Raw genomic sequence first — 71,687 nt, forward strand, 5'->3', positions numbered from 1 at the left:
TAAGTCACTACATTTTATGAATGAATGTGAGCGTGTGTGCTGCACATGTACTGTATTTATGTATGTATATATATATATACATATATTATATGTATGGGGCGACAATGGCACTCCAAACTTTAATTTTGAACGTATTCCCTTTCTCATATTGTAGAAAGGAATATTTTTAATGTCTTTATTGCAAATAAAAAAGGGTAAAAAATCAAATTAACTGCTAAACTTCCCACAACTGCAATGTTATCGTTAAATATGGATTATTAAAACACGTTAATATGTTCTCGTAGAAACCCCAAAGTGCGTCTACGTATTCACTAACCAAGTAAAAGGGAGTTGTCTTCATCCCTCATGTTGAAAAACAGATTATTATTTGATCGTGAGTCCATTGCCATGCATCTTATGTATGCTGCACATGGACTGTATTTATGTATATATATATATATAAATATAAACATAAATATATATATATTTGTATATATATATATATATATTTATATATAAATAATATATATATATATAGTGCGTCAACGGCACAGAAAAAACTTCAATTTATAACGTATTCCCTCTCTCATATTGTAGAAAGGAATATTTTTTATGTCTTTATTGCTCATGAAAACGGGTAAAAAGTTAAATTAACTGCTAAACTTCCCATGACGGTGATGCTTTGAAGATGGCAGCAGCGCAACGTTACCGTGAAATATGGATTATTAAATACCCTAAAAATACATGTACGGACCTGTATTTTCCAGCATGAAGTCTTGCGTGTTTCTAATGTTTTAAGTCTTTGTTGTTTAATGCAGAGTAGAATATTACACATGGCTTATCAAGAAAAAGAGTGGACTCTTTCCCCCAAAAAACTCATTCAGGTGATTATTTGACCGTGCGTGCGTTGACCGTTATGCATGTTCACATTGAAGCGACCACGTAATCAAATTAAACTTTTCAAATTAAAATCTCCTGCAGACGCATCACACCCGGAGCTGAGGCTCTCGCCCAGCGTGATGTTGCTTCCTGCAGGAAGTGGGAGAGCAAAAACAGGACATCTTCAGATCTGTCAGGGGAGAGCGGCCCCCCTCTCCTCGCCTCTGTCTGCCCTTGTGTGTGTGTGGGGGGGGGGGGGGGGGGGGGGGGGAATCGCACCAAAGGAAGCGCTCTCTCCCTCCTTTTATCCCCTCTTCCTCCTCTTCATCCTCTCCCTGGGACCGATACTCCTCTTCCCCTCCGAGACGCGGAATCAAACGGTGATGGATGTCACCTCGCGTCATGGATGTCAAACCCGAGCAGCACCTGTTCCACACCGAGGGACTACTTTATGTCGGCGTCCTTGTTTTTATTTTTCGGAGAGGGAAAGAAACAGAAGTTACTTTAAAAAAATGACATTTCACATCACAATTAATGGCACTTTTCGCTCTCTTAAAAACGCGATATTTCCCACTTTTAACACACATTATGACGTCAAACATACACATACGAGTGAATAAGAACAATGCATGATGTTACATAGAGTTTATACATCATTGCAGCACTTAAAAGTGTAATATTCACAGTAAAATAATTGGTCAAAGTTGATTAAATAGGAATATATTTTAAGTAATCCTCTTTCTCACGTTTACGAAACACTTTTATTAGGCTTGGCTCGTAAAAGTTTCTCAAGAATACATTAATTCTCATTTTATTTCTTTTTTTGCAAAGACCAAATTTGTTGTACTCCCTTAATTAGCAAAATATACAATACATTTATATTGTGTTACCGCTCCACTCCACGATCACATGAACATGTGTCATATCTGAATCGATAACAAAATTGACCTATTTTTAAAAAGAGGATACAAAATATCGACGACCGAAGAGCGAAAGATTCACTTTTTTTGTGAATGCAAAGCAACAACAAAATAGGTTTCTTGCAGAATTATATTTTTTAAGGATATACAGATTAATAACATCTGTATTTCCTGGTAACTTTAGGTGTTTAAGACCAAGTGGAGCCGGAGGAGAATCTGCTGGTTTCCAGTTGGAAACTGTAACTCTAAACTCTCCTCTCATCCCCGAGCCCACTCTCTCTAACCATCGTCAAGGTAACCACAGCCACTGAATGTGCTGTGTGTGTGTGTGTGTGTGTGTGTGTGTGTGTGTGTGTGTGTGTGTGTGTGTGTGTGTGTGTGTGTGTGTGATGTTTCCTCTTCGTGAGGGCTCCTCCGCCGCCTGGTTTTCCCGTTTGTTATTGTGGTGGTGACGGAGGCCTCGGACATCACCTCTGGGCATTGGTGAAATACTTTTGTTTGTTCGCGGTCGTTTATTTCCCCGAGAATCCTCTCATCTTCTCACGATTTCTTGCTTTCAAATGTCAAAAAGCATACATACTCGTGCTCGAATCTAACTCCCCCAGATGTGTTTTGCTTGGTGTCATTATGTCTGTAACACGGCACCCTGTCCACATCCGACCGCCGTCGTTCTCTTCTTGAACGCGTACGGTGGCCGACGTGCGACGACACGCGAAGACAAAAATATGAGAGATATTGGGAAACGACGCAGATTTAAAAAACACGTGCGAAGAAGATGAAAACAACACGGGGAAGAAAACCTGCTTCAGAAAAGCCAAAACACAAATGAAGACACGCTGCAGATACAGAAACACCAGGGGGGGGGGGGGGTCAGGTTCAATGAGTTTTTATGACTTTGCATCATTTCTCTATTTTCTGCATCTTTGTGTCCATTGCTCTGCATCCTATGTGTGCTGCACATGGACTGTATTTATTAGATTTATAAATATATATATATATATATAAATATATATATATATATATATATATTTATAAATATATATTCAAATATATGTATATATATATATATATATATAGAAAGTTAATATATGTTTATTAATTCTTTATTTGTAGCACGTTTACCTCGTTGGTATTGGCATCGGCGTGGTCTCTGAAGCTGGCCGTGGACGTGCGAGTTGGCCCTCGTCAGCCACCGTATCACCAAAGCTCTAATGCACCAATCAGTGAGATTGTCATTAGCAAAGTAGCATAGCTTGGACCCCCCCCCCAGCTATACCCAAGCCTAATGAATAATGAAGAGATTGAGAGATAACGGAGCAACACTATACATGAACACTATAGAAAGCTGATGAGAGAGAGAGAGAGAGAAAACAAGCATGACCACAATGGACAGCTGGTGTTCAGTGGAGACCGCCCGGCTTCCCGCCGCTCTCTGAGATAACATCTCTTACCTTATTCAGCGCGGCCCACATGCACTCTGCTCTATTGTACGCGGGTATATAGGCAGAGGGAGGATAACCTTGTCCACGGTTGCCCTGGCAACACCAGCGTGGTTCAAAGGGAGGCTGCGCGGAGAGAGAGAGAGAGAGAGAGAGAGAGAGAGAGAGAGGGGCGGACGAGAGCGTTCTCGAGTTATAAAAACACGAGTATTCTTTTTTTTTTTTACTCGGTAAAAAGTGTCTTGATGTCGTTCCCCATCGGGCTCCCCCCACCCCCCCCGCACGGCATGCACAGCACCGTCTCTGCTGTTCCGTCTCACACACACACACACACACACTAACGCTGTTCTCACACGCAGTTCAACTGTAAAAGTCCCTCCGTTCACCTCTTGGTTCCTCGCCCATATAAAAGTAGTGTGTGTGTGTGTGTGTGTGTGTGTGATAGACGTGTGTGTGTGTGTGTGTGTGTGTGTGTGCGTGTGAACGGCGCTCCCCTCCCATTCCTTTCCTCGTCGACACTTTGATCCGTCTTCAGGGTGTCAGCTGGCGGCCATGTTTGTTTGCCCGGCGAGGTCGGCTACCTGTGTGATTACCTCTCACCAAGCCACTTGTTCTGATCCCGCCTGACATCTAACACCCCCCTCCGGCCTCGCCCGCGACGAAGACGTGGAGGAAGACGGCTCTGAGGTCACATGGGGATTTTTTGAAGGGGGGGGGGGCTGTGGCTAGTTAAACTGTCAGGAAGGAGAGGGGGGGAGGACGTTGGCTCGGTGTTTTACTTTTGCTCGACACTCGCATCACCCTCACCTTCTTTTCCTCTTCTCCCTCTTTACCTTTCATAAATATAAAGTACACACACACACTCACACACACACACTCTCACACACACACGCATACTTCTGCTCCTGTGAGTCATTTAAGTTCTGGCCGCAGTTCAAGAAAAACCTCAAAGAGAATGTTGTTGGCAGGAGGCCGCAGCGCTTCACCTCTCCGTAGAGGTTAGCGAGAACACAATGTGTTCCTCCTCTCCTCCTCCTCTCCTCCTCTCCTTCTCTCCTCCTCTCCTCCCTGTTCTCTCACTTACCCCTGTCCTCTTGTCCGTACCCCGTCCTCTCGTCTCTCACCTCCCGGTCTCCTTTTCAATTTGTCTCTGTTGTTGCACTTTATGTTTCATTTCATGCAAAATTATATATTCAATCATTTGTTCATTTACACATTTTAAATTGTTAATTTGTCACTAAAGTGACTCGAGTGAAGCGTGGAAGTTATATTGTAGTTTTTGTTGTTGTTGCCGTTCTTTTGGTTTCATTTCTCCGTGTGAGATTCCCTCTAGAGATTCAAACTTTTAGAGATATCTGTGATTTCGTTAATCAATAATTCTTAAATTGTTCCACATTTTGGGCGTCTGTTGCTTCTTTTGTGTGTTTTTTGATGGGCCGTCTGTCCGTGTCAGAGGAGTCAGCGTGGAACGCCGGAGAGCTTCCCATCGGCTTCCTGCAGCCGATAAGAAACGCAAAAAGAGAGCTAATGATGGGGTAGGGGGGGGGGGGGGGTATAGGTGAGAGGTGTGTGTGTGTGTGTGTGTGTGTGTGTGTGGGTGTGTGAGGGGGCGGTCACACACAATGATCTGAGTGTTTGAATGAGAGGAGATGGACTGTACAAAGTAAGGAAGTGACCCTCACACACCACCCGCCGAGCATCCCCCCTTAATTAGACTCCACCCCCCCCCCTTTCTTAAAGGTGCACATACATTCACACACATGTGGGCCCCCCCCCCCCCTCCCTCCCTCCCTCCTCAGACCTTAATCCTCAAGCGGGGATGTGAAGGAGTTGGGGCGGAATCTGGTGGTCAGTGTTTATTTGCTCTCTCTCTCTCTCTCTTCTTCTTCTTCTTCTTCTTCTTCTTCAACGAGCCACGTTGGAGTCGCCGCATGAGGGCTGAAGGTACATCCTCCTTGTTGCTCTCCACCTCATCCCTTTACCCCCCCCCCCCATGTCACTCTCTTTCCCGCTCCTCATAAGGATCCCATTGAAGAGAGGCCTGTGTGTGTGTGTGTGTGTGTGTGTAGGTGTGTAGGTGTGTGTGTGTCTCTGTTGATGTTTAATCATGGCGGCGAGCCAGATGCAAATGAAGCGGTGGAACCGAACCCAGAGACATCAAACCGGGACAACCGGTGAGGAATCCCGTCCTTGGCAGATGCGCCGAAGGCAAGATGAAACAAGGAAGCTGGGAGACGTTTTAACACTTATATACGCGACTGGTTTGCAGTGACTTTATAGAGCGTATTCACTCACGTGACCACAACAAACTCTGGCGGCCATGTTGGGGTCCCACCACGGCATTGTTTTGCTTGTTTGTATGCCGCTCTTCCCTGAGAAATGACCATCATATCCTGAAGGAGACACGATTTCAGTTCAAAGCGGTGTGCCTTTTGATTATGGTGCTGTGCCTCATTGTTGGATGTGGGACTAATGATTCAGAATATGGGTTTATCAGCTCAACAAGAGGCTATGACTTCAACTTGTCATGCATCTACTTCGGCTTCACTGGGCGTATGAGCGTTAGGACTGTTCTCATGTGTTTCTGTTGACACATCGGGTTGTGGGCACGTTTCCATTGACTCTCGTCAATAATCTCTTTTTGCTTTTTCGCCGAGCGAAAATCAATGTTTCACTTGCGCAAAAGGAACTGTGGATGGAAACTTGGGAGGGAGCCATGAACATGGCAACTCCGTCGGGCAATGTCTGCCTTTACTCTGTGATTCATTTCAAGGTAAAATAAAACATTGTCTCCATGGGAACAGCATCAGCACGGCCAGCCAAACAGTCACTGCTGGTCCTGAAGGAGCTGGAAGCGGCTTCATCAGACACTCGTCCTGGAGGCGGAGCTGTGCGACTACGGATCATATATGAACCCAGACACGGGGCGCTTGATGTGGTATTTCTACAACAAGTATAAGGCAGAAATAGTTGTTAATGTCCAATGGTCGATAGCGGAAATGAAAACTTTTACAGGAATGTGACCGGGCTATGTGCTGGTAACTAGCGAATTAACCACAAAGTGTTGAGCGAGTAAAATCAGGTAAAAAAGCGTTGCGAATATTCAATTCCAACCGCTGAAGTATTTCTTTGGTAATGCAGAAGGACATGAGGTTGCTGGGCTCTCGCATAATCAAACAGCGGACACGAGAGCCAGGTCAACTTCTTCTGACATTTAATAAGTGGGACCCCAAGATGGCGCGATTGAGATTCTGACGTCACGTGAATACGCTCTATAGAAGGCAACACACAGCGATAAAAGAGCATCAGGAAGTATAAAACTCTTCAACTCGACGCCGTCGTTACATTTAGCCGCTGGTTTCCATCCAGGAAGTGACTGCACTCGCTTTTTATTTCCTTTTTTCTCTCGCAATAGTTTATTTTCAAAACACTTCCCAGAGATAAGGAGCGGTCGATACTCATCGGATCTATGCAACCTGAAGATGATCACTTCATTGAGCTCATAATTCAGCAATAGCTTTATTATTATGAGGATGTTTGCACAGAATAGAGTTCAATTAAATGTGTCCATGCATATAATAATACACAGCAGGGATTCACTTCATTTAAAAAGGCAGTTTAATACAATTTGTGTATATTTTTGTGTGTGCAAACACGATGATAAGAATTATAGCAAATTAATTAAAAACATTTTTTTACTGCAACTATAATTGGCTTATACCACCAACAGCACGACATCTTTTAATGATAATAATGTTTTTTTCACACACACAAAATATATATATGTGTATTGTGATGAATAACTTACACTATTTAATTACATGAGAATATATTGCATTTATGTTTGCTATTCATAATGATAATCTCATACTAGTAATAATAATAAATGGACTAAATTAAGTGTATCTCTCACCAGTTGGCTGCCAGGTCCTAAACGCGGTTGCCGGAGCCCGACTGAAGCCTCTCCTGCCCGGGTGGGTGTCCTCCGGTCCCGACCTGACCCGGGTGGGTGTCCTCCGGTCCCGACCTGACCCGGTGGATCCGTCCGCTGCATTCCACCCGCACGCGCTCTCGTAAACATCCTATAGTCCTGCACCCCGCGAGGACAGGAAGTGCGCGAGGGACATGCAGGAATTCCACTCTTTCAGATGGCGTGAGGTCCCGTCGCAGTGATGGCCCTTCACTTGTCGGCCCTGCGGACGGACATGCGCATAATGAAGCCTCTGTTCACGAGCTCAGTGTTATTGTTATTGTTGTTATTATTATGGGAGCGATTATTTGAGACGTGTTGAAGGATTTAGTGGATGTATTTTAAGAATAAAACGGGGACTATTTTCTGTGTGTGATGTCATGTAGGTGAGTCATCTCACGTCTCTCATCTAAATATATGTGCAAATGTGTGATAATTAAATATTAAGTCAAATGTATAATTATATAGACACGTGATCGATTTGATAATGATGAAAATAATGAATAAATTGCCTGGATTAAAAAAAATAAACTTTGGATGCAGAGCAAATTTCCATATTAGCCTTATTTTATCTATTAATTGTATCCATGAGTTTTTTTTTATTATTACGCATGAATGTATTTGTTTATGGAGGCTATTTGTTTGTTGCCTCCACCCAAAGTCCCGGCCTATATATACTATCAAGTTAACATTCCTCGGCGCCTACAAGCAGGTTAAGTTTCAGGCTCCTTTGTTTTGTTTACGGATTGTCGACATGCAATATAGCTCTTTATTTTCTGTTTTGTTTTTAGCTTTTGTTGTGACGTGACGCGCGTGCACTGCGGCAGCTCAGACCCGCGGGAAGGAGACAGGTAATGGAGGAGGAGGGGACCAGAAACCTAAACCTGCATGAAGAGACACCACGTCACAGCTCGGCGGTCGTTCGGGTGTGAAATAAAGGCCTCTGTCATTATTTTAATTTTATTATTATGAATGAGTCGTGTTTGTGAAGATATATAGCTTCGTTTTCTAGCCGCTACGGTGGCCTATTTGGACATGTGTTGGCTACGTTGTCGCCTGCAGGCCCTGGCTTGCCGGCGTCACCGCAAGGTGAACGCAGGTGTAATTAATGACGCTAATTAATGAAATTAACGACACCTGCGCCGAGGCCCTGAAATGTGTTGCCCATAGCTCCAGACTGTGACTCACTCTCTGAATAGTGTGGTGACGTCATGCGTTTAATAAATGTGTCGTTAAATGTGACATGTTTTACAAATAAATAAGTGTTATTTCATTTGTTTTTAAGGTGATGCGCGCGCGACCATCACGGCGTCTTTTGAAAGGGGTTATGGGGGCCCTGTGCTTTTCGATGTATTTATATATATATTAAATATTCGACTATATAGTTCAATGCAACTGTTATAGATAATATCCGAGTATAGTATGACACGTGGCATATGTCACTCTGAAGGTCTTCCCTCAAAAAGCCTGTTGGGAGATTCCTTCTATATTTTTGTTTTGAGTGCAGGGCAAGAAGACCACAGACTTTCTCTGGAACAATAAAAGAAGACTAAACAAGGCCCTAAAATCACGAGGTGAAGCAAAACACAGAGACAAAGGCACTCTGTTTCATGGTGTACTGCTTTATTTTATTTATTTTGGACAAGCCTACAAACCACCACTGAAATTAGTCTTTTTTTTAACTAGCACCACAATTAATACAAACAAATAGAAAGTATTTCCTGTTGTTATTTTTACACAAGTAAAAACACTAGTTTAGTCATAAGCAAGAAGAAATGTAACATGTAAGAATGTATTTGTTAAATATTATTATTGGTTAAATTGTATTGTTTAAATGCTTTTCTTAAAATCGGCGTGTCATTTGATAGCTCCTGCGTTAATTAGCACAGTGAATGACGTCATGTTTTAACTATAAGCCGTATACTTGCAACGCAGTGAGCACAACAGTGCTGTGGAGATTACCGGGCAAAGCTCTGCCGTCTTAAAAAACATGTGCAAAAAAAAAGAAAAGAGAAATAACAGCGCGCGCTGCAACGCTTCCAGCGCCGCGAGCCATGTGCGTTAATTGCGCGATGAGAGACGGGTTGGCTCTCGCCGAGGTTCAGCTGCTGCGGGACCGGGGGTGCCGGGTGATGACACACATGCCAATGCTGCTCCACCTGCACGAGCTCCCAGAGCACGGAAATATACACTCCGCGGAGAAAGCCGAGGGGACCCTCATGGGTGGCCCCGGGAAATGTACACCTCTCTCCGTGCACTTCCCCTCTGGATGCGAGCTCATTAAGCAGCACTGTCTGCTCAGACCTCTGTTTTCTTCTTCTGCTTATTTTTTTATCGTCATATATGTTTGGTTAAAGTCGGACTGAAGTTTGTTGAAACACTGTTATGTATTTGCACATTAACGTATGTGAAAGATGGTGCCCATAAAACAATTATAAAGAGATAAATGTGCTATATGCATTCTCAGTATTTCATTTTCGTTGTGCATGAAAATATGGCAAAAATAATCTGATCAGTCCATTATTTTATTTATTTTTTCTGAGAGGCTTGTTTGCTTTCAAAGTCCAGAAAACCAAACACAAGATAATGCATGTATTTTTATGCATTTTAGTTTATTACATATGGACATTATATCTCCCTTAGAATGCAAAATATATTGTAATAACCACACAGTGTTATTTCGACCCGAGTGTGACAATAAAAAAAACGTGTTAAAAAGAGAAAATAAAGTTTTCATGTAGGCGGAACTCAAAAAATAGGCTCAAATCACAACGTCGCGTTGGAGTCAGTGGACGTGAAGAAGAAGAAGAAGAAGAAGAAGAAGAAGAAGAAGAAGAAGAAGAAGAAGAAGAAGAGAAAAAAAGGAAAGGAGAGGAAAGGGTTGGGCTTACTGCCTCACAAACCACAACTTGAGTTGCGCCTCTGTCAGAAACCAGTTTAGAAAAATCCCCGTTGAAGAGAGAGAGAGGAGGAAGAAGAAGAAGGAGGAGGAGGACTGGTGCATGTCGCCCACTGAGCCGCAAAATAAAGCGCTCTCGCGAGCAGTTTTCTTTTTGGGGGGTGGGAAGAAGACGGCTCTCAAACCCACGGTACACCCTGAAGGTTCTGCAACACTGCGCCATTAATTAAGGTTTCGCTTTTTTTGTGTGGACTGGACTTGTTTTTTGTATTTCTTATTTTGGGGGGTTGCGCGCAATGATGGCCACTTACCAGAACCCGGAGGATGACGCGATGACCTCCCTCATGATCCACGACGCCAACGCCGCCAAGGAGAAGGAGCGAGCCAAGGAGGAGCCGGCGGCGCAGGAGAAAGTCCCGGAGAAAGCCGACCCGTCCCAGAAGCCGCCGTACTCCTACGTCGCGCTTATCGCCATGGCCATCCGCGAGAGCTCCGAGAAGCGCCTCACCCTGTCCGGCATCTACCAGTACATCATCACCAAGTTCCCCTTCTACGAGAAGAACAAGAAGGGCTGGCAGAACAGCATCCGGCACAACCTGAGCCTCAACGAGTGCTTCATCAAAGTCCCGCGGGAGGGCGGCGGGGAGCGCAAGGGGAACTACTGGACCCTCGACCCGGCCTGCGAGGACATGTTCGAGAAGGGGAACTACCGGAGGCGCCGCCGGATGAAGCGGCCGTTCAGACCGCCGCCGACGCACTTCCAGCCGGGGAAGTCGTTGTTCGGAGGAGACGGCTACGGCTACCTGTCCCCGCCCAAGTACCTGCAGTCCAGCTTCATGAACAACTCGTGGTCGCTCGGCCAGCCGCCCACCCCGATGTCCTACACGTCCTGTCAGATGGCGGGCGGCAACGTGAGTCCCGTGAACGTCAAGGGGCTGTCGGCCCCGTCCTCTTACAACCCGTACTCCCGCGTGCAGAGCATGGCGCTCCCCAGCATGGTGAACTCTTACAACGGCATGAGTCACCACCACCACCACCCGGCGCATCCCCACCACGCGCAGCAGCTGAGCCCGGCGACGGCGGCGCCGCCTCCGGTGTCCTCCGGTAACGGAGCGGGCCTCCAGTTCGCCTGCTCCCGTCAGCCCGCGGAGCTGTCGATGATGCACTGCTCTTACTGGGAACACGAGACCAAACACTCGGCGTTACACACGAGGATTGATATTTAAGAGTGTCTTGAAATGGTCTGTGTAGAATAAATAAAAAGAAGGAGGAGAAGAAGAGAAAGAGATGAAAAAAGAGGAGTGAGAAGGAGAATAAATTCCTGTGATTTCAAAAACCGAAACAAGAGTATTTTTATTTTTATTTTGGAAGAGACCCTTCTTGACGCGCTGTGTGTGTGTGTGTGTGTGTGGGGGGGTGCAGCTGACACACACACATATATGTGCCGATGGAGAGGTATGCGCGAGTTGATGTGGTGATGTGGAGAGAGTTTTTACAAAATGGAATCGGGAGGCAAAAGAAGACGCATCGGGTATAGCACAACCTCTGGGAGCCATTTCGTGCGCCTGTGTCATATTTTACACCCGGGACTGACAAACTAAAACTCGACATTGTTGTCATAATTGTGCCTTTTTTATGAGAAGCCATTTGGATTTTCCACGGACACACACCCACAGACATTGCTGACATCGCTTCGGCCGTGTTCTCGGCGTGCGTAATGGTCCCTCTCGGCTTTTACGCACGGCTCATCCCGACTGTTGCCAAATGAATCGTGGACATAAGATGCCCTAAATTAAGTCAGTGCTTTATTATGTAATTGATTCATAACTCAAATTGGCCCTCTTAACTTGCACTGAGCAAAGCCTGCACGGCGGAACCCTCACCGATCGTGACCCAAGAAGGGTTAAAAAAAAGAAAAGTGAACGTGTGAGATCCAGACTGCCATACAATACAATTCAGGGTTTTTCATCATTCTTGATCCCACATGTATGATATTATTTTCCAATATGACGTCAGCCAGTGCCAGGTTTTTGTTCATTTTTTTTCCTGATTATTTGTATTATTGTTATTGTTATTATTATTATTTTTATAAACGTGATTAGCTTTATTGTCTCATTCATGTTGGGGCCATGTTTCATTTTAATTAGCACTTTTCCCTTTCTTTTTTCTAGGTTTGTGAATTTCTTAATAAACTTGTATTTCTTAAAGTAATATGAAGTAATCTGTTTTTATGCTTTAGGCATGTGATGACCTACAGCATGTACAGCTATGTGAAGTATATGCAGCATAAAACACGTTATTGTTCACATGTATACAGTTTATTCATCAATGCCAAGGATATAATATTCATATTATTGTTCAGGGCTTTGAGGTTTGTCATGTTAAGCCCCTCAAATATCTGATTTTCAGGCGTTATGTCTGTTGGAAAATGTAAATATTAATATTAATGAATATAGTTAATTAGTTCCTCATTTATTGCAATTAATGCCCAAATAAGTCTGTGACTACAGGAAAATAGAGATATAAATATAACTTTCCATCTCTGTTTACTAAGTCAAAAGGACAATAATAATAATTATACATTAAAAATTGTAGATAATAACAGTATGCATTTACATTGCCATTGTTAATTAGTAAGATAATTTGACTTAGTTATTTAACATATTCTGTGTAAGAGGCTTCAGACTTACAGTGTACAAAAACATGCATTTAATATTTTTGGGTTACTGCTATAATCACTACGAAAAATATATATTTATGTATATATTGTTGTTGTTTTTGTCTCCATTCAATATTGAATATAATATGTTGTTAATATAATTCACAAATGAAGCCGTGCCAGTATAATCACGCCGATGCATGGAGCTATACGTCCTCGGGTTGATTGTTTTATTATATTATTTTGACGGCATAAGAACCCCAAACAATTATAATAATACTACAAAGATCTGAAGAAATGCAAAGTTGTACACCCTAAATCTGATTTATTGTTAGGGTTCTAAGTGTGTTGCATTAATTAATTAATCTAATTTGTGTAGCCTATACTCTAAATACAACAACACAACTCTTTTTACCACAATACTAATAATACCAATAATAATCATAATAATAATAATTGATGTCATAATGTAGTGGCTCATTTTAAAGGACTCATTGTACTTTTCCTTCTCTTAACTTATTAAGTGAACTTGTGCACAAAATAAAACCGAATCATGATAAATCAGATCAACAAAGACCGGAAGTGTCTAATAAGAATACAAAAAAATTGTCTTCCATGGGGTCATTATAAACCTTTGCGAAACGTGACATCACGCGCACGCGCACATCCACGCGCGCACAAACACTTGAAGAAGAGTTAATGTGTCCAGAGCATGCATGAGAGAGGATGACATGAGTCCAGACAGACAGCTCCTCCTCCCGTGTTGTCTTTTATGACCGTTATTAAATCATCTGGAGACCAACAGACCGGGACCTGATCCCGAACCGCGTCCCGGCGGGGTCGGGATCAGGTCTTGGGCCCGCATCTGGTTCTGGAATTTTTACATTTAAAGAGGTTTTGTCTCACAACAAAGAGTTTACATGTTCTGGCAGAAGTCCGCTGGCCCGGTTATTGTTACAGAACATTGGGTTATTATTCTCCAATAGCCTATCTTTGATATTAGAAGATTGGGATCAGAGGGGGAGAGCCGTGAGGAGTGTCACGTGCACATAGAGCCGTGAGGAGTGTCACGTGCACCAGGATCCACCTGCGTGTGCCAAAAACTCATCAACAGAAACAACTATTAGAGGCCGACACGCCCTATGATATATCACAAAGGCCAACAGCAATATTAATGAGGTTTGCATAACGTTATGTATTAACTATCATCACACGTTTTAGAGGTGGTGAATGTTTTTATTTATTTTATTTTAATTAATTTTTCTATATTTTTTCTATGAATTTTCTTAAATTTTTCTATAATTTTTCTAGTATTTTTCAAGCTTTTCAAGTATATCTTTTAAAACGGCTCGACTTCAATTCGAGTAGCGCAGGAAATAATAATAACAACAATAATACTACTAATAATCATTATTATTAGTATTATTAATTCAAGGAAATACACACAATTTTATTTTATGTACAACGTTTTTTTAATACATATACACCTTTATCTTGACAAGTGTGTGTGAGTGTGCAGTTTGTGTACTTCCTTTTAGGGTTGAGGTTTTTTCTTTGGAATGAAAGGTTGTATCGCAAATAAAATACTCAACATAACTTATATATAGCTAAACATATAATAAAATGCATTGTGTGCCTATAACAAGCCTGCATGCACACATATTATACCACAGATTTGAGGTTGATTTTTTGGGGTTTTCAAGGGGCCTCTACTTAAAAAAAAAAAAGTTAAATAAGAGATGCATGTGAAGTCAACGGGAGAGCATGTTCACTGCATCCCCAAAAATGCGCACGCAACCATAATTGCACCGCTGGAATCAGACACGTCTGTGTAATTATATGTTAAATAGTTCCTGAGTGCAGCAGCCGTCGGGAGGAATGAGACTCTCTGGGCCGCCTGGGACGAGGCATGCGTGGAACTAGATACGTGCACATCAACACACACACACACACACACACACTAAAAACGCCATTGTGGCTTCCGGACGAGTCGGGGAGAAGCACGTGGGGACACCCGTCCGTCCGTGCCTTGCGCGGGGGGAGCTGCAGACATGTAGCCGTGGAGGTTCTCCGCTTCCTCACATGATGTTTTGTCAACAGGGAGGAGATAAGGGCGCAAAGGCAAGTGTATTATAAACACCGCTCAAAATTAATAAATAGCATTTTTTTCTAGAAACAACTGGTCATAAATAATCCAGAGATGGGATTTTAAAAATATATTATTTTAATATATAATAATAAAACAGTGAACGCGTCAATTTAATGTGGTGATGGGGATTTTTTAAAACCAAAAATAAGAGAGAAATGGCACGTTTAGTTTATTAATATATGTCTAGGAATATAAATATACTTATTATGATTATTTAGCAATACAAATAGAAGCTGGTGTGTCTATACTCGGTCATGCCTTCAAAGTATCACATGTACAAATACAACAAAAATACCTCGTTGCATCTCGTCTGTAAAGGCCACAATAATAATAAAAAACCTGAACGCTGGACCCTCCGTGCGGCAGCAGGTGTGCGTGTGCGCCGAAAAGGTTGTCGGTTCAGTCGCATGGGCTGAACAATGGGCCTCCATACAGGAAGTCTCCTGACTGAGATAAGGCCGACCGAATATATATTATATATATATATATATATATATATATATATATATATATATATATATATATATATATATATTATATATATGTATATCGTGTTTAGAAATATATTTCACCTTAATATATATATAATATATGTATATATAATATATATATATATATATATATATATATATATATATATATATATATATATATATATATATACTGTATATATATTATATTTAATATATATATTATATATATATATCACTTCCAAAATTAATCTAAGGATTAATATGATGTGAATTCATTGCATGTGTGTCGCGCGACCATTCAGAGAGTTTCTAATGTCACGTGTGAGTTATAGCGTAAATAAATATAAAATTATAAGCACATTATTCATTTTTATTTTTTTATTTTTATTTTTATTAACTTGGTCACACAACGAGATCTGCCAAACGTGCACTAAAAGCACGACACGCAGGGTTTGGGGAATAAACGTCGCGCCTGTTGATTCTCGAGGTGCACGCGCCGAACGAGCACGCGCGCTCGCATCCTGTGTTGTGCTTCCCAGAGATGACAGATTATAATCAACACGAGGAATGAGGTCAACTCATTGTAGAGGGGAGCAGGTTTGACTCTCTGCTGCCGCTGTTGCTTCTTCTTCTTCACACGCACGTGTACCTGCGCTCGTCCCCGGGCCTCCACACGCTCCAGCGCGCGCGATGCGACCCGGCCGGTCGGTTCACTCTCAGGCTGCAGGTTGACTTCCTCGTTTTTCTTTCTCTCATTTTTGAGATCGTAAGAGCAACAGTTTCCACCGAGCATCATCAGAAAAGGAGAGAGAAGGAGGAGGAGGAGGGGGGGGGGGGGTCACCATTGTTTATGCAAAGATTTGATTCGCTGAAAAATCCGGCAATTGTTTCCAATCGGCACGAGTGTTATTATTTTTTGTGTCGTTTCAGCAGAAATATTCCCTCCTCCTCCTCCTCCTCCTCATCTTCCTCCCGCTCCTCATAACTCGAGCTATATTCGTGTGACGTCACTGTGTTCAGACGGCTGATCTCGAGTGACAACCGCGCGAGACAATAGCCGACGGTGCAATCAATTATATTTAAATGTACCCCAACAAATAATTTCAGTAGCGCGCGCGTGGACGCGCCGCACGCGCTGTTGTTTATAAACGATGGAACCGCGCCCCGGTTGTTATCACCGGAACTCCGGCCCCGCGGGAGGGCTGATCACGGACTATAAACACACCCGCGCGCGCGGTGTCATCCATTGAAGGGAATGAAAAAATACATTTAAAATCACGCACGCGCTGACCTCTGTTTGCCCTCCAGCGGGCCGCAGTTCCTCTGTCCGAGTGACCGTGAAGGGGTCACGCTGATAAAGAGGTTTTGTGAAAAATAGATATTATTTTATTTTATGAATGCTATAATATTCATTATATGTCCACGAATGTGGCCGTTTATATACACAAAAAGAAGACGAAGAAGAAGAAGTAAAAAGGGGAATTGCGATAAAAATATATTGCACATCGCTTTGCTCTTCCCATCGCGTGATGATGGGGGTCTATTTTTAAACTCCTTTTCCCTTTTTTCTCGCCCCCTTAAAACACTTCCGCGGGGGGGGGGGGGGGGAGGGGGGAGGGGGGGGCTGTTGGCAACCAGAAGCTATTAAGGATAACCTTCTCCTGTTAACGTCCAATTAATCAAAGATGGGGCCGAAGTCCCACCGCGGTCATTAAGGGGGCCCAGCACCTGTTATTGTGATACTGTAGGATATATATATATATATATATATATATATATATATATATAAACCCTGAAGAGAGAGGCACATAATCACTGCAAAGCCAGTAATGTAAATGTGACCCTCCTATGGATGCCCAAACACTGAGCTTATTTCATGAGCTAAACACTTTCCAAAAACTAGTTTATTCCAACAAAGAGTTCCTTCAATTTCACAACAGTGCAGCAGAAAGCTCAAATCACATCGCTTAATGACGTCATTCAATTACACATTTAAGGGAGGAATTCAGTTCTGGTGTTGGCCGCCATGGCGTCAAATGAGTTTATTCTCTCTTTTTTTTATCATGACGCGGCTAAAACAGGAAGTTGACCCGAAGGCCTGGCTCTACCCCCCCCCCCCCCCCCACACACACACACACTCCAAGACCCCGGGTCAGACCTCAGGCTCGTGCAATCCTTGCGTCTTTCAAGCAATTACATCTTGGCAAAGAGCTCACAATTAAACAAATGATGATATTGTGATATCCACAATTATACGCATTCGCATAAGGTTCCCTTTCAAGTCCAACATGCTTTGTATTACACGCTCATCGTCCATGGAGGGATTATGCACAGTGTGGGTTTTGTGTGTGGGGAGGGTTGGGGGGGGGGGGGGGTACACTTAATCAAATAAGGGGAGCAGTAATGGAAGCATGCTGGACCCAGGACTGTTGCTCTCTATTTGAACGCATATATGTTTGGGAAATGTCAGACAATGAGAAAGTTATGATGGGGGGGGGATTAAAAACATATTAAAAAACCTTATAATTGATAATATGTTTCTGATCGGGTGACCCCTCAAGGCCATGCTTAAAGTTTAGGCTTTATGGCACCATAAGGCAGGTGCAGCATCAGAATATATAATATAATATCTTTTATTGAAAGCACTCACATTGGGAATGTCTTCTTTTTTTAAAAGATTTTTTAATATATATACACTACCGTTCAAAAGTTTGGGGTCATCCAGACAATTTCATGTCTTCCATGAAAACTCACTTTTATTTATCAAATGAATTGAAAATTGAATAGAAAATATAGTCAAGACATTGACAAGGTTAGAAATAATGATTAATATTTGAAGTATTAATTTTGTTCTTCAAACTTCAAGCTCAAAGAAAGGCCAGTATAGCTTATATCACCAGCATAACTGTTTTCAGCTGTGCTAACATCATTGCACAAGGGTTTTCTAATCAGATATTAGTCTTCTAAGGCGATTATCAAACACAATGTAGGCTACCATTAGAACACTGGAGTGATAGTTGATGGAAAAGGGCCTCTATACACCTCTGGAGATATTTCATTAGAAACCAGACGTTTCCACCTAGAATAGTCATTTACCACATTAACAATGTATAGTGTGTATTTTTGATTAATGTTATCTTTATTGAAAAAACAGTGCTTTTCTTTGAAAAATAAAGACATTTCTAAGTGACCCCAAACTTTTGAACGGTAGTGTATATTTCTTTACACGCTGAAACAGTAATCATTGGTTCTTCAATAGAAGTGCGCTGGTCTCTGCTGCCCCCTAGTGGCCGGTGCAAGGATTTCACTGTGTAACGTGACAGCTCTGTTGTTGTTGTCTGAATCAGATGTTCTTATGTTGTCTCACAACCACAGACACCACGAAAAGACCTTCTGAGTTCATGGCGACTCAGTACTGGAGTTGATTCTAAATATTATGGGATGTTATATGTAAATCAAGATAACTGCCATACAATCACACACACTTACTTACACACATTACTGTAATAATAGTAATAATAATCACTGGCTTACAGCAAAAAGCACACTGTGTAAATGTTGGTCGTATTGACAGGAAATAGTTGATATGTTGTGGTAAAAAATAATAATAATAAAAGATTAATAATGGCTGAATTCCATTTAGCTGCTTCCGGTTTTCATGGTCCTGGCACGATGGCTCGCTCACAATCATCAGGAGCCTTTGTTAACTTGTACTTTCAATATTATGACAATCCAAATATGAGCTATGTGTGTAGTTATGTTGTTTGATTCAATATTTTAAGAGGAATGACTCAGGTGCCCTTGAGCAAGACAGTGGCTGAGTCTCTCTGTGAATGTCTTTGAGTAATTAAGCACAGAAGATACTCTACTTTTAACAAATGTGGTAACTAATGAAAATATAATTTAAAAATGTTAATAAACCCCCACAACATTTGCCATGAAAACCCCCAAAAATATGCTTTCTACAAATCAGCCTTGTTTTATATAATTAATTATGAGATGCAATACCACATTTAAACACTAGAGGACAGCAGAGCTAAATGCTTTGAACTGGGTCGCACACATTTTCATTAATATAGAAAGTAAGAACTATCTAGAACACCTGATTGTCTCATGATGATGTTTCGTGGATTAAGTTGGTGGTTAAGGGCTTAAAAACAAATCAGATTCAGATTCATAGCGACATGTAATGTATTATAGGCCTCGTGCCATAGTGTGCTGTAGACGCCGAAATGTAATGTTCACTTCGGGCTTTTATTTGATAAAACATGATGTTTCCGGGTGAAATCACTGCTCATAAATTTCGTGCCGGTGGAATGTGGTTAATCGAAGAAAGCCGGCTGCACCAATCAGCGTCGGACCTCAGGCAACCAGCAGACCGGAAATGTAGCCTTCACAATAAAACCCCTCGCAGGGCTTCCTCTTGTTTTAATTTTTTTTTACTATGATATGTTATTGTGAATTAACATGAATATGTAGCCTTATGTTAAGTTATATTTTTTACTTGAAGTGAACAGCAGACTGACAGGAACTATTCCAAAAAGCTTCTTCAGTAAATAAAGTAACTGCCTCTCAGATCTATGGGGACATTTACTGATTCACAGCTTTAAAACATAAACAGTCATTCTTCTACAGAGGTTGCATCTGAAAAGAGAGTCTGCAAACCAAATGTGTGTTTTGCTAGATTTTTGATTGGACTGTTGACATATAAAGAATGTATAGTGTTGTGTCCACGAGGAGTTGAATTACCACTGTCTGTGAAGATAGAAACTTGTTTTAGCAGAAGAGCTACAGTAGTATATTGTCATTTGTATAATGTATACGTGTAATAATCTCTGGACGACTATTTTAAGTGCTCTCAGACTGTGTTTACTTTGTATCTTGGTGTTTTGGGTTGATTTAAATGTTAATTAAAAAAAAAAATTTAACTAAAAGGTCCTTTAACTAAATATATATTTATATACATTAATATATCTCAGAAAATATGTATACATATGTATGTATAAATATATATATATACAAACATACATATGTATAATATATATTTTAAAATAATATATGACTATCACCACCAGTAACTGCTAAACATGGAGCCTAATCTGATGATATTATAATTTTAATGTACTTATTCCCATAGATCATGTTACTAACTTCATTTTCCAAATATTTGTAATCATGTTAATTCAACGACAGAGTAGATTTCGTTCCCCTTTAATCAAAGCTTTAAATCCCACATGTCATCAACTTTATTTTGAAATTTCTGAGCGGAAGTGCTATTTTCTCTCTCTCCTGTCACTCTCTCCGGCTTGACCAGCGGTGGCGGAGGGAGAGCCGGCGGAGGAGAAAAAAGAAGCAGCGGCGGCGGCGGTGATTCACCTTCTGAAACAAACAGGAAGAAGTACCGCGCGCTCCTGTCCACCTGCGAGATCTGTTGTCCTGCGCGAGGAGCGAGAGAAGAGAGAGAGACACGCGCGCGCGAATCTACTCGGAAGACGGCACTATTAACTTTCAGCTGGTTGGTGGTCCGCTCCTCTCTTCGCCGACCTTAAAGGTGAGTCCACACTTTTTTCCTGTTTAAAAAAAAAAAAAATGGGACAGATTTTTTCGCTTCGTACTTTTTTAAAAACTTGTCGAGCAACGACTTCACCCCAAACTCCGTTCATAAATATGAAAATGTAATGCTTAAGCTATCTATATATATATATGACTATATATTTAAATAATTAATGTCCTGCGTCCTACCTTCTTTTTTTTTAAACAACCACATTTTGTATATATTTTTAAATGTATTAAGATACAATTATTTATTTTTTAAATCTGTTATTTCCATGCCAAAAAATTACAAAAATTAAAAGCTAAGGACCGCGGTTTACGAGTAGCCGTTGGTAATGAATATGGACGGCCGTTCCCCTCGCTTGAAACGTCTGCCGATTCTACCGGGAAACCCCGTGGATTCGACGAGGCTTCGGCAGCGGTCCAGAGGGCCGTTCCCCTCGGCTGGAAAACAGAGACGACGACACACTCGTTAGTTTACTCAACCGAGTTTGGGCGGCGCTCCCTCCCGAAGCGAACCGCTTGCCCTTTAACAGTGGCGGTGCCTCTTTTTTGGGGGGCGGGGGGGCTGTAAGAGAAATAGTTAATTGTTTGACAACAACGATATACGTGTATTTAAGCTATTCACAGCCTCCACACGTGTGCTTTGCTGTAGTGTTTGTTGCATAACAGTCAGGTTTATATCTTCCATAAATATGCATCCCCTAAAAGAGTTGTCACGAGACCCCCCCCCCCACCTCTCCACAGGAAGTCCATAGACTATCTGTGAACCCAGAAGTAGTTTGAGGGATCACTGGGAACTCTTTTTGTTGGGAAATGGACGAGTAAAGGGGATCTGAAACTTCGCCGAGTAATTCTTTGTCAGCTTTTTTATTTTAGTTTTTCCGCCGTGTCCGTATTAACCTTTTTCTCCGGGTTTTATTTCATTCGCGGACGGAAGTCGGCACACGCTGAACTTTTTCTTTTTGCGCATCGCAGCTGCTCCTTTGGGTTATTTGATCCTCTTGATGTTGTGCAACTCAAGCTGATTCATAAAAAATAAAAAAAACACGCATGAATCGACAGTTATGGGGGCACAGTATCCGTCTGTGCTGGCGAGTGTGGCTTTAATGCAAATTATTTGACAGATGGTGTGGGGGGGGGGACTTGACAGTTGGGCTACTTCCTTGTAATTTCTCATAATTTTGGATTCAGTTCTTGGCACGTCAGGCGATTCGGCCACCTTCTTTGTGGGCGACCGCGTTGGTTTCGATGGCCGCCGTATGTCACCTTATAGTACCTGTGTGCGCAGGACGCTTATGTGTGTGTGTGTGTGGGTACATGCTTGTAGGATGCGTTCAGCAGCACTTAGCCTGAAGGTTGGCCACTGAATGTTATTGTCTTCCCCCCCCCAGAGGCTGCTTTCCATTTGTTGTGGGACGTTGCGGAGAAAGTTACAAATCGCTGAGCAATAAAGTTGCTCCATCATATCTTTAGTTTCTTCACGAAACGACCGGCTTCTCTCTTTAATTCTCCCGGGGATCATAATATTACTAATAACTTTATTTATGTGACGGACAAAACAATAACAGAACATATTAGTTGTAATGATAACGGAAAGCAGGACAACCTGAGGTCAAATGTAAACCCCGATAACGCAGCAAAACCAGTTGATACGACTAGAAAAAAATAATAAATAATAGAAATCACTTATTATGACATTTAGTTTATCCACCACGAACCTATTGAACATGTTACATGTGTCGATGTGCGGCCATTTTGGCTGACTTTTCTCTTCGTTGTTTACAACCCAAAACACACACACACACACACACACACACACACATATGCATAACCTTCCAGATGATTAAAGTGGTATTGTCTTTTTCCCCATTGATCACTGGGACGCTCCTATGGAGCCACACGGCAGGCGACAGACAATAGGAGAGAAGGATTTCCTCCATTTGCATGTTAACTGTTGTTGTTGTTGTTGACTCCCCTGCTGATGCTTGAGGAAGATGTTGTGTTCGACGGTCCTCCTGGCTGTCACGCGTCGGAGGTCAAGTTCGAGAACGCCAACAATGCAGCTATTTACCCACCCAGATGGATCTTTAAACTGGGAACAAATATATAACATTTCAAATAATTCTCCCACGCTAACGGAAAACCAAAGAAGAAGAAGGAGAAGTTGTGCAACAGCGATGACGTCCGCCGGCCTCTCGGGGTTGAGCGGCGCCGTGAGGTGAGGTCACTTCTGATTGGCCGTCGTGGTGCGGGATGGAGCTGAAGGGGGGGAGGGAGGGTGTTTCGGTCTCGGCGCGGTGACATCATGAGGAAGACCTCAGGGCCAGAAGACTCGTGGGTAGAAACAGTCAAACATTTCATTGTGAGTCGCAGACCCGTCGCCGTGGCGACGCTGCAGGTATCTGGACAGCGATACAGTTCTCTCGGTTTTGGCTCGACTCCCCGACCGGGTTGCATTTCAAATTAAACAACGACGGTGAGGGGGGGGGGGGGGGAGAAACTGCTGACTTTCAACTTTTTAAAAGGCCTTCATGTGCCTGAAGCTCGTGGAGTTGAAGCTCGACGTCGACGCCTTTTAATGTCTTCGACCTTTTCTTAAAACCTACACGAGGCACTTTCTACAAACCTAAAGGCGCGTAAATGAGAGAAGTGGCTCTATTTTGTGGAGATTGGATGCAAAGTGTCGAACAGGCTGGAAGGTAGTCTGCCTGCTTTTTTGGGGGGGGGGGGGATTTGGTCTCACTGATTGCCTGCTGTGTTGAGATACTAATGGAGCTCTGAAAGGCTCCATTGAGCTGCTGAGACCGAGCATTAGAGAGGATGCTACTATACCCCCCCCCCCCCCCCCCAAGAGACCCACTTTTGCAACTGAATTGTGAATTACATCATCAGTGTCTCTGTTTGGAGTGGAACACCTGTGTGTGTGTGTGACTCATGTGTCCTTATTTGTCCTATCTCCATTATGTTCTTTCTCTCCTGTCCCCGTACCCCCCCCCCCCCCTCTCACACTCATTCACACTTCCTGCTGTTGTACTTTTGAAGGTTTACCCCCTCGTCAGTGAAAGGATTGCGTAACATCCTCTCAAAGAGTCGTGTGAAAGGGAGCCAGTTGTTTCTGTGTGTGTGTGTGTGTGTGCGTGTGTGTGTGTGTGTGTGTGTGAGTGTGTGCAAGCCGGCTTTACACAATGTGTCTGTTTGCATGAGAACTATTGTCTTTATGTTTTCTGAGCTTCCCACAATTTCACCTGCTCATCGAGCGAAAAGGGGGGGGAAATAAATAAATAATTGCGGCGCCAATAAATGCGAGTCGACGGTGAGCTGAGAACGAGCCGCTGGAATTCTCGACTTCGCTGCACAGCAGGCCGGGACCTGCCGAGGAATGCAGGGAAGACAGCAGGAGAGAGAGAGAGAGAGATATGAAAATGGAGTGGGTTGTAAAGAAGTCTGCACGGTAACACCGGCTCCTTTTTAATTCATTCACAGTGATGAATACTGTGCACAGAGCAGACTCCACGAACAATTTGACCATAAACAACAACAACCTCGAGTCGTCCGCTCCCATTCGTTATTCTTCTATAACGGCCAGACGTTGGTGGTGATGTTGAAAATCAACATTACAGATAAACAAATATCAGTCGGTGAAACAAGCTGCGATTTCCAGTTGAAGCAGCAGATTAAAAAACAACGTATAATTTCACAATAAGAAAACTGCTGATGCAGGTAAAACAATTACTGATTACCTGCCAAAGGATCTGAGGTTGCTGGCATCGTGTAGATGACGGCTGATCTGGGATCAGATGCACAGCGCTCTCCGGGCTCCACACTGCCCGTACAACACGGAGACGTCTAATCCCTAATTTTTAAATATTACACATCTGTATCGCATCGACTGCAGCACCACCATGTTAACGTCATTTAAACAGCCGGTAAGGAGAGTTTAAACTCTTGTCCTTAATCCTCAGGCTGCATGTCATCAGCAGAGTCTGTCATCACATTTCATGTTGCAGTCTCTTCGATTTTTTATTTATTTTTTTGTCTTACGAGACGACGTGTTGTCTGGGAATTCGGTCACGATAATGCAACTAAGTTGTTTTCTGCCTGCTCCCAAATCTGATTATATTTCATATAGAAGGGAAATGATATTTATTTATATATATATATATTTACTTATAATATTTATAAATGTATATACATATATATTAAGAATATATATATATATTTAATATATATATTTACTTATATTTATAAATTTATATACATATATATAATAATAATAAAAAATATATATATATTTACTTATATTTATAAATGTATATACATATATATTAAGAATATATATATCGGTTTTGGGTTTTTTCTAAAGGTATGAAAAGGTGACCGGAGTGTCCTTTTACAATATATGCAACATTTGTTTATGTACACTGTTGATCTTATTGCCTCTTAATGCATAAGAATAGTTGAGAAACACTCTTTGTAACAGGTGTAACCTACTTCAGGCATTTGAAAGTTGTCAATTTGTCAAAGTTTCCATTACTGGTGGCCCTGACTGAATTTAAAATCACATTTTAAAACACGCAACAGACGTTCTAACTAAAGTCTTCTAATAGTTTTATTTTTCATACGCGTTCTCTTATTCAAATGAACCGTGACGATGTGTTCATCGCCTGATATTCTGCATCTGACCCGAGAAAAAGGAGTGGGGGATGAAAAACACTTTGAAGAAGAGAGATGGATTGGGGGGGGGGGCAAAACCAAAAGGTTTCACTGGATCATTCATAATCTTCTTGAAATCAAAACACAAACTCTGTTGCTGGTTATTGTTCATCTTCTGCTTCCAGATGCAGGAGCTTCTTTTTAGGGCGGCGTCCACCTCCGACTGCCCGAGACGCCCGAATAGCATCGAGCTATGCCGCCACCCTGGTGTGTGTGTGTGTGGCAGGTCCCCGTCTGCAACCACTGACGTGTACACACACACACACTCTTTGTATATTCTCACCCTGGCTTGTCCATTGCGCAATAACTTTTAGATAATCACATTTATCCTGAACCGTGTGTGTCGTCGTCCAACTTCGGGATGCCATTAAGTCTTCAAGTCTGGACTCACTTTCTGTATTCCTTTACCTCTGGGAAGCTATATGGCTATCGGCCAACTGTGTGTGTGTGTGTGTGTGTGTCCCAGGCTGAGATGGACCTTTGCTCAGTCAGACAGCCAGAAGGTAACTGATTTACAGCGTCCAGGGGGAACTTGTGTGAACACACGGATGCACTCCACCCACCTAAGGGCAGCCTCACAACGGCACCTAAAAATAGAGATGGCAGCAAGTGATAAATAAAGGGGGGGTGGGGGGGGCTAAGACACAGACGTGCATTGATTGAAGGACGCCATACTCCTACCTCCGCTTTGATGACGGTGAAAACCCTCCTGTGTGTTGCTCATGTGTCTCAGCTATTGGGGGAGGATCGGGGGGGGGGGTATTATACACACCCCACTGTGCTAAGGAGTGTGTATTGTGTTTTTTAGCACCGAGACGGACAGTGCTCTTTTGTTAACGGGGAGGCGGCGATGACGCCGATAGGTCCTTCAGACCACACGGTTGTTGTTTTTTTAAAGGGAGTGCTCAAAATGTGCATTCCTCGCATTCCTCGTTGCATGTTTTTAGAAGTCAGGCTCCCCGGTGACCCACATGTCCGATGAGATGCAGAGGCTGTATTGGCAGACGGGGGTGAGGGAGAGTGAGAGACTTATTAGGATTGGGCATTCCTCGCATACCAGAGGATGGGTGGAGGGGAGGAAAGGAGTGTGTGTGGGTGGGAACGGAGAAAGTCATATCAAAGCAGATACAACACTTTAGGGAGGGGGAGGGGAGGTTCTCTGGTCAGTCAAAGTTTATTTGCCGGATTCTCCTCTGCTCACATCTATTTATTTATTTATGTAACAAATCTTGGAGAGTAATTAGTGTTTAAAAAAAGATTCTCTACTTAATTACGTAAGTGTATATTTAAAATACAGTAGTAGAATTAAGTTTTTACATGAAAATCTGAACTTTTAGGCCGTCAATATTATCATTTTATGTGTGTTTCCGTAGTATATATTCCAAGTTAGACATTTAAGTATCGTGACACGAGTAATGTTAATATGAATTCCCGTTAAACTGACCCTGAATCAGATGCCCCTCTCTAAAGATCAGTACACCTCTCATAAGAAGCCTTTTCCATGCGTTCCTGCCCAATACAAGAATACCGGTACTGTAGTTTGACATTTTGGTTTTTCTCTTTTCATTAAAGGGGCAATGGTGAGCAATAAACACATTTCAGTGCTCCGAGAAATCCATCCAGAGGATGTCACGGTCAATTTTTACAATCTATTATTAAATCACAGATTCAGAATCGGACCAAAAACCCTTTGACGTCGTTATCGCTAACGTTGGGCTGAGGCCCTCCGGCAAAAACGTCATCGACGAACCGGCCCATAGTGAAAGCTCTGTCTCTCAGTTTCTCTTGAAATCACTGTCACACACACACACACACACACACACACACACACACTTGCTGCGGATCATGTGATGCTCGGGTCGGCGAGTTAAACATTGACCGTCTGGCCTTTTGATTATATCACGTGTGTGTGTGTATCGCCGCACTTCCTGGAACTCGTCATCCCGCCCACGTGTGGTTTTATTGTAGTTTCAGCCCCCCCCCCTCCCCCCCATTATACGATTGTATAATATAAGTTTGTGTGCATTGCGTAGCCACTGTGTGTTTTTTGCCGCCGTGTATTTGTTTACCGCATCGCTCGGTTCACATCTTGGTTTCCATGGCGACCGCTCCGACACGGAGGCGGATGGTACCCGAGACTTTTTTTAGTTAGTGTGAATTTATGAAATAGTTTTCTCCCGTTTGCTTCCACCCTGAATGAAAACATAACCAGCCTTTTACTTTTATTACTATAATAATAAAAAATGTTTAAACCACTTCAGGCTACTGTAGTAAATGTGTAAATATCGTTCTCTGCGTCTCGTCTCTCGCGTTCGACCGTCTCGACTTCTTCTCGCGTGCAGCTTTGAGCGCACACGTTTTGTCGGTTCCCGCGTTCTCTAACGGGCGGCTCCTTGTGTCCTCTCGTCCGTCAGATGCAGTGTCCCGGCCGCCGCTATCCAGACACACCCAGCGAGGAGCAGAGGCACAGGAAATAAGAGACTTTAGGAATCAGCAGGTAAAGTTGTGTGTGTGTGTGTGTCTACGTAAGTGGGAGAGGAGGAATGGAGCGCTGACTTGGCTGGAATCTGGGAGAGTAGGCCTCGTCCGGACAGGCGGGGAATGCGTGGCAGCCGGCCAGCACGCTGCACTTTCATGTGGGAATACCTCGCTGCTCCTCTCTCACTGCGGCGTTTTCTCTCTTTTTTTCTTGAAGCATCAGATTGCCTCAGGAACTGCTGCGTCACTGGAGAACTCTCCTGCACAGTAATGCAGCAGCGGTACGCCCCTCCCCCCGAAAGACGGTGGTTTAATGTTAATTAACTGAAGGATTTTGCTTCAACCTGCAAGAATTATACAATAGACGGAGAAATCTGAACGTGTGAAACCGTTGCAGAATGTAAACGAGAAAAAACAGCACCTTTTAAAATGAATAAGAGTTATACACGCCAACAATTCAGAGTGTCTTCAGTGGCATGAAACAAACGGGTGCATATCGATTTGAATATGAACACAACGGTGACGTAACATTAGGGTTGTTACATAATGGTAGTTCAACATATTACACTCTGGTTGATGATGAATAGGTCACTTTTTTGTGGTGATATCAGATGTAAAATCAACCCTTAAAGTACTGAACTCTGGCGCTCTCAGTACTACTGACTCAAAAATATCAATCGACTCGACCTCAAATGCACCAAACGATAGCGTGACTTTAGCCGTTACCTCCGAGTAAAGTATATATGCACCATGGTGCAGGCTCCTCCTCCCAAAACCCAATAACACAAACCCTTAAGATGTGTTCCCTGACTCTGACTAGAGTGAACATTGGTAAATCTATAATTTCATCACCGCAAAAACACTGATGTACGTTTGAGCGATCGCCCACGGCTGCAGGTGCCCGTTTGACGTGGATGAGCGGAACGCAAATGTTCCCGCTGTCGATCAGTGCCACCGATAATCGGGACGGAGGCCTCCCACCTGCGCTCGTCTCCCCTTCCCTTCACGCCCACTCAAATGTGGAAAAAAGGGACTTGATCCAATTACTCGCGCAATGTTCCGTCTCCGGTCATCCTCCCATCCGCCACCGCCGCATTATCGCCACGGAGCAGAAGGCGAATCTCAAACGGCGCTCCCAGGTCGCCTCGTAAGACGAGTGAGGAACGTTTAGCTGCTGACTATTTATTTATTATTTCTTCCTCCTATAAATGACCTCTTGAAACCCTTTTTTCGGCTCACAATCCAAGGAAGCCCGGCCCTCGGGGGGCTGTTTGGGTGGCATTATCCTTACACCGCTGACCTTCACCACCCCCGAGGTACTAAAGAGGTGTGTGTGTGTGTATAATTGGACCAGACTTGTGTTTTCAGCTGGACAATGGAACACGCACACTGCCACAGTTCACTAATTATAGAGCATAACGACGGGAAGATTACTCGCACGCTGCATTGAATGCTACGTCTCTGATTCGCCTTGACGAGAGACGTGTCTGGCTTTGAGGATGACGTTGGCTTTGTGTGTGTGACAGTGCTTTTCTTTAAACCAATTCGTGCTTTTGAAGTATCTCATTGAAGTGAGCTGTGCTTCTGGCGATGACCTTAAACGACCTCTCAGTGTGTGTGACTGAAGAGCCTTATGACGATGAACTCCATGACGAACGTCTTTGTACTTATTCTGCGGTTCAAATACTGCATGTGCTGAAATGTAGAGGGGGGGGGGTTTCAATTAAGGCCCCATTAATCCACTAAAAATTCATCTGTAGGTTTCTCCAACAGGACGATTGTGCTTTTCAATCGGGTGCGAGCGAGTGGTCGGGCGCCCCCGGGTGCCTGAACAGATAATCTCGCAATCTGCAGCATTTTACACACATAGGCGGGGGGAAAAAAAGAATAAATTTGAAGCACGAATAACATGATCGCTCCCTAATGATGTGTTCAGAGTTTCTTTTGTCAGAGTTTCCAAGAGACGGCGAGATGGAAATAAAAGAACGTGTCTAATGGATCCAAGGCTGACCGTGAAGTCAAAGGACGGTTGTTCGACTCGCCCCGCTGTGCCTGGACGTTTCATTTCTCCATTTCCTGTTTCACAGAATCGGATTGGCACGGTCCACTTTGCATACCCCCCTCCCCCCTCCCCTCCCCCGTTAGGCTTCCTCATGCCGGTCGTGGGTTTTTATGCGTCGGTGCTTGATTTTAATAATGACGCGAGGTTTGCATAGTGCTTCGCTTTCCAGAGAAGGTACGACGGCCGCCTCGTGTAACGGTCGTATTATCGGCTTTAATTTGACTAAAAAAAAGCAGCTTATTTACATGAGATGAGGAAGTGTGTGTGTGTGTGGAGGGGGGGGGGAGCTACTGAAGCAACAGGTCTCAGTCTGCAACATACAGTAAATCATGTGGTTGTTTATTGGAGGGGGGGGGGGGGGGGGCACACAGTGTGTGACCAGCCCCATGTGACCCTGTTGCCCCCTCCAGCCTCAGTGTTTTTAACTGGAGCTGTGTGTGTGTGTCTGTGTGTGTGCCGAGCTGGTTGGGTTGTGTGCGTGTTTGTGACTGTAAGGAGAGGCAAGGGCAACACAAGGCCAGTGTTTGTGCGGGGCACGGGACTGTCCTCGCTGACACACACACACACACACACACACACACACTCGCCAAAAAAACAAAACGACAGAGGCTTATTGTGGTCGCCGATCCCAGTTCGGTCCGCCGCACTACAGTCACACATTGTATCGCACTTTGCTTCTCCTCTTTCTCTCATCTCTCTCTCTCGGCCCTCTGTCTGTTCTTCTTCTTCCCCTCTCACTTCCCTCCGCGTCATTTTTCAACTCTCGAAGACTTGTTTTTACTCATCGCTCTCATCTTCGCCTCCACTCGAAGAACGTCAACACTCTCGTCTCGTCCGTATCTTCCCGTCCTGTAGTTTCCTCCGGATGTCGGCTAATTGCTCTTCTTTCTCTCTTTTTTTTGGGGCCGGTTACCATGGCCACCAATGCAACGGTATTGTTCCCTCGTACGTTTCGTCGTGTTCTCCGGGTACCAGCAGCACGGCGTCCCGGTCTGACCTCGGTGCAGCACGACGAGGCATTCGTCTCTACCCGTCGACTTGATTGTCTCTTTAATGTATTGATCGAACTCTCTCTACCTTCCATGTGTGGAGATGGAAGATTGATGGACTGCCTCTACGTTTAACCCTCTGTGGGGTCTGTTCAACCTCTGGGGTTTTCAACGTCTCTTCACTGTCTGTCGGTAAAAAAACGACGAAGCGGTCTCCGTTCGTCTTTCCGACAACTTTTACCAACTCTGTCGAACAAAACCCGAATATTACAAACTTTACAGAGAAAATATGTTTCTACACACCGTTTACCCTCTTTCTCTCGCTCTTCCGCATATACCCCCTCTCTTTTTCTTAATTTATTTCTTTCTTTGTTTATCTTTCTGTCTCTCTCTGGCTCTACTCCAATCTCTCTCTCTCTCTCTCCCCCAATCTCTCTCTCTCTCTCTCCCCCAATCGCTCTCTGTCTCTACCTCAATCTCTCTGTCTCTACCTCAATCTCTCTGTCTCTCCCCCAATCTCTCTCTCTCTCCCCGTCTCTCCCCCAATCTCTCTCTCTCCCCCAATCTCTCTCTGTCTCTACCCCAATCTCTCTCGACATGAAACGATGAGATTCTCATGTAGAATTCTTTGAGACCGAGTGAATGAAAACATTTGTTTTGCTTGTTTTTTAATGATTACGCCGTCATTATCTTCACCGTAGATCTGTATCCTGACTTGACCTCCAATTCCCCATGGGCACGTGCAGCTTGAAGCGCACCATTTTGTTTAAAATACAGTGACTTGGAAATAATTATGCCATCTGGTATTTGGGTTAAGGAGCTCACCCTCATGATTTAAATGTAGTGGACGACACGCGACCGCAGCGCTGAATCAGCACCTCCAGAAACCAGATTCTACAATAACACCGTCACCTTCATGAAGGTGGTGTTTATCACAGGACTGTGTGTTTAGAACGCATTAGTTTCCCCTGTGATGACTCTGCTGTACACACACACACACACACACACTCACGCGTGACACGGCTCAGTTTGTTTCCGGGCAGGTTCAAACCGATGTTTTTTTAAGTGGAACTTGTGAGTTCATGTTTTTCGACACAGGAACTTAAGTAAAGTACGTAAATGCACTCGGTGTGAAGGAGGTTTTGAAGTGGTCAGTGGTTGCCAGGCAACCGATTTGACAAAATAAATATTCACTCTCCCTCCCGTTCACACGGTCGGTGACGTCGCCGCAGCCGGTTTTTGTGACACGTCTGGACGAGGGTTCAAGACGCAGGAACCGGCTTTGGACGAAAGGACGAATGCATAAAATGGGAAGTTTAAAAATGTGAGTCGTTCAGATTATGGATTGTACTCGTATACTTTTTACTTACACATTTATATTCACAGCTGCTGCAGTGCACGCAGACACGCAAACACCATTATTGCCATCGGAGAGGTATCGCCGGAGGAATTATCCGTCGCTCTCAGAGAGGAGAGGGACTTCCTCTCGGAGAGGAGAGGGTCTTCCTCTCCGGGCGCCCCTCGGTCCGTCTCCCTCCCTGACGTAGAAATAGATGGCAGCGAGAGCACATTAAACCATCACTCGAGGCTCGACGCGGTCACGGTGCACCGTCAAGATCCATCTGGTCGGAGTGACTGGTCCGGATGTCGCGGACGGAGGTGTTTTGATTTGTAGGCGTACGGTCGTCACAAGAGATCTCCTCTTTTTCTTGCCTGTGATGTAATAACTGGACATGATCAGAGTCACGGGGGGGGGGGGGGGGGGATTCGGGTGGCTCTGATCGCAGGTGAAGCGACGCAAGGACGCTCTGACTGACGTAGCGGGGAGATGAGCGGAGACGGTCGCTGGCAGCCCGGCGGAACCGAGAACGTTCCCGAAGCGGGAACGTCGATGTGAGGTGGGAGAGATTCACAAATAACAGTTCCCTGTTTTATTTCCTGGAAATCCCGGCGTTACTCTCCAGGTGTTGGCGGCACCTCGTCAACCGGAGCGGCGTACAGACGGAGCCAGTGTGTTGGTCAGTGTTTCTGTGAATGTGTGTGTGGGACAAATGAGAATAACTTGTTTTCCTCCAGCTTCTTTCCCCCCGTGTTTCTGTGTCTCATGTATTTTTATAAAGTGCAGTCATAAGGCCACAGGCACAGCTGCATCCTCAAAGTCTTTTGCCTGCGGCAGATTTTGTTTGTCTACTCGCGTATACTTGCACACACACACACACACATTTTTTTGTCTTACGAGACGTGTTGTCTGGGAATTCGGTCACGTTAATGCAACCAAGTTGTTTTCTGCCTGCTCCCAAATCTGATTATATTTCATATAGAAGGGAAATGATGATATAATAATATATAATATTTATATATATATTTATACATATATATTAAGAATATATATATATATTATAAGTAAATATATATATATTAAAAACAATATATGTGTATATATATATTTAATTAGTCCTCCTGCCTCTGTGTTTTTGTGACTGAGGCACCCATCTCTGTTTTGCCTTAAACAATCTGTTGAAATTACCCTATTTTATTATCTCAAGACGCACAGTGATAATGTGTGTGTGTGTGGATTCTGTTCAAACAAACCTCGTGGTGCAGAAAGGCCTCGCCAGGATATTTGATCCTTTGTTGTTCTCCGGTCGGTAAGATCACGTTGGCTCTGACTAGAATACAAGGAGGGAAATTTAAATTTAAAAAAAACTCTTCAGGAATGAGAAGATCAGCCGAGCCTCTGATTCACCGCTCATCAGTTTATTTTTATGAATGACTGGCGGGACTTTTGCTCTGGTGGTTGTTTGTCACCCGTTTCCTGTCTAGTGTCGTTGCTTCCTGTCTGAGAAGTCGTGGGCATGCGCCTCCTTCACTGGGAAGGGGGTGGAGTGACGGAGCGCTGTTGACAGTCCGGATGTGGTTGGTTCTCTCACACACACACATGAGGAACACACACACACACATGCTGCCACTCCATCACTTCCTCTCAGATACAGTATGCATGGAGACAGTTTGTTCCTCCTGGCTGTGAGGATATCTTTGCGGGGGATTTGGTTTCAAGCCTCTTTCTCTCGTCTTTAGTTTCCAGGAGGAAACGGCGCTCAGATCCTGGTTTTGATTGGCGACATCAAATGAAACCTGATCCCCGCGCAGGAACTAAGGCGTTTAAGACTTGGGATAATAGTATAATTAGTGGTGGAATGTAACCAAGAACATTTACTGAACATTTACTGCAACTTTATACTCTACTACATCTCAGAGGTTGCTGATGACTCAGATTACGATCGTTCCTCCACTTTCTGAAAACCGCATCTCATTACAATGATTCCCCCCCCCCCCCCCAAATAACTCCATAAACTAAAACCTTTTTACATGTTTACTAAATTGTCCTAATTATAAGTGGAATAAGGCATTTCAACATTGGGCTGTTTCTGAGCTCATGGAAATTTAAAGTTGCGCGTGTCTCACGCATCACGTTCTACATATTATAGAATTCATTGCTGTGGATTAAACTACCCAGCAGTTTATACATACTTTTGATATTCTACTTTAAAGTACACTTCACTGACTATACTTGTGCTGAAGTAAGGTTTCGCGTGGAGTGTGTATTGATAGTGTGGTATTTAAATACTTCTTCCACCTCTAGAAAGCAGCATGAAAGGGTGCAGAGTCGATATGAGACGTCCAACGACGTCCAGTTCATCGGGTTATCGATTATTTGAAAACTCCGAACCATGCCCGTCTGAACTGGCCTAAACCCCAAATACGTTTACTGTGAGATAATACAGCAATACGCCCCGACACTTTTATAACATCTAGACGGATAATTTTTCTTCAATGACTTATAATAATAATGACCAAATAACTCTTGCTTAAAGGTGGAAACGCTGACTGTGTGATCGTTTTCTGGCGAGTACACGACGAGGTCTCAGATCCTCTTTTTGTCAACTTTTTTATTTTTGGCACAATGTGGAAGAAAATGTGTCACGGGAGCCTTAATCACCAGCCGTGACCTTTTTATACACACACACACACACTATTTATGTTGGCCCTTTTTCAGTCAGTCACACACACACACACACACTCACTCCATTGTAGAGAGCCTCACAGGCCTCTGACTGTCAGACAGAGGGAGCTTTAGAAAGAGTGCTGAGTAACACCAGTGTTTAAATATCCATAAATGCATCTGGGCATGAAAGCCTTCACAACATGTCACCGGCTCAGAGGAACCGGCGCTCTGCCTCGTCGGCCCGAAGGCCGTTCCCACAAGTGTGCTTTTCGAAAAGCATCGACTCGCAGTTGTTTGTATTTACACAAAATACGCCTCGGGCTGCGGAGGAAAGCGGGCGGCGGCGGAGGCGCATGTGATCAGGGTCAATATTTCTGCACCTTGGAACACAAACAGTGGTCAGAGTGCCGGGGAGCTTTGAACCGCGTAGTGAAACGTTCTGCGTCGATCCCTCAGGCCCTCCTGTTTGTTGTCACATGAAACTCTCTCTCTCTCTCTCTTTCTTTCTTTCTCCCCAGTCTTGCAAAAGCCAGCCCTGTTCCCCTCCGATCCGCCCACTGAAACCTGACCTTGCAGCAGACCTCTGGCTGCCTGCCACGGTACCCTCAATAACCCCGCTCACCTGTGAATATGTGTGTATGTATGAGTGTGTGTTAGAGAGAGAGAGACGGCCGGTGTGACTGGTGCTCTCTAGACGTGAACGCACACACGCTTGTTCATCCGTTCCCCCCCTGAGCGCCGCCGTGTTGTCACCGCGTCAGACGGACGCGCCGCGTGTCACGTTACCTGTCCATGCGTGTAACTGTGCACCTTTTGTGGCGTTGCCGGCTCGCTATCGGCCCCCCCCCCCCCCCCCCACACCGCTTTTATTTAGTGTCTTCTTGTCTCGTAGCTGCCTGGAAGTGTGTGTGTGCGTAAAAAGAACAGTCTGTATTGTACGTGTTGGAGTAGTTTCGCATGTCAACGTTCCTGCGCGGTGTAATACGGGTGGGTGTTGACCTGATCATGCCTGCGTCCTCCTCCCTCGATCACAAGCGGCAAGTGTTTCCATTTTGCACGGCCGGAAAAGTGGCGAGCGTCCGATAATCGAGGCTCCAAATGCACAGCAGATGCATATTGCACGCTGCGGCTCATTTGCCGGTAGCGCGAGCACTTAAGTTGGAGGGGGGGAGACCATTAGAGGCAATCAGGGGGGGGGGCTGTCACTTTTAATGGGTGGAGATGGACCTGTGGAAGAGTAATGCTCTGGGCCCACTTGAGGCCCGGGTAATGAGAGAGAGAGAGCGAGAGAGGCAGGTGGAAGTGGCGCTGACGGTCCAGCTGTGGTGGAGGCCAAATGGAAACCAGGCTGTGGGCATTCCTCTGAGCTGTTTTTACTGTGAATTGATATCCGTGTCAGCTCTGTGATTTTATTCCTTGTAGTTTAAACTCATATTAGCCTAAACAACTGAGTGATTTTGATCATTTAACCTTCGCGTTCTCTTAGTTCTGAAGTTCATCAGCTCTGTAATGAAGTGTTTTCACACTTCGACTCTCCAGATTCTGTCCGCTTCTGTCTGTAAACCGTCTCTAGCGCTCATTGAAGCCGACGCTCTGTCCTCTGCAGGTCCTTATGGTTGAGGTGGCGTGCGGTGCCCCTTGCCATGCCTCCGCCATGACGGACCTCCTGGACATCTGGGCGGCCCATTCGCCCCTGGCCGGCCACGCTCCGGACCAGGTCACCGTGGACTTCCTGCTGCCCACCGGTATCTACATCCAGATGGACGTCCCGCGCGAGGCCACCGTTCAGCACATCAAACTGGTGAGCGTGCGAGGTCACCGCGGATGATTGAGAACTTCTCGTAGCGCCGATTCTTTACGCTCTGGATGCGTTTCCCTCGTTGTGCGTCCGCGGTGTCGTCCTCACACGGCCTGTTGTCGAACTCACTCGTAAGGAAAGAACACAGTCTACTCCCACACACACACACACACATGTTTAGAGGCACATGCGTCACACACAGCTGGTCAGTTATTATCTGATGCCTTTGTTGTGACTGTGTGTGTGTTTTGTAGCTGTTGCCTCAGCACGTAAACGGCGCATGACATCACGTGTGGCTGCAGCGAATTCTGTGAAGCAGATGTCAGAAGTCACAGACTCGACGGGTCTCTTCAGGAGTTCGTCGCCGCTTGAGATCGGCAGTCATGCGATTTAGAGATTTCTTAGATTGCCGCCACACAGAAGTGGCCCGGGAAAACGGAAACACCCGTGCGGTGAAATCCGATAGCGCCGCAACAACTCCAACCTCCGCTCCGTTCGCAGAGGGACGCCGTAATGCGCTCGATCCCCGCCGCGGCCCGGCGAACGGCTTCCGAGTTTAATCGGCCGAAACGATTACGTTTAACGATTTAATTGCGTTTTAAACGAGTTGGTGTTTATTGCCCGTCTGCGTTTCGGGGTCGTCGTCGCGCATCGGTTTGCCTTTTCCCCGTTTGTGCAGAAACTCGAAAAGGTGTGTGTGTCTCCCAGCTGCGTTCGTCGACGTGTTGATCGTGTGTGTGTGTGTGTGTGTGTGTGTGTGTGTTCCGTGTGCAGGTGTGTGAAAGTGTGTGTGTGTGTGTGTGTGTGTGTGTGTGTGTGTGTGTGTGTGTGTGTGTGTGCGTGCGTGTGCGTGTGTGTGTGTGTGTGTGTGTGTCAGTGTGTGTGTGTGTGTGTCAGTGTGTCAGTGTCATATTTCTAGAAATCACTTCTGGCTCAATCAGCCCTGTGACATGAGCAAAGATACAGAAAGGTTGTTACTTGGACTCTTCTGAGCAATCAAGGCAGATCTCTTCTCAAGTTCAGATCAACAAGTTAATTGGGACCAGATAAACATGTATATACTATTCATATATAGTGAACTCATGATTATGAAGCCTCTGGGGGAAGCATGTACAGACGCAGTGGAAAGCTCTGCCAGATAGGAGGAAGCCAGGAGCGGTGAGCGGGCCGGCTCACACCACTCTTATCGGTTATAGAGGAGAGCAGGCGGCCGAGTGGCTGCATTCACATACTAGTAAAGATGAGGTTTCCCAAGACAGTGAAACATTATTTTCTCCATGTGTAACTAGTTACCCAGATTGTAAGATGTGGCGTGGCGATACTTTTCTCCTTTAAAGTAGAAGAGCGAGTTTGTTCTGGAGTCAGTCTCCGAGTTGCGCTCAACATGACGTGAAATCACAAGCGTTCCCGGAGAAGCAGATATTTGTTTTGGAGAGCGAGAGAGTTTCTGTTACGTCAGTGCGCAGCTGCACCAGGCGGCCGCATTCGAACCCGACTGAACCCACCCTGTGATCTCACTGTGGCGGCACAGGGACATGAGTCATGGCAGGGTTGGCTGGTGGGTACGTTATATTTATTTGTTTATTATTCACATCCTGACCGGCTCAACCAGAAGCGGCGTCATGTTTACCGTGTCATGTTTGTTCCTGATTGCAAAGCGGACACGTTCGTCGTGTATCTACGTCCTTGTTCGATGTTCGTGTGATTTCAGTTTTGAGGCGCCGACCTCAAATGACCGTGAGAAATATACTGTCTATAAAATAAGGCTGCTGTTCATTTCTGTTGCACTTAAGTAGCTTCAGAGACAATAAAGTCATATATTTAATATATATATATATTGTATTTAATATATATATTCATAAATATATATATTAATATACATATATATTCAAAAAAATATATAATATATTTATATAATATATATTTATATATACAATATTTATATAAATATTTATATTGTATGTATGTGTGTATATATATATATATTAATATACATATATATTCAAAAAATATATAATATATATTTATATATACAATATATATATAATATATTTATATAAATATTGATATATATATATTAATATACATAAATATATATATTATTTATATAACTATTGATATATTTATATTGTATTTATATATATATTTATTATATAACTATTTATATATGTATATTGTTTTTAATATATATATGTCATATACGTCTATATATATATATATCCCTGTTGTTTTGCAGTGCAGAAGCACGTCACCCCAATTCCTCTTCTCCCTTCCAGCTCTTATGGAAGCAGGCTCAGTCCTTCCCACTGTTTCCCTCCCTGGGCGAGATGGAGAGCCACATGTTCGAGTGCGTCAACCAGGCCGCCGTGCACGAAGAGCTGGAGGACGAGACGCGCCGGCTCTGCGACATTCGGCCTTTCCTGCCGGTCCTCAAGCTGGTGACGCGCAACTGCGGCCGGGCGGAGCGCCTGCTGGACTCCAAAATCGGCGTGCTCATCAGCAAGGGTAAGACGGGCGTCCCTTTTTACATTTATTTGTATTACGGCTTTCCCATCATTTTAAAGTGGCAGGCCGTCACACACATTACTTCCTCCCTAATTGACCCGTGGGCTGTCCGCTTGACATTCCCAATAAAGAATGGCTCTTAAGAAGTCTGTAAGTGGGACAGTAAATCTTTCCGCGCACACACACACACGTACGCACACGTACGCACATAAACGCACGCACGCCTTAAGCACCTCTTCCAGTATGCTAAGTACCAGCTACTCGGCACGTTCAGCGTTCATCTGCAGCTGGCTCCCATCAGGGCCGCTCCGATAGGGCGGCGTGAGGATTCACTGTCACTCTGTATTATCTCTGGTGAGGAGGAGCCGGGGGGATCGATCGGTACTGTAGCGCAGCCCGGTCCTCTGAGGTGATTAAACATGTGTTGAAACTCTGACTATTCATTCAAATTTAAAAGTTTAAGTAAAACTCCAAAGATCTTTCTTGCAGTTTTTTCAGGCAAACGAACTGTAAAGTTTTTATTTTATTGAGAGGGACAATGAACATTGACGAACACTTTAAATTCAAACGTAAATGCACCCAATTACAGCCGCAAGGCGGATTTCCAACGTCTGTCCCCCTGAAGAAAGTAAAGGCCGAGTGTCCTAGAGGAAAAGGTCACGCCAAAGTGCAGTAGTAATAAACTACGTTTAATTATAGTGTATAGCTGATAATACGCAGCAGTTCTGTAATAAAAAGTTAACATGAAGATTTGTTGCTTCTTTATTTGAACAAAACAAGCCATTGAATGCGTCTCCTCGGCTGTGTGAGGTCATGACGAGCATTCATCCCCCTATTTTATAACATTTCAAACGCAAAGGATTAATTGATGATGGAGATCGTGTCTTGTTGCAGCCTCAGTTGCTTCATTTCCAGGAAAGCATTATGCATGCACACTTTTTTTATTGATTAGAGTTTTATTTGATGTTATCGCACAAGGTCACACACACACACACACACACACGCAGACACGCTCAGCCCTCTTCTGACGGAGTTATCCAGGATTATGGAAGTCCCTCGGTCGCGGCAGACCTCTTCAGAGGGAGAGATCGCGGCTCTGAGTCTAATTGAAGGAGGCTCGGACGATATTGATATTCTCCCCTCCTGGCTCCACTTAGGGCGGGCATTATCTTTAGAAGAAAAGAAAAAAGGCTTTTGTCGGAGTAAAGTTGTGATTTCAAAAGGAACCTCACAGGCACATCTGGATAGTCACACACACACACACACCTGACCTTGTGCAGAGTGCTGTAACAAACTACGACACACTCACACGGCCAACCATGCTTTTTAGTTTTTTTTCTTCCCCTCCAGAAATACAATCGCCTATACCGGCTTCCACACTCGCACAATGCAGCTAATGTGGTCCAGAGCCCGTCTTTGAATGCTGAGGGTCACAGGAATGTTAAATGTTGTTTTCATTATCAAGAGACTGTTGTGCAACGCCCTTTGATTTAAAAAAAGAGACTGAGACCAAAGCAGGGAGCAGAGCGATGAAGGCTGATCCACCCGTCTCATCTGAATACTCGGAGGCTCTGCCTTTAAACCCGTGAGTCACACATTCGGTGCCGCTCGGTGCCGGCGTCTGGCATCGAGTGCCGCACGGCTGTTTGAATCCGCAGGCTTTAGCTGGCTTTTCAAAATATGCAAAATCATGCACACTCGAATATGCAGCTTCCCCACTTGACAGCACTTTGAACTTCTCCATGTTCGTGTTCACGCGTTGAAACTAAACGGATGTATTCAGGATGCCTGTTTCTTAAGACGGGATTATTATTATTTTATGACATTGAGTTCTCATAACGGGAAGACTTCTCCTCACGACGCGTCCTTATATTTACGGCACAGCTGTAACGACCTCCCTTTCCCTCTCCGCCGCCAGGCCTCCACGAACTCGATGCCATAAAGGACCAGGAGGTGAAGGATTTCCGCAGCAAGATGTTTCGCCTCAGTGAAGAGAGGATGCAACGGGTCCAGATGATGACGTGCACGGAGTGGCTGCAGGCCTGCTTCTCCCCGCAGCTGGAGCCGCCGGCGGGCGCCGCCATCACCAACGGGCTCAACGACCGGCCGGCCGACCTGAAGATCATCATCCACTTCGACCAGTCTCAGGTGAGGCTCTGGAGTGTGTGACTTATTTACGGATATAGATTGAGAATAATCGTTTGAAAAACCGCAGACCGTTTGGCGACTGTCGAGTCCAAGTCGTCTGACGTGGAACGCAGCACTTACAGGGCGTTGCATGGCGTCCGCAAATGTTTGTATCATAAATATTTTATCGGCTGAAAACGGGCAACAAAGTTTTAAATCAATAAAAATCAGGACCACAACCAGTGGAAGCTATTGAGACGCAATAAAAATCATCAATAGCTGGCGCGTTGAGGAATTGCATCCGTTCATTTCTTCGATGTGAAGTTTGCAGAAAAATCCTCAAATCAGAAAATACCATAAACCTAATGTTGTTTGAGATAAAGATGTAACGGCTGCAATGAAAGTTCACCGTCTGCTTCCTGTTCCAGACTTCCAGAACCATCATTTCTATATGGAAAATGTTCCGGAGGGAAGAACCACACAGGAGGATTTCTCTCTCCCCTTGATTTAATTATGAATTTGAATCATTCAAATGTAATGGTGGAGAATATACCGCTCCAGCTCGCGTGGAAAGGGCCAGTTGATTTGGTTTTCGAGCATCTGATGGGGAAGCCTCCCGGGAATCTTCCCGTCAGAGGTTTTTAACCCGGCACGTCCGACGGGGGCGAGCGGCGCCCGCCGGACAGCCGGAACACGGAGGAGAGATTGTATATCTCGTCTGGCCTGTAAACGCCTCGCGGTTCCCCGGGAAAGAGATGGAAAACAAAGCTGCTCAGCCCCGATGAAAAAGATGAAATATAAACCAATATATGATAAGAACTAAATGCTCTTTACTCCCACCGCGTCTGAGGACTCGGGTCATGTGAGGTTATCTCCATTTGCCTTCCAGTAAATTGTACAAACACAACAAACTCTTTAAAAGATGCATAAATGAAACATGATCGATTCCTTATTGTTTAATGACTACATTTAATATTACGGGTAATGGCACTTAGATGCATTAGTTTATGCTTGTAGTTCTGGGTAGAAAGCTAATTTCCCCACACACACTACATGCAAGATGAGGCCGAGAAGACGCGCACAAAACCACCTTGTTTGAGCAGCGAGAGACGCCATGTGACTCCACCAGCGCACGGCCGCCTCTCTTTTTATTTATTTCTGTCTCTCTGCACACAGGTGGCAGCTCCACAGTGGTCATGTGACCGAGCCCGACTGTAGCAAGTCATGTGACGACACTTTAAATGGGTCAAAACCATCAGCGAAATGATGCCATCCTCCCGGACACACACACACACACACACACACACACACACACACACTAGTAGCACGACAGCTCAAGGGATCCGAGCACTAATTAAAATTAACTTCCTTTTGTTCGCTGCTGCTTCTCTAAACTCTCCTTCCATCTTTCTTTGTGTCTCCGTCGCCTCGGTGATATAAAAAATTATATATATTTATGAAACCGATGTTCTTGTCCCTCCAGACCTGTGTGTGTGTGTGTGTGTGTGTGTCAAAGACAGGCCATCTGTGCCACAGCACTCAGGTGGACATTGGCAGGAAATCTCATTTGGGAAGTGGGACACAATAAGCCACGACATAGACGGGAAGTGTGGTGTGAAAATGACCAGTGTTGTTTGGGTTATCCGTTGTAATTGTTCTCTCGGTCTCTCCATCCTCATCTTCAGCTTCTGAACGATGTTCAGAAAGGTGATGTGTGTTCACGACCTCCCGGTGCTGTTGGCTTCGTGGTTCCACCGTAACGCAACCGAGTCATGGCCTTTATTTGTTCATTATTAACGGATGACTATTTTTATTATTACCCCCCCCCGCCAGGAAATTATAATTCCCTCTCAGGTATGAGATCAGTGCTGAGCTATAAATAGGAGGAAGCGTATTAGTCTGGCTGAGAGCCATCTGTGGAGGACTCTCTCTCTCTCTCACACACACACACACACACATATTTTTAGAGCAAACTGGTTTGAGTTCATTCAGCCACAAACGCACACATCCATCAATCTCTTCTCTCTTTTTCTCTCGTCTCGATCTCTGAACCCGTCGGGGGCGGATGAGCCTCTGGGAGCGAGGAGGCATATTTCTGGTGCTTCAGTGTAGCCGGCGGTATACTGCTGACTACAAACCTAAAACTATTCAGGTGCCAAAATCTGGTCTTATGTCCTCCAAAAAACTAGAATTATATTTCTAAACGTCTGTTTCTGTCCATAAACCATCTTTATAAACATTCATCTTCATTAGACGTGATCCAGCAGCCTTCTTTTGTCGTCCAGATTTCATCGAAAATCGGTTGAAGGAACTCACTGTTCTGGTTTCTCTATCCCCCCCTCCTCCACCGTTTTGGTCTTGCAGGACTCGGCCAGTCTGAAGGTGCCGACGTCCTGCGTCCCCTCTGAGCTGATGGAGATGGCCCTGAAGAAGTGGCTGACCACCCACGGGCCCGAGGAGGAGGAGGCGTGGCGGGGTCAGTACGTGCTGAGGGTCAGCCACTGTCTGGAGTTCCTCTGCGGAGACCAGCCGCTGATCGAGTACAAGGTCAGTGCCCCCCCCCCCCCCCCCCGTGGACTCGGTCAGGTGTGAGTAACTTGGGTCATGTCAGGAAATGGAAGAGCTAGTCCTCCATTAAATAAAAGCTTAAATATCTACAGCGTGGTTTGCACAACTATTGTAGGTCTGAGGGAGTCTCATATTTTAATATGCGAGTGACAAAACGGCTGTTTTAAGTCTCCTAGAAGACATTAAGCAAATATTAATGTGCTGTTTGCTCAATCATCGTATTTTTGTAGCGATGCGGATGACATACTCCTGTGTTTACAGTACGGACGTTTGTGTTTTTGCTAAAGAGTGTTTCCGAAAAAAGATTCCCTCAACCAATATTATGGCTACTCAGAGCCTCGGGCACAATTTAAATAAACACACAAGTGAGGGAACCACCGGAGTCCCCTCCTTCTCTCTGAGCTCCATCTACCCGTGTTTGACGAAGGCATTAGCCATGTGGGGAGTTTTTGGTTGCGATGGAAGGAGGCGTTATAAACTTATTGACACAAGGGGCATCGCACAAAGGAGGCAGGATTACCCCCCCCCCCCCCCCCGCTGGCAGCACATCGTGGGTCGGAGCAGGTAAAGCGTCTACGTGGGCGAGCAGCGGCTGTAAGCGGAGAGGTCTGTAAATAGAGGGTCGGTGTAACGTCGGCGAACGACAAAGGACGACGTTTAATGGCTTTTGTTGCGGCCTCGCCGTGTAAACATGTGTGGGCTTCGATCGGGTGGTTGCGTAACAACGTATTTGAAATGGGATGGGTCTGTGTGCGTGTTCATTGGATCCTTTGAGGAGCTGTGCACTCACACGCTATGGCTTAATTAATCTCCTTTCTCCACTCATAGTGCAGCCTCAGGATGACAGAGGGAAAAGCTTGTTGTGTGTGTGAGAGCTTGAATATGCACACAGCTAATATTATCTCCCCCTCCCCCCCATCTTGTGTGCAGTACATCCGCACGTGCATGCAGGCCAAGGAGTCCCCGCACCTCACCCTGGTCCACACCAGCACCGTCCAGGCCATGTTCGACAAGGAGATCTCCACCATCGGCGCTGTGGTCGGCCGCAAGTCCTCCAACCCGCCTCTACCGCTGCCTCCCAAGAGAAGGGTCCCCGCGGTGAGTCAGGCGCGACGCTCTCGTGTTCTCTAGATAACGGTCGCTTAATACCCGCCGGAGCTCTCGTTTCACCCGACCGGTAAAAGAAAGCTGCGCAGACGAGTGACTCACCTGCACTGAACGCGGCAGGTGTGGAGGCTCAGCGAGTAAACAAGCACCTGGCAGCTGCCACCTGTCTCTTTTATGAGCTCCGGTTCTCGCTGCGTCGGGCCGATGCCCTGCCAGCCGGACTGTCTGAAAACATTGCGAGCTCCTCGCTGCCGTCAGGTGCACAGTGACATCGCTCCTCGGTGCTTGTGTGTGTGTATGTCTGTGTGTCCACATTTTAAATGTCAGGTTGAATTTAATTGGCCTTCAAAGTCTCCCGGGGTTTTTAAATTGCCCGGTGACATGCTGACGGTCATTACGCGGTGGTGGAAAATCTGTAAATAGCTCAGGTGTAAATCCTCATATCATGGATTATAATAACAATAACGGGTGAACTGTTGGCAAGCGTTCGTTCTGTGCAGAGCAACACAGTGGCAACATATAATCTCTCTTTTCCAAGCCTTAAAAAACAATTTATAAGCTTTATCTGTTGCACTTATTTGCCATCTGCGCTCTCCCTGGGTTTGCTTTCAGAGGGCCACAGTGGGAGCCGCTATTATACTTTAGTTATTTTGCAAATATGTATTTTGGTTTATTTACTTATGTTTAATGGTCTTTTTTGAGTTGGAAGGAAGACTTTTATGCCAGCTGTTCAACGGATGCCATCAGTTATTAGCAAAGATAAATGCAAATACAAATATAGAGATTACAGATTTATGGAGGGATGACTTCTCTGCGAAAGTGTCAATACTTGTGTATCAGGATTTCTAATCAATTCTGTCCTCTATAATATATAATGTATGTATTTATATATGCATACATATATATATATAATTATTTGTATATATATAAAATATATAAATATTTTATAGACAGTTTTTTATATATATATTTATATATATAATATCTCTACTATCTCATATATATATATTATATAAATATATATATCAATTTTATTTATATACAGGACTGTCTCAGAAAATTAGAATATTGTGATAAAGTTCTTTACTTTCTTCTACAACAAAAAAAAAAAAAAAAATGTTGCATTCTATTCTCATTTTAAATCAACTATTTATTATTGCTATTCTTCTTTTATTATTGCTGATTGCACAGCTTAACAAGAAAAAAAAAATATACTCTCTAAAAATTAATCTAATATGAAAAAAATAATATACTCAATAATAAACAAATCATGAACTGTCTACTAACAAACACTCAAACACACCTGCAAGGTTTTTTGAGGACAAACACTCACTCAGCTGTAATTTATTTTTTTTTTATTTCTGAGTTTTAAGCTGTTTTTTTATGAGATTGGATTTAAAAAAGAATAAGAAGCTTAAATAATAATAATCAAATAAAAAAACAAAAATTTGTGTGATTTGTTTTTTTTTTGATTATTACAGTACAAATTAAAAAATATTTTCTTTTTTCTCTATATATATTAGATAGCTATTTATATTTATTTATATATATAGATATTTATTTATATATATATGTACATTTATAAATTTGTATATATAATATATATATCTAACAAAAATATATAATTTCTCCACTATCTCATATATATATATGAGACGGTAGATATATACGTTTCCCTGTTTGAACAAATTTTCATGTCAGTGCGGCCAATCCCACGCACCTTTCCCGCTAGCACGCAAACGCCAACGTGCCGCGTCACGTCCACACGCACAAAGGGGGAGGCGTCAAACGGCAGGAAGTGCGCTCGTCGGTCACGTTCACGGACCCCACGTGTCACGTGGCGCTGGTTTTCCTGCCAACTGCTGACCCTCGCAAATCCACTTGGCTTCACATCAGAATGACCTGCCTGACCTCTCACATTGTTTGTTTGTCTTTTCTGTGCGTGCGCAGGGAACTGTGTGAAGAAGGGCCCGTGTTGTGCAGTACATATTTTCACAGCGGCGTTATGTTAATACCGCTCACTCACTCCAAGCCTCGCTTCCTCTTCTCTCTCCTTCCCTCTGCAGCAAGTACAGACGTGTGTGTGGGACGTGTCCAGCCCGTTCAAGATAGTCCTCGTGAACGGCAGCAAGGTGAACGCCGAGGAGACGGCCAAGGTAAAACGCTTTACATGCGTCACTGCACACGGGGAGCACCATGCATGTTACTTCTTACATCTTACTGATTTAAATACAACGGTGTCCATTTCTTATCATTAACTTTGAATGTGTGTTTAAGGTTAATTCATGTGTTGTTCCTATATTTGAGAGCGTTGATCTCCTGTGAAGAGAGGAAAGTGCCTGTTGTCCCTTTGGATTGGAGCGCTGTCTCTTTAAGAGAGGGGTGTGTGAAGGGCAGGTGCGGTAAGCAGGCTGAAGACAACACAACGTGTGCTTGTTTTAACCGGGAACTTGTTAAATAAAAGTAAAAAAACAGAAGAAGGGTGCAACACACACACACAGAAAACCTGCATGCAAAGTTAAAAGTCTTCTTTTTTTTAAATGCATGTTGTGACTTTCCCCGCCAGGTCCAGGTGAGGGCGGGGCTCTTCCACGGCACGGAGCTGCTCTGCAAGCCGGCGGTGAGCAGCGAGAGCAGCGGCCGCTCGGACCACACGTGGAAAGACAGCACGCTGGAGTTCGACCTCTCCGTCTGCGACCTGCCGCGCATGACCCGCCTCTGCTTCGCCATCTACGCCATCATGGACAAGGTCAAGAAGCAGAAGTCCACCAAAAACGCCCACATAAACAAGTACCAGACCATCCGCAAAGCCGGGAAAGTGGTAAGAAAACGGCTCGACCCGAGGGCCCTAAAGAGTAATGAAGGCCTCTTCGCTCGCCGCTGTCTTTACTATATCATTACATCGTTGATAAATGATTAATTCTGTTTTGTTTCTGCCCTGTGTGCATGCAGCACTACCCGATAGCGTGGGTCAACACCATGGTGTTTGACTACAAAGGCCAGCTGAAGACCGGAGACATCATCCTGCACTGCTGGTCGTCCTTTCCTGGTATATAACTCTTACATCTGCTCGTCAGGGTTCGGCACTTTAACTCATTTTAGGTCATTTTCATATTTGAGTACTCATTTAATTAGTGTAACTCGTAAAAAAAGAGCTGTTTCTCTCACTCATCTTCACTCTTTTGGTTGTTGTTTTCCGAGATGGGGAGCTTGTGTTTCGACTCGACACGCAGCCTCATCTCTCCTCAAGCGAAACAGAGCGATTACTCATAATATACGTAGAGAATACTGATGTCTGAATGGAGTACTCAAATACTCGTGCGCATCCCTCCTTCTAATGCAATTAAACCAGACTGCATGTGTATCTTTGTGCGTCCCCAGATGAACTTGAAGAGATGCTGAACCCCATCGGAACCATCCAGACCAACCCGTACACCGAGAACGCCACGGCGCTGCACATCAACTTCCCAGAGTACTCGCCGCACTCCATCGTCTTCCCGCCCTTCGACAAGGTCAGACGGCGATCGCTGCGTTTGTCCCACTTTTATTTGTTGTTTGCCAGCATGCGGATAAAGGAACCCGTGCGATGCACACGGGCGACTCATCTGCAGCTTTGTGATGAAGTGCCGTCCGTTGGCACGAGAGGATCGGGGCGTGCTCGCCTGACGCGCCGGATCTGTTCGCTCATGCGGGTGTTTTTCTGTTTTTTGTGTGCAGATTTTGGAGAAAGCTGCAGAGATCGCCAGAGCAAGTGACTGCGTATCCATGGTGAGTGCTCAAGCTTTTTAATGCCGTCGGATGCGAACACAAGAAGAGAACAGGAGGAAAGGAAAGTGATGAGCATGTTTCAAGTTGGCCGGTAACAAATGCTGCATTGTTTCTCTCTGTCTCCCCCTCTCTCTCACACACACCCCCACACCTCTAAACAGACACACACCATCGGTGTAGCATTATCTCGCACCGCCAGTTTCCATGGAAACCCATTGTTATCACTTTGGCAGGGTGTAGCTGCCGAATTATTTCAGTCCCCTTCAAAAGTGCAGACTAATCAGATCGCTGGCGTGTTTTCCTGTCGCGCCGCGGCCCTTGGCCAAAAGCCTGCTCCTGGGTGTGTTTCAGCCGCTTACGTAATCCCGTGTCGGGGAGAGGGCATGCCTGAACTCACTCCTTCTTTCTTTCTTTTTTATGCGAGTTGTGTGGGTGTGTGTGTGTAAGGACGGAGTGGACTAGCACCGACTATTACTCAGTGTTTACTTTTCTCTATTCGTCGATGTGCGTCAGTGACGGCTCGTCTAAAGTGATTCCTCTGTAAAGAAAGTTCAAAGTGTTGTCAGACCGTCAACCTTGTTTTACACCATGACAGCCTTGACCTGCATTTAGTTCGATGCAGAGCTTGCTTTGATACGCTGCTGCCCCCTTGTGGTTATTTCTGGTCACTGCTCATCGCGTCCTCCCTCGTCTCCTTCCTCCTCCTCCTCCTTCCTCGTCGTCTCTCGCAGGGTCGCGGCGGGAAGAAGTTCCACATCGAGCTGAAGGAGATCATGGAGCGCGACCCGCTCTCCCAGCTGTGCGAGAACGAGAAGGATCTGATCTGGACGCTGCGCTACGACTGCAGAGAGAACTTCCCCCAGTCGCTGCCCAAGCTGCTGCTCTCCGTCAAGTGGAGCAAACACGAGGACATGGCGCAGGTCGGTGTGCATGAATACAAGTTAAAGTAATTTAATTTCACATTATTACAGGCTAAAAAGAACACGTCATCTGTAAAATGACAGTGCTTGAGTTTCATTTTAAAAGTGAGAAGTGTTTAAAACAAGGGGCAAATGCTTTATCGTCGATGCATTTTAAAGATTTAATTTTCTTTTTTACTTTAAAACCTTTTAACTCGTACTTAAACGTCTTCTTATAAACATAGCCTGCTCATTAAATCAATCAATATAGACCCGTTTGAGCTCAATGCAATTATAATATGAATTAGTTTGCAGTTCCATTCTTTTGTATAATGTTGACATGATGGTTTTATATCTGTATTTGATTTTATTGCAGTTAAACTTCTCTCTATCAGATTTGACTTCATCAAACTTTAGAATACACAAATATTCAAATATTGTTTCTAACTAAAACCGTCTCTCTCTCCGTGAAACTAATGAGCTCATTACAACTCAATGTAGAACTGTGATAAACCAACTGCTCCGCATAGAGTGTGTGTGTGTGTACTTCACACCTGCATGTTCCGTTCTTGCCTGCAGCCAGGTGTGTGTGCTTTTGAAAAGTACACAACGTGTGATGCACAAACTGTGACCGCTATTATTATTACTGTTGGATTAAATGAGCGGCCATGTGGGTGATCCCAAGGCTTCTCCAACTGTTATAACAAAGGCTTTATTCACCGAGCCACACGAGGACGATGGGGCTCTGTTTAAATGCCTGGGTATCGGTTTCTGAGTGTGTGTGTGTGTGTGTGTCTCAGCTCCAGGCCCTTCTTCAGGTCTGGCCCAAACTGAGTCCCAGAGACGCTCTGGAGCTCCTGGACTTTAACTACCCTGACCAGTATGTCAGAGAGTATGCAGTGGGCTGTCTGCGTGACATGAGGTACAGAGATGCTCCGCCCACACGTGATTATTTATTCTTTTCTTTTCACATAACACACCGGCCTTCCCTGTTGGTCTTTGTCTCGTAGCCAAGCGCTTGTGTAATCCTCTCCACGGTGTTGCATTTCTTTGTGGTCTTATTTTGTTATCCGTTACTGTGTGTGTGTGTGTGTGTGTGTGTGTGTGTGTGTGTGTGTGTGTGTGTGTGTGTGTGTGTGTGTGTGAATCAGTTGATCCTTTTCCTGAAGAGAGATAATGACCCCCCCTCTCCCCAGTGAAGAGGAGCTGTCTCAGTACTTGCTACAGTTGGTGCAGGTGTTGCGCTACGAGCCGTACTACGACTGCGCCCTGACCCACTTCCTGCTGGAGCGCGCCCAGGGGAATCGCAAGATAGGACACTTCCTCTTCTGGCACCTGCGGTGTGTGTACCGACTTAAAATTGCATTAGCGGGGAAAGGGAGAGGGAGTTTGTGAGAGAGAGAGGCGCCTCCTCCCGGTTTGGGTCGCCAGAGGTTTTCATGACTGTTCTGCCGCCCCCTACAGGTCGGAGATCCACATGCCGGCTGTTTCGGTCCAGTTCGCCCTCATCCTGGAGGCCTACTGCAGAGGCAGCATCCCTCATATTGAGATTCTAAAGAAACAGGTAGGACACACTCCTGTTTGCCTCCTCGGTTCCTTCGCTTTGCTTCTGACTGTGCTAGAACGGTGCATCGTTGACTCCCGGCGGGACTAGGTTTGTGGTATTTTGGGCTCGTCACTGCGACAACGGCGCTGACCTCTGACCTTCCCCCCCTGCGCTGTCCACTCTGACAGCTTCCTCCTACTTCCTCATCGTTTGCGCGTGGCCTTTGAACATTGCTGACAGTCTGTAAAAAGGAGACTGAGCGGGGGGGAATAATCTGTCGACTCATCGGTGCCTCTTATGTGTTGTTGTTTCACTGGGGATTCTGTGTGTCGTAAAGTGAGCTTTAAAAGGCCCCATTAAATATGAATGTCTTCTCCTAAGTGTTGCTCTGGCGGTTCCAGGTGGAAGCCCTGAGCAAGCTGAAGTCGGTGAACGAGCTCATCAAGCTGGGAAGCCTCAAGACCGCTCGGAGTAAGACCAAGGAGGCCATGTTGACCAAAGAGGCCATGATGACGTGTCTGAGGCAGAGCGGCTACTCGGAGACGCTGTCGGACCTTCACTCTCCTCTGAACCCCAGCATCCTGCTGTCGGGCATCAAGTAAGACGACTCTGACTCGCACTTCCATACGCGGTGGACCTCTGTTTCGCCGTGCATCATCCCCCCGTTCTCTCTCTCTCTCTTCTCGCTCTCCCCGTCAGTGTGGAGAGGTGTCGGTACATGGACTCCAAGATGAAGCCACTCTGGATTGTTTACAACAACAAGCTGCTGGGCGGAGACACGCTGGGAATCATCTTCAAGAACGGAGACGGTAGGAATCAAAGATTGAGGGTGGTGGGGGGGGGCGATTTGGGAGGGAGGGAGAGAATAAAAGAGGGTGGGAGGAGGATGTTGGGAAGGTGAAATCTCTTGAAACCTTCAACTAAAATAGTCTAACATTTTAAATGCTCGATATTTTCTTGTGAACTTAAGAGAATTTTTCTTTTTTCTAGACCTGAGGCAAGACATGTTGACCCTCCAGATTTTGAGGTTGATGGATCTGCTGTGGAAAGAGGAGAATCTGGATCTCAGGTGTGTGTGTGTGTGTGTGTGTGTACGGACAGGCATTGTCAAGCTTGTTTGTTCCTGCTCTCGGTGGGGAAGGGGAAGCTCCAGGGGGGGGCGCAGCAGAGGGGACGCACTAAATCACCCCATGCTAGTTTGACCTCCAACCCTTATACACCCTCGACACACACACGCACATAATATCTGCATTACATCCTAATCACATCCACACTTTCACGAACCCCTTTTCTCGCTCCGTCATGCGCCGACACATCTGGAGCCGAGCCTTGGTGGGGGGGCTTGTTTTGACAGTTGAGCTTGAGGCACGGCGCTTCAGATTACAGGGACACGGGTTCAGAGTTGGAACGCGGTGACGGGAGAGAGAGGGGGGGGGGGAGAGAATGTAACGAACCCGCTAAGATGTGGCGGACGTGAGCTTATTTTCGCGATCTCTCGCCGGTGCGTTTCACCGCACGCGTCGTCTGTCCGTCTTCTTTCTTTTCTCCAAACTCGACACCCATTGTAGTTGAGTGAGACGAGGCATTTGGTTTCCATGAGTCAAACTGCTCATTGAATCTCGAAGGCGAACCAGCTTTGAGCGTTGGGTTCAGAGTCGGATATGTAACCAAAGATTTTCCCAGGTCGCGCAATTCTGCATTTACCGCCATCTAGTGGAGAGAAAAAAGAAACAATAGAAATCCACGCGCATGAGGAGATGATAATCTACTCACTTAATCACTGTGTGTCCTCAACGACAGTTTTAATGTCTTAATCTCGTAAATGCGTCCGACTGGATCCACAGCCACGCACACAACGCCACATTTCCACTGACTGCTGGTCAAATGACCCAAATCAGGTTTTTAAGGATCTTGTTTTTGGGGGAACGTAGGAATGAAATTAACAAAAATCCGGAACGGCACGTGATGTTTATTCCATTGTGTTCCAAGTGTCTACAAAATGTGAAATGGGCTATTTGAAGAAGAAAAGTCATTTAAATCTGTATTAATTGAAACATTAACAGCATACATAGACACTGATTAATAAAATTAAAAAGAATAATACTAATACATTCAGTGCTTAACTGCTGGGCGGCCACAAGGAGCGCTCCATTTGTTTAGATCATCACGTGTTCTACATTCTACGTTGTGTGTTTTACACCCAGAATCGTACCGTACGGTTGCCTAGCAACGGGCGACCGCTCGGGGCTGATCGAGGTGGTCTCGTCCGCCGACACGATCGCCAACATCCAGCTGACCAGCAGCAACGTGGCGGCGGCGGCCGCCTTCAACAAGGACGCCCTGCTGAACTGGCTCAAGGAGAGGAACACCGGGTGAGACGCCGGTTCCCAACGGCAACGGAAAACGACCACCGAGGTTTCTCAGGAAGGAAAATGTGCTTAAATGCATCCTCTACGTGTGTGTGTGTGTGTTGCCAGGGATGCTCTTGAGCGAGCCATCGAGGAGTTCACTCTGTCATGTGCAGGCTACTGTGTAGCCACCTACGTCCTGGGCATCGGAGACCGCCACAGCGACAACATCATGGTCCGCAGCACCGGACAGGTTGGACCCGCCGTTTCCTCTGTACAAAATGACCCGGTCGTCACTAGTCGTTGTTTTTTCCCCCTTGTGTCTTCGCCGCTCACTGATCTTGCCCCCTCTCTCGTCTCGTCAGCTCTTCCACATCGACTTCGGTCACATCCTGGGCAACTTCAAGTCCAAGTTCGGCATCAAGAGGGAGCGGGTACCGTTTATCCTGACGCACGACTTCATCCACGTCATCCAGCAGGGCAAGACCGGATACACCGAGAAATTTGGCAGGTTCGTTCCACTTTTATCTGATTTAATTGATTGATGCCTGAGCCTCTCCTGCCCACTGCTGGTGGGAGGAGGTACTGCACCAACTGACTCGCACAACCAGTGGTTTGCGTCCCTCCACGAGTCTCCCTTCTTTTTCTGCTCTCCCTGCAAATTAACATTGAAAAAATTAGATGAGAAAGTACCAAAATCCGTTAGATGGAGACATCGTGAGCTCAGAATGCTTTTACACCAAACAAGATACTTCATCTCTAAAATTAAAAAAACGATGTGCTTTTTAAGAAAAGACGAGCCAATATTTGTGTATTTTTTTTCTTTCTCATGTCTAATTTGTTTGTTGAGCAGAAGAGTCAATTAGTGCAGTGCACTCTCCCTCCAGCAGGGGGCAGTAGAACCTCAGGCACTCATGACCATCACTGAGGAAAGATCTCACACACACACACACACTGCCCCTTATTTTATTTTAAATATGTGTCTGTTCTTGCAGTTTCCGTCTGTACTGTGAGGAAGCCTATCTGATCCTGAGGAAGAACGGGAACCTCTTCATCACCCTGTTTGCCCTCATGCTGACCGCTGGCCTACCCGAGCTCACCTCCGTCAAAGACATCCAGTACTTAAAGGTACACACACACACACTGATAATGACATCACAGGACGTCTTCAGTCTGCATTTATTCTGCATCTCTTCAGCTTCATCCCTCTGTCTCTCTGTCTCTCTCTGCCTGTCTGTCTATGTCTCTCTCTCTCTCTGTCGGTGTCTCTCTTTCTTTTTCTCTGTCTGTCTCCCTCTCTGTCTCGCTGTCTTTCTCTCTGTCGCTTTCTCTCTCTATGAAAGTATCTCGAGACCTTTCACCTGCTGTTTTACAACAAAAACTAAAATGTTATTTATTCTCACTAAATTAATATGTTACTAACTAATCCAGTACTTCATACTATGAGATACTGAAATATATATAGAATATAAGTTAAAATGTATACAAATGAAAAATAATGTCTGGAAATCATGTGGACATGATGGATCCTCGTATTTAACCGAGTCTCTTCTCTTTTATTTCAATTGTATAAGTAGTTAGCTGCAAATATCTAATATCCTCCTCCTCCTCAGGACTCTCTGGCTCTGGGTAAAACCGACGAGGATGCGCTGAAGCAGTTCCGCCAGAAGTTCGACGAGGCGCTGAGAGAAAGTTGGACAACCAAAGTCAACTGGATGGCCCACAATGTGGCCAAAGACAACCGCTCCTAGAGCAGCTTGACACCACTCAGGGGGTCCTGGGGGGTCCCAAGAGGGCCCAAGAGGACCCAGGAGGACTCGCTGAAGTGAGCGTACGAGTGCGCCGCAGAGGAGCCCGGTGTGTCGGCCACCCTCATCTGAAGAAGGGAATCTAGCCGGAACATACCAAACGCGAGCAGAGCCCCCCCTCTCCTCCCTCTCTCACGCTCTGAGCCACGCCCGCCTCCTCGCCTCGCTGCTGCATGGCGCCTCCTGACAACAAGCACACAAAAACAATCCCAGCTTCACGGTCTCGTGACATTTCGGTGGAATCACGGTGGGTGAAAGTCGTTTTGCACGTTTTGCACAGGCACGGCAACAGGCAGCCAAAGGAAGGGAACTGAAGCATCCACTCTGCGCACACACACACGCACGCACACACACACACACACACACACACACTAATATGAACGAGCGGCCCCCACGGAGCGGGGCTGACGACACCAAAAATAATAATCACGTTTTGGGGTGGAAGACTTTTGTCCGACGGACTTGAAACCGGGGCTTGTGTGGACTCTGAGGGGGCGCTTGGTTAGACCACGCCCCCAGAACTGCTTCAAGTACAGCAGAGCGAGTAGGTGGGTGGAAAAGACGAACACCGCCCCCCCCCCCCCCCCCCCATGTCTTAAAGCGATGTGCACACCGCCCACAAGAAGTGCGTCTCACCGCCCCTCGCTCCCGCTGCCTCAGTGTGCCTCAAAACTGCGGGAAGATTGTATTTTTTTTGTATATATTTTTATTATTTTTTGCTATTTAAGAATTTTATCGCGTGGCTTCTCACGTGCTACTCTACTAGTCCACAGAGGAAACTTGTGTCGGGGAAATAATAATGGCGAGAGAAGGATCGACTCCCGGAGCCCCTTTTTAATCGGGCCGCTGTTTGAATCTCGCTCATTTTGAACACTGGCAATGTTCAGACGGAAAGAACATTTCAAAAACGGTCTTTTAATGGACTAAACACTTTATTTTGTAGTGTATTTTATTTTGGAAAACGTGCATTGTTCCTTTTCAACGTTTTCAAATCGAGAGCATTATTGGACAACGTGTTACCGCCTGTGAGTTATCGCTCGCCGACTCGTCTTAAGGTCCACAGAGGACGTGGTGGGCCTTATTTTTATTTTTTTAAAGCGCCGTCCCACCCCTGAGGAGTAACCGATGCTTTTCTCTCTTCTTTTTTTAAGATGTTAGGACCAAAAGAAAAGAAAAAACAACCCCAAAAAAAGCGATCGTTTCATCGTTCACATTGTTTTTAATTATCTGCGTCTGAATCGAATGTGAAATCATGTGCCGCTCTCTTTTTAAGTGTATTTGTTTTTATACGAGCAGGTGTGGGCGGGGTCAGGGGTCGGCGTGGGCGGGGTTTTACCAGGAGGGACATTACACTGCGATGCAAAAAGCTACTTCCTCGTCTCGACATACGATGCTCCTCAGCATCCGCATCTGTGTTTTGATTTTTCGTGCAATATCCGAGTATATGAACCATATCCTGTCGTACAGAACGATAACGGTGGTGTGCGCGTTGCAGCTGGACTTCGCACCGCCGGCCTTCAAAGAGTCAAAAAGTCTCAGACACTGGATATTGTCAAATGTACAGGCTTTTATTGTTTTGCTGGTTTTTGTTTTGTTTTCATAGGAGTTTTTATTAAAGTTATTTTCCACCTTGCTGCATTCACGCCTGTCGTCCGTTTCTTTGCACGTCGCATCTTCTATTTCTTTTAATCTGGAAGAAAACAGTCGTAAATGCAGATGTGTTTTTAAGACTTTAACCCTCCTGTTACCTTTCGGGTCAATTTGACCCCATTCAATGTTTAATGTCGGTGTTCTTTCGGGTCAATCTGACCCCAGGCTGTTTTTCACTGTCAAACATATAAGAAATATCAACTTTTTTATATATTTAAAGGGCTATTTAGGTAGTCAACAAACACAAAGTACCTCACACTTAAACTTGGGAAACAATATTAATTCTAATAATTGTCTGGAGGTTTTAATTGCTGGGGTCAAATTGACCCCAAGTGTCAAATATGTTAGTAAAGGTAACAGGAGGGTTAAGTATGTGTATTTGATTTTCCATCAAAGGAAATGTCAACACGCAGAAGCAACTCACGACTTCGGTCTCGATGTGGATCTTGATGTCGCTTATTTCCGGTCGGACCACCGTTTTCCTAGTGGGTCACTTGTTATGATCCACCGAGTGTCTTCTTTTTTGAAAGAGAGAGAGAGAGGTAGCATAACAGGTGTGACGCACAACCATGGGACCAGAAAAACATGTGTACCAAAATAACGTTACCAGAAATATGCGACATTATTTTCCGCATTGACACAAGTTTAATTTTATTAAGCAGACCTCTTTAAATAGAAGAATGAGTAAGGAAAGCGTGTTGTTTTTTGACATAACGTGATATTTAAACTGCTACGCGTGCAATAACTTGTAACGCCGGGAGTTGAAATCCCAATACGTTTTTTCCCATGTAATGTTGAATGTGTTTCCTAATCTTACGATTGCACTTCATATAATATAATCCCCGCTTTCATGCGCTGCGCTGTAGACGCGCTATAAACCGGCGTGGGATTCCACGTGCTGCGGAGAGCTTGTTTGTGTAAAAAGCGAAGCAGGGCGTTCTGAGCCAATGGGCTTCCGTCGTCGCGTTTTCGTCATCGCCAAGGAAACCCGCAGTCGGCGGGCCAATCGGGGAAGCGCGAAGGGCGGAGTCTAAATTGAGGTCGTGAGCCGAGCTCTCTGATTGGTTAAACCGGCCAACCGCCGGGGGCGGAGCCGTTGAGCACTGTCAAACGGTCCGAGTGCGGAGTCCCGTTCACGGAATACCGGAGCTGTTCATTGACCGTCTCTCTCGCTCTTTGCTTTCTACTCGACATCCGAGGACGAACAGAGAGCTGGTTTATCTTTCATCGCGGGCCAAAACAGGTCGGTTTCCTTCATCTTCACCTCTCGGTTATAATAGAACATGAATTATCGAGCGCAAGAGATAAATTGTTTAAAAACAAATGACGTGCGCATGCGCGACAAGTGGCACGCTCTACTTAGCGTACTTTTATAACTTACAAAAATGCCGGGTTTTATATTTATTTCGAAAGAATCAATATAAAAATATATATATTTATATATATACATATTTATTTATACATATATATATAAATATACGTATTTGTTGTTGTATATATATTTTTTTCTTTCATTATAACCTTTATCTCGTGCATGCTTGTCCTTGCTGGAAATACACTGTAATATCTGTATAGTAATATATCTACCTTGCTGCTATTTAAGACCGACTGTACACACACACACACAGAGAGAAAAAGCCCCTGCCACACTGGTCTGTGGGGTCGCATGTCATCAGTATTATCATTAACACTTGAACTTGTCATATAAACACAGGTACACACATTAAACATTAAATGTGCCACATCCTAGGCATGTTTTAAAAATAGTTTAAACAACATCTGGCCCTCGTCCTGATTGCTTAAGGTATAGGATGCATGTGAGAACTTGGCAGTGACTGTGATGTAACCCTCTGCTCTGACGATGATGTAATGAAAATACTGGAGAAGGCCAAAACATGAAAATAAAATAAATTCTGGGACATAACGGTCCCAAAAACGGCTATATTTATAGAAGTGCAAGGTTGTGGCTCAACGTGAATAGTGCACATTATTTTAAAGCGTTTTATTCATTCCAACATCCAAATTAGTCCAGATGTTTTATTTTACTGTTCGTGTCTTCTTCGGAGCTGCAGGTCATTTCTAAAAGATTTAAACCAGATCAAACTGGATTTGCAGGCCTCAGTCCGTCAACCAAAAGGCCCAAATACTGTGCAGAAGGATGCACCTGCAGAGTGTGCGTGTGCATGCGCCTGTGTGTGTTTATATAATAAATAAATGCTCAGCGAATAATCTCCACTGAGTGCTGCCTAATTTTAGCAGCTTGTGTCTTTGTTATTGATCCGCTCAATCCTTTGGGTTTGTCTGAGTAGCTTCTCCCGTGTTTTTGTTTTCAGACTTCCTGAGGCAGCAACTCCTTCTTCCCGCTCGTGCAATGCGCTTCACGGCATAGCCGAGTGGAAGGTCGCTGAATCCCCGCATCGTTTGAACTCTCGGTCCCACTTTCGGCCGCCATGTCTGAAGAAAGCGAGCCGAAGCACTTCCTGTACTCGCCCATGGAGGGGCTGGAGAGGAACCGGGTCGGCTTCCAGCCGGAGGGAGAGGAGGGCTCCTCCCGCGGCGCCATAGGTCAACTCCACCGCATGGCCGCCGCCGCCTACAAGGGCTGCGGCCGGCGGGACGGGGGCGGCCACGAGCGCCCGGCCTCCCCGCACAAAGACAGGAAGCGAGCGCGCGCGCCCTCGCACGAGGACGTCGAGATGGGGGGCAGCGGCTCGAGCGGCAGCGGGACCGAGTCGCACGGCAAGGACTCCGCCCTCACGGAGTCCTCGGGCAGCAACCAGAGGTGAGGGCACGTCATCAAAGGTCCCCCCCCCCCCCCCCCACCTGGAGCGGACCATCTAGGCCACGGAAATGGGGTTCATTAAATGTAATCGAAGGGCCATTTTCCTCCTCTGAGTCACCGCTGTCGTCGCCCTCATCACGAGAGCCACAAACGGCACAATTTTATCTAGAAATGACTTTTTAGGGCTGTCAAAAGTCAAACATGTTTCCGGCCTGGCGAGAAAATAGAAGAAAATAAAAAATGAAAAATCCCATCTGGAGGCCGGCTGTTACATAACACGGCCCTGACGTTTCCTTCAGCTTTGCTGAGGCCTCCGGCTCCAGGAACCAAACGTCTCCTTGGAAGTAAAATTAACACAGGACTCAATTTTGAATTTATTATTTATGTCTGAGACCTTTTTATGATGTCTGTATGTCAATAGAGCGAGTTAAAGTCATTGTTTACATGACAAAGCATCAACCTGGATGGCGATTAGAAGGTCTGCACGGGACCTCGTCTGTATTCGCCTCGGAAATGTGTAGAAGTTACAATCAACCACTATTCCTGGTTTTAAAAACAGGGACAGTGACATATCTAATACTCCTGCAAACGAGTGGTAACTTTCAAACAATTTGACAGAAGAGTTCTCTATAGATTAGTATCTTGTTATATTCCTGTGCGCTCCACTGTGTGTATCCGTAAGGACACAGACGACACCTTTGTGGCGCTCGTGTTGAACGCTCTCTAAACACAAAGTCCTTGACTCACTTTACATGTCTAATCTTGCCTTTTAGTTTTTTTGGTGTTCCTTCAATAACAAGACGTGTTGTTGTTGTTTGTGGGTTACAGCTCAAACTCTCACAGTCTGTCGCCGCCCAGCAGCTCCAACGCCTTCAGTCTGGTGAGCTCCGAGCAGGACAACCCTTCGACCAGCGGCTGCAGGTTAATATGCATTTTTAATTTATTTATTTTTTACAAGGAGAGAAAAGCCAGAGATTTGATGTCAAAATCCAGATTATTTTCACAAGAGATAAAGTAATAGTTAACACAAGATGAAAACTGTCAATGTAAAACACGTGTTCCATGTGCAGTCTCCTTAATTATTCCTCCTCCCGAGTGAAATGTGTTTGGCAGTGGGAGTTTGTGATCGCACGCAGACGGCATAAACCATACGGGACGAGCGACCCTGTTATCCCCCCCCCATGCATAGCACCTTCTCTGGCTGGCGCCACGTCGTTGTGACACCCGTGTCTCTGTCTCGTGTTCCGCCACCGCAGCAGCGAACAGTCCGCCAAAGCCAAGACTCAGAAGGAGCTCTTCAAGACCCTCAAGGAGCTGAAGATGCACCTGCCGTCGGAAAAGCGAAGCAAGGGCAAGCCGAGCACAGTCAACTCGCTGAAATACGCGCTGCGCTGCGTCAAACAGGTGAAAGGTGAGACCCGCTCTTATTCACGTCGTCACGTCCACCGCGTGTCCCGTATGAAAAAACGAAGACGCATATTTTGGAGTTATAGATGATCGAAAATCATGTGTGACTGTTGCATGAAAAGCAGTTACCAAGGAAATGATGGATGCGATAAAGTAGTCCTACGTTCTCGTACTTTTCTGAATGTGAAATGGTGTTATTAATGGTGTCATTAATGCATCTCCTCTTTTTGTTGATGCAGCAAATGAAGAATACTATCAGATGCTGATGACGAAGGACAGCCAGCCGCCGGGGTTCGATGTCTCGTCCTACACCATCGAGGAGATCAACAGCATCACCTCCGAGTACACCCTGAAAAACAATGTGAGTACAGCCGGACAGCAGTGAAGAGGACTGCCGTCTCTAGACTCGGCTTTATTCATGTTCAACCGTTCATTTAAGAGTTTCTATTTTTCCATTTAATTTCCAGAAATCGCCGTAATGGAACAAATAAAACATAAATGAGCTCTTACGAGTGTAAACATTAATTAGATGATATTCACTTTTCAGCCCGGGAATTTCAGGCTCAAAACCAGCCCACTTTTTTCATGGTATAGTGGAAATTGGATAAATGAAGCAACAGTTCAGCTCTTACTATCCTGTAGTTCTTTTATTAATACCATGGTCCAACAAATAATGTAACGGTTAAACACAACAGTAATAATCCACTTAAGATGAGAAGTTAACAAAAAATATGCACAACATTAAAAAAGGCAGAAGGGCATAGCAGGGGTGTCGGACTCAGATGAGGCAGTAGGCCAGATTTGTTGGAGTGAGACCTCATGGGGGCCGTCATGGTCATTGTCATGGTCATTTTTCTGCATGAGTATTATAAAGTGGTGATTTACTCCTTTACTTCACCCACTTCTGAGCAAACAATGCATATTGGTTCATCAAGTACTGTACTGCTCTTTCTTAGAATATATAACTTTAATTCATATAGTGTCCACTGTTATCCTCTCTACCTGTCCCTGTAGTCATGGCCTCCTCATTGCAAATGTCGGGCTCATCATTTTCAGCAGGAGACTCTTATCTGCTGCTCCGAAACTACAAAGAAAAATTAAGTCATATTACTGCATACTTCAATACCAATATCAATAGTATATATATCAATATTTGCATAATATTTGCAAAGTCTATGGATCACCATCACAGCGAGAGAAGTGGCGCAGCTTTAGAGACCGACTTCGGCTTAAAAAATAAAAAGATGCCAGAAGTGAAATGTTTCAGTCTGTAAAGTTGTGTAACTCTACAGCTGCTCATGATGAACTGTGGATCATCTGGTCAGAGACTAACGGCCTCATAGTGGATCATCAATGCTATGATGGAACCATGTAGTTTCATTCATATCTGGCTGTATTAATACTAATATTACTGTCATTTGTTAAGTGTTGAAAAAGTTGGTAAAAATTGAACCATACAGATGTTTTATTTATTACTATTATTGATAAATATACCAGTCTCGTATTTATGGGACCATATTGTTTTTATGGTATTGTATTGAATTCTGGTATCGGGTATCATGATATTTATGGCAGGTATGTAATATGTATAGTAGTTATAATATGAGTATCGTGACAAACAGGTAGAGACAGAACAGATTCAGGGAAAAGTCCATGAGGACTGTTCAGGCAAAACAAAGAAAGTTGGTTCATGAATGACTTTAACCATATTATATATTATGACAATGTATATTTGTTATTACCATCATTACAGGGCTGAGTCAGAGCGGAGGACCTTTTGTTCTTAAACTGTTTATTATCACAATTTAGATTTGTGGTCAGAACAATAAAATGACTGTAGTTGTGGTTCTAAAAGCTTTGAGGCTTCAAACAACGTGGATGTGGTGTGGTGACAACAAAACAAAAAAGAAAGTCACCTGCACCCCCCCCCCCCCCCCCCCCGTTGTCACCTTTTTCACCCCTCATGAGTTTGCAGGTATGGGCTTTCCTTTTTTCAACCTGGCTTTTTCAGCCCCTCCTGCCCTCTTCCTCCCGTCCATCCTCCCTGACGCGTATCGTTGCGGTCGGGCCGGCCCAGCTATCAGGAGCTGAGAAAACTTTTTGGAAAAGACCGCTAAGGACGGAACCAACTCTATTTTGGAGGGGTGAAGTTCTCCTCTCCCAAATTGAGTTGGTTGAGTTCCATAATGGACTCAACCAACTCTATTATTTGGGAGGGGTGAACTTCCTCGCATGGTACAACCCATGCAGAGGCTGCGGTGTCAGAATGCGGAACGTGTGTAGCCCACCTTAAGAGAAGATGGACTAACGTGACAAATGTCAACAAATACAATTCTCGACCGGCCCAGAAGTTAAGCGGCCCACCGGGAACTCTCCCGATTACCCACCCCGGGGCCTGTATTCATACATACATGTGGACTTAAATCATAGCATTAATCACAAGGAATTTTTAATAGCTAATGTAGCATTAGCATCTTATCACAATGAGTCATTCCTAGCATTCGGTGCCATTTCAGCTAGGTTGATCAAAAATAAAAAAACATAATTTTCCATGTTTTTTTCTATTTAATCTGAATGATGGCTTGTTAAAGTATAAGAAAAAGGTTTTGGTCAAGCTCAGGATATTATGTTTAAATAATTGTGACCTAATAATCGGATGCAAACGAGGCAAAACGTCCACCCTGTTACAGACATTGTCATGTCTATGAAAAAGTGTTTTGACTACACAATCATTATAAATGTTAATTATCTAACAGCTGAAATGTTCCTTACTTAACCTGTCAAAAATAATTTAACAAAACATTTTTTTAAAAATGCATTATTTCGAAAAATACTACTATTTTGAGGCACAATGTAAGTTCAACCCATTTGTTTTAGAATAAAACATAATTTAATTGGAATGTGGCCGCATGTTTTAGTAAATTAATTTTGTCAAATCATTCCCTGCAAAGGACTACAAAGACATGGGTCATATTTGTTCATTTCATTTAATTATTATAAAAGAAACACAGGTAACAGGGTGGACACAAGAGAAACGGACGTAACAGGAGGACTTGTATCAGTGAATACAATAACATATTTAATTAAGAACATAAATCCTTAAACATTAGGCTACATTTAATTAATGGTGTCAAAATGTTATATTATATATTATTTAATTACATTTCATTTTACCAAGAATACTAACAAGAATTATTATAATTAACAATAACAGCCCACCCGCCCCGCATCCCCCAGGCCCTGACAAATACGTATACTCCAAACTTCAACCATAAAAGTCCACCCAATACAATATTCATGAACATATTCAACAGTTAATACATATGTAGTACCAACATTCTCCATCTATACATCAACCGATCTATTCCATTAGCCAGCAACCCAGTTGCTTCTCTAAGAAACTCCAAACAATGTGGCCTCCAGTTTTTCAATCTGGTTCTGGAGCCTCCTTCTCCCCCTTCTGACATTGTTCCGTCCAACAACGTATTGCCTATAACACAAAAAAAAGTTTATTGTCACAATTTACAATCACTGAAACACAAAATGGTTTGCTTTATCATGTAAGATAATTCAAATCCAGATACACACAATCTGCAAATCATTTAACCCATAACTTTATTCTAACCTTGAGGGCCCTTGTTGTGCTGCATTGTCTCGACTTCGAGGTGGAGTGGTCATTACGCTGGCTCTTGCTTTATCCCTAAGCTTTTTCTTCTTTTCTTGCCACTTCTTTCTCTGTTCTCTCCTTTCTCTTTCACTGAGGTCTGACACTTTCTTTTTTTTCCCTTCTTCTCTGTCTTTCTTCCACTTTGCCTTCTCTTTATCCAGGTACTGCTTCCTTCTTTCATTGTCTGAATCCCTTCGTGCCCTGTAGCGTCGCTGCTTTTCTGCATTAGACAACGCTGCCATTTCCTGATAAATACATTCATACCATTAGATATCATATAATTTAATATATATATATATATATATATAATGTAATATATATATATATATATAACATATATGCATATTAAACAAACAATACATAACAGCACATGCTGGAAATAGTTAATCATCTAGCCTTTTAACAACCCCTTACTGTATGTCCACCCTGTTACTGTGAAACATAGTAACAGGGTGGACGGTAACAGGGTGGACATTGTATGCTAAACTTGGCTATTGCTACATGTCTGATGATGATCAAGCTAGCACTTGTGACATCAGAGAAAGATATTTGATAGCTTTATTCACATTTTTTCTAAATGTAAACATTTTGATCAGTTTCCACAAAAATGAGCATAACAGGGTGGACATGTTATGCTTTACCTAACAGTTAAGTTAGTAAAAACATTAAAAATTGTTGAAGGAAGAGTGCATACTTACTCTGCTTCTTGAAGATGATTTTCCGCCTAAAATGTATCCTTCTTCTTGAGTCATACAAATAGTAGCATAGTAAAGGCGTGTCCAGAGGATTCAAATCACAGTAACAGGGGACATTAAAACAGGGACACACACTTTTAAAAACTTTAATCAATAAAATGAATTACCATTTTATTTTTATTTTGTGATGAATATCAATAAAAGGGTTACATAACAGTGACACAAATGTAGAATTTGTTTGTATTTGTTTGATTTCTTTGTTTATATCCGTTAGAGAAGTTGAGCAAACATGATTTGGGACACAGCAATTTGGCCTACTTGTGCTAAAATCAGAGTAATTATTTAGCATTTTGAATATCCTGGGAAAATAACATTGATGTTTTATAGTAGAGGGGAATAAACATGTAAAACCAAGCTTTTAAAAATAAGCATTTGACCTTTTACATGCAAAATATATGATATAATGTGTTGGGGACCTAAATGGCACTGAATGCTAGGAATGACCCCAATACATTTAAGTTAATTACAAAATAAAGTCACTAAACATTTAGACGAAGCCCAAATAAAAACATAAAGTACCTTGTTCCTGTTTTAGCTCGGTGCTTAGTAGTTCAGAGAGAAAGAAAAATACGCATGAAGACCTTTTCCTTCAGTACACCGTCAACTAACGGACTTTTAGCGAAGTCATGTTACAACTACTTCCGGTCTCGCCAGAAGAACTTCAAAATAAAAGGACCTGAAATTGACAAAAATAACGGCTTACAGAAGCTTTTACAGTGAGTGCTTCTGACCTCAATGCGGCATAAAGTTATTTTCTAGCTATGATTTTAGTTGTATTTGATGTAATTTCTGAAATCCGATGATGATGAAATAAACCGGTGGTGATTCTTTATGATTGAATTTGTCGGCACAACATATATGACATGTTGTTTTTAATGCTAGAGGATAGGTCTTCAATGCTTTGAACGTCTTGAAAAATAAACGCACCTAACTGACCAATTTCTTCTTCTTCTTTTGTTGTCTGTGTGCCATCTTTCTACCCGCAGGATATTTTCGCCGTAGCCGTCTCGCTCATCACGGGCAAAATAGTTTACATCTCGGACCAGGCGGCGTCCATCTTGAACTGCAAGCGCGAAGTGTTTAACAACGCCAAGTTCGTGGAGTTCCTGGCGCCGCAGGACGTCAGCGTGTTCTACAGCTTCACCACGCCCGACCGCCTGCCCTCGTGGAGCATGTGCACCGGAGCAGGTAACAGCCGTCCCTTGACCTGGAACTGTTTTCATGTCGCTTCATATCCCCCATTCCCCTTCCCAATGAATAAGCCCACAGGCATGTAGAACTGGGCCAACAACGTGGATGGTATATTTGCCATAACCCACAAAGGGGCACGTGGAGAACCCACCCGACCCATACCACCTGCAAACACACACACCGGCATCTACCCGCCCCTCTCCCTGCACACACGTGCTCATACACACATAGCACATACTTCATTAACATGCTTAATCACACACCAATGAATGCGTGCCCACTCACTCACACCCGCCACATCATTGCTGGAGACATATGTCGCACATTGGCGCATTCAAGAGCTGAAGGCGGGTCGTAATGTGCAAAATATCGTGTATGTAATAATTAATTCAAATGTATTTCATGTCTGCAGTACATTTTGGCGATTTTGTTTTGAAATATTCTCTCGGTGTTTTTGAAAATCCTCTAAAAGCAACTTTCAGAGATGTAGAGCGGAATCAAATGTTGTGTTTACTGCTGTTTATCTTCTTAAAAGTACTGTGGTTGGTTCTGTCGTCTTAACTTGACATTTAAAATCCGCCCCGTGATGTCAAAGCAGACGAAGCAAAGGCCGAGCAGCGTTATCTTTTCATGAAAACATTTTGGACTGTCGTACATCTTCAAAATGCCGAATCACAGGAAACTCTCACACTGCCTCTCTTGCTTCTTTTTTCAAAGAGAGATAAACCTCTCGGGTACTTTATATATTCATCCCTCCTTCTCCTTGTCTCTTATTCAGACTCGTCTCCCATGGAGTGCATGCAGGAGAAATCCTTCTTTTGCCGTATCAGGTGTGTGGAAACAGCCGGCGCTTTCTCTGAGCCATAGTTTCCTGCTCAGAGGGAGGAGTCAGCAGAGAGGAGGGAGGAGGGAGGAGGGAAGAGGGAAGAGGGAGGAGGGAAGAGGGAAGAGGGAAGAGGGAGAAAGTAGAAGGGAGTCAGCAGTTGTGGCTTTTATCTGTTTTATCTGTCTCCATCTAGTGGCTAGTAATGGTATTACAGCTACCTTTAAAGATTGAATATTTAGCAGATAATTTTATTGCGTTATATATTCTCGCATAAGTGTACAGGTTTTGTAATAGTTTACAATTTTAAAGAAAGTAAATACAGGCTAATTATTAAACAGTATTATAATTTTTTATTGTATTAATTTTTTTATTTTAGTGGTAAGGCGCGTGAAGGAGATCTGCAGTACTATCCTTTCCGCATGACTCCCTACCGGATGAAAGTCCAGGATGCCGAGCTGGGCGAGGAGCAGTTCTGCTGCCTCCTGCTGGCCGAGAGGGTGCACTCCGGTTACGAAGGTGATGGTTTGTTGTGCTGCGTCGCCTCGCTGAACAACCTCCTTCACCAACAAGGAACGAGCTCCCAGTTCCCTTCCAGTCGCGTGACGGTCTCTTCGTGTTCCTTCTCTCCACAGCACCCAGAATCCCCGCTGACAAGCGCGTCTTCACCACCACACACACACCTAACTGTGTGTTCCAGGATGTGGATGAGAGGTGGGTGGACTGAGCCTCCAAACACACACACACACACACACACACATACACACACACACAATGTAACTGACGTTAACATGTTGTTGTTTCTCCATCAGGGCCGTTCCTCTGTTGGGTTACCTCCCTCAGGACCTGATCGGGACCCCCGTGCTGCTCAATCTGCACCCGAGTGACCGGCACTTGATGCTGGCCGTGCATCGGAAAAGTAAGTAGAGAAACGCGCCTCGTCTTAAAGTGGTCCGAAATCATCAGGATAGTGTTTCCTTGTTACTAAATGAAGCAGCAGCGCTGTGTGTTGTTTTTTTTTCGCCAATCGGCGACGCTCGCTTCCCCTCCCCCCCACGCAGCTGTCACTCACACACACTCTTCCTTCCCGTCGCCAACAGTTCTGCAGTCTGCCGGCCAGCCGTCCGACCGCTCCTCGATCCGCTTCTGTGCGCGAAACGGCGAGTACGTCACCATCGACACCAGCTGGTCCAGCTTCGTCAACCCCTGGAGTCGCAAGGTCTCCTTTGTCATCGGCAGGCACAAAGTACGCATGTGAGTACGCCCGACGCGCCACTTTCAGGGCCACTTTTGTCATCAGTCGTGGGAATTTCATTCACTTTGAACATTCCGGCTGACGGTCCCTGTGTTTCTTCTTCAGGGGTCCTGTGAATGAAGACGTGTTTGCAGCACCGGCTTTTCACGGAGGCAAGAACATAGACTCGGACATCCAAATTAGTGAACAGATCCACAAGCTGCTGCTCCAGGTATGTAGACACAACCCCACAAACCACACCCGCACACCTCTTCAACCCCCACTTCCTGTAACAGTCTCCTCTCTCTCTTCAGCCGGTCCACAACATGGGCTCCAGCGGCTACGGCAGCAACGGTTCCCACGAGCAGCTGCTGAGCATCGGCTCGTCCAGCGAGAGCAACGGGAACGCGGCGGAGGAGGCGAACAAGGCCACGCCTCCCAGGACGTTCCGGGAGATCTGTAAAGGGGTCCACATGCTGAAGAACCAGGACTCCCAGGTCGACCTGCTCTCCCCACCTCCTTCGCCCTCGTGGTCGACGTCCAAGCCGGAGCAGAAGAAGACCGCTGACGGTGAGTTCAGTTTTATATCGTCATGTTATGTGAAGTAAAATGTTCTGTTAAAGTGTGTTTGTATTAATTTCCCCCTTCCCTTCCAGCCTCTCGGAAGAGTCCAGCGATGCGTCTGAAAGACTCGCCGCCCCCTCTGCAGGTCAGAGACGGTACTGCAGCCAGCGTGGAGGACTTGACATGGAACGACCTCTGCTCCTACCAGCAGATCAGCTGCCTCGACAGTGTCATCAGGTAAGATTCGGCGTTTGCGTCCACGAAGGATGAGCAGTTGAAAGATCATGTGTGTGTGTGTGTGTGAAGTGTGCACCTCTCTGATCGAACCCATTTCTGTTGCTCAGGTACCTGGAGAGTTGCAACGTCCCCATCACAGCGAAGAGGAAGTACCAGTTCTCCACCAACGCCACCTCCTCCAACTCGGATGACGACAAGAAGGGCTCAGAGGATTGCATGCAGGTGTCTCGGGACATCAACCAAGGCAAGTACACGCCATGCGTCCGTGTACATAAACACATGCCAGGATCCAATTTTGAAAATACAATGGGCATCACCTTGGGTTCACCTGCTTAACTGATAGGAACTAGACTATAATCATCTTTGCCTTGGAGCTAACGGGCGATCGCTCCTTCCCCATGCAGACGCCACGCCCGGCCCGTCAAACATGAAGGCACTTAAGAAGCCGCTCACCCTGCTCAACAAGGCCGAGAGAGTGGTGTCCATCACCTCACAGTGCAGCTACAGCAGGACCATCGTCCACGTTGGAGACAAGAAGCCTCAGCCGGAGTCCGGTGAGTGTCCGCATACATTTTTTGGCAATGTCGAGAAGCCGGATAGTGAGTTCTGTTTTCACTGACCTTTATGGCTCCCGATTCGTTCTGCAGAGATTATCGAGGATGTGGCAGAGAGAGTGGCGCCCCCGGCCCTGCACGCCAGCGTGGTGTCCCCGCCCAGTCAGGAGGAGGAGGCCTACAAGCGTCTGGGTCTGACCAAGCAGGTGCTGGCTGCGCACACCCAGAAAGAAGAGCAGGCTTATCTCCACCGCTGCCGAGAGCTCCACAACGCCCGGACCGTCCAGATGGACAGCTTCACGTACCTGTACGAGCAGAGAGGTCCAGCTAACGCTGAAGGTACACATGGTTTAATAGTAACTACATTTAGTTAAGTTGGTATCAGGACATACTGACGGCAGTTCATTAATATAAAAAGAAAATAGTAGTGGGCCCAGTACAGATCCTTGTGGGACGCCAGAAGATTGAGAACTCTGAATTTGGACATACTGTGATCTATTTAGCAAATCTGGAAAAATAAGCCTCTGTCTTCTTCCATGTGTCGTCTTTAGACTCCGCTGCACGACGAGGTGGAACCAAACATGGCCCCACCAGGCCTGAGCCGACTGCCAAGAGATGCAACCGCAACAGGAAGTCCAAGAAGCCGAGGATGAAGCATCAGGATTCGTCGGACAGCGGCGTATCAAACCGCAAACGCCGGCCCCCGCTCCAGAGTCTCAACCAAACCTCATGGTCCGTGTCGGAAGTGTCCGAGTCGGCCTTTAATGTCTCCTACCCGGCCATGGTGCCCGCCTACCCGCTCTATCCCACCGCACCTGCAGCCTCAGCTCAGGCCCCTTCCCTGTCCGCAGGCTTTGGAGAGGGACAGAGCACCCGATCCCTATCGACCAACGCTCCGTTTGGTGCCCCCATTGTTACACCTGTGGTGGCTCTGGTGCTACCCAATTACCTCTTCCCCCAAGTCGGGCAGTTGGGTCAGAACGGGCAGCTAGCGGCTGCTCCTAGACCGGCGTTTTTCCCTGAGCAGACCCAGACGCAGTCTGCGTACGCAACCCCACAGCCAGCCTTCGCCATGCAAACACAGACACCCTACATCGGCCAACCGCCGTTCCCCGTGCAGACTGCCTTTACCCCCCAGGTGCCCTTCACTGCCCCGCAGCCTTTCCAAGCCACACAGA

The 71,687-nt window shown here is 44.9% G+C and overlaps 3 protein-coding genes across 5 annotated transcripts in view; all 3 read left to right on the forward strand.

Annotated features, from left to right (window-relative positions):
• Positions 1–10,270: 10,270 nt before the first annotated feature.
• On the forward strand, positions 10,271–11,425 carry foxl2a (forkhead box L2a). The gene has a single exon (XM_056441215.1). It carries the CDS (start codon positions 10,383–10,385, stop codon positions 11,310–11,312), a length of 930 nt encoding a protein of 309 aa, XP_056297190.1. The 5' UTR covers positions 10,271–10,382; the 3' UTR covers positions 11,313–11,425.
• Positions 11,426–20,704: 9,279 nt separating this feature from the next.
• pik3cb (phosphatidylinositol-4,5-bisphosphate 3-kinase, catalytic subunit beta) lies at positions 20,705–57,283 on the forward strand. Of its 3 annotated transcripts, XM_056440760.1 has the most exons (24): positions 20,705–20,918; positions 28,051–28,133; positions 36,778–36,972; positions 39,246–39,474; positions 41,393–41,622; positions 43,966–44,148; positions 45,100–45,267; positions 47,343–47,432; positions 47,843–48,097; positions 48,229–48,325; positions 48,658–48,788; positions 48,994–49,044; positions 49,776–49,964; positions 50,744–50,865; positions 51,140–51,283; positions 51,408–51,507; positions 51,891–52,087; positions 52,189–52,298; positions 52,480–52,558; positions 53,694–53,861; positions 53,967–54,090; positions 54,203–54,348; positions 54,833–54,965; positions 55,451–57,283. In XM_056440760.1, the coding sequence occupies exons 3-24, from the start codon at positions 36,784–36,786 to the stop codon at positions 55,586–55,588; spliced, it is 3,273 nt and encodes a 1,090-aa protein (XP_056296735.1). In that variant the 5' UTR covers positions 20,705–20,918; positions 28,051–28,133; positions 36,778–36,783; the 3' UTR covers positions 55,589–57,283. The 3 variants fall into 3 exon arrangements, with proteins under 3 accessions (XP_056296735.1, XP_056296736.1, XP_056296737.1); XM_056440761.1 differs by lacking the exon at positions 28,051–28,133; XM_056440762.1 differs by lacking the exons at positions 20,705–20,918; positions 28,051–28,133; positions 36,778–36,972; positions 39,246–39,474; positions 41,393–41,622 and adding an exon at positions 43,601–43,753.
• A 1,155-nt stretch (positions 57,284–58,438) lies between these two features.
• LOC130210720 (period circadian protein homolog 2-like) overlaps positions 58,439–71,687 on the forward strand; it is a 14,611-nt gene continuing 1,362 nt past the window's right edge. Inside the window, exons 1-18 of the mRNA XM_056441205.1 lie at positions 58,439–58,538; positions 59,629–60,077; positions 60,906–60,998; positions 61,334–61,488; positions 61,724–61,845; positions 66,893–67,094; positions 67,876–67,927; positions 68,300–68,439; positions 68,556–68,634; positions 68,733–68,839; positions 69,021–69,174; positions 69,281–69,386; positions 69,469–69,724; positions 69,811–69,955; positions 70,063–70,199; positions 70,360–70,509; positions 70,603–70,848; positions 71,061–71,687. The exon at positions 71,061–71,687 is cut by the window's right edge and continues 632 nt beyond it. Of these exons, the coding sequence (XP_056297180.1) occupies positions 59,746–60,077; positions 60,906–60,998; positions 61,334–61,488; positions 61,724–61,845; positions 66,893–67,094; positions 67,876–67,927; positions 68,300–68,439; positions 68,556–68,634; positions 68,733–68,839; positions 69,021–69,174; positions 69,281–69,386; positions 69,469–69,724; positions 69,811–69,955; positions 70,063–70,199; positions 70,360–70,509; positions 70,603–70,848; positions 71,061–71,687 (3,103 nt within the window). The 5' untranslated portion in view covers positions 58,439–58,538; positions 59,629–59,745. The remainder of the gene's footprint in view (positions 58,539–59,628; positions 60,078–60,905; positions 60,999–61,333; positions 61,489–61,723; positions 61,846–66,892; positions 67,095–67,875; positions 67,928–68,299; positions 68,440–68,555; positions 68,635–68,732; positions 68,840–69,020; positions 69,175–69,280; positions 69,387–69,468; positions 69,725–69,810; positions 69,956–70,062; positions 70,200–70,359; positions 70,510–70,602; positions 70,849–71,060) is intronic.

This window comes from Pseudoliparis swirei, chromosome 20, assembly GCF_029220125.1.
Source record: "Pseudoliparis swirei isolate HS2019 ecotype Mariana Trench chromosome 20, NWPU_hadal_v1, whole genome shotgun sequence".
Classification (NCBI taxonomy): domain Eukaryota; kingdom Metazoa; phylum Chordata; class Actinopteri; order Perciformes; family Liparidae; genus Pseudoliparis; species Pseudoliparis swirei.

What these genes read in the sequence shown, in the direction of transcription:
- foxl2a (XM_056441215.1), top strand. Translation starts at nt 10,383, where the DNA reads ATGATGGCCACTTACCAGAACCCGGAGGATGACGCGATGACCTCCCTC.
- pik3cb (XM_056440760.1), top strand. Translation starts at nt 36,784, where the DNA reads ATGGTTGAGGTGGCGTGCGGTGCCCCTTGCCATGCCTCCGCCATGACG. An exon ending in CTGCTGGTCGTCCTTTCCTG is followed by an intron (nt 48,326 to 48,657) that starts GTATATAACTCT and finishes GTGCGTCCCCAG; the next exon opens with ATGAACTTGAAGAGATGCTG. An exon ending in TACACCGAGAAATTTGGCAG is followed by an intron (nt 54,349 to 54,832) that starts GTTCGTTCCACT and finishes CTGTTCTTGCAG; the next exon opens with TTTCCGTCTGTACTGTGAGG.